At 41.2% G+C, this 72,089-nt stretch overlaps 1 protein-coding gene and 1 non-coding gene across 2 annotated transcripts; both read left to right on the top strand.

Moving 5' to 3' along the window:
• Positions 1-24,635: 24,635 nt before the first annotated feature.
• On the top strand, positions 24,636-28,605 carry CRP (C-reactive protein). Its single transcript, XM_004002651.6, has 2 exons — positions 24,636-24,804; positions 25,042-28,605. Exons 1-2 carry the CDS (start codon positions 24,741-24,743, stop codon positions 25,650-25,652), a joined length of 675 nt encoding a protein of 224 aa, XP_004002700.1. The 5' UTR covers positions 24,636-24,740; the 3' UTR covers positions 25,653-28,605.
• A 5,479-nt stretch (positions 28,606-34,084) lies between these two features.
• LOC114113241 (uncharacterized) lies at positions 34,085-51,557 on the top strand. The gene is made up of 2 exons (XR_009600541.1): positions 34,085-34,411; positions 47,545-51,557. It is a non-coding gene; the product is annotated as an uncharacterized LOC114113241 (transcript).
• Positions 51,558-72,089: the final 20,532 nt, after the last annotated feature.

Genomic DNA, 72,089 nt, shown 5'->3' with positions numbered 1-72,089 from the left:
AGTTGGACTGTGAAGAAAGCTGAGTGACGAAGAATTGATGCTTTTGAACTGTGGTGTTGGAGAAGACTCATGAGAGTCCCTTGGACTGCAAGGAGATCCAACCAGTCCATCCTAGGGGAGACCAGTCCTGGGTGTTCCTTGGAAGGACTGATGCTGAAGCTGAAACTCCAGTTCTTTGGCCACCTCATGAGAAGAGTTGACTCATTGGAAAAGACTTTGTTGCTGGGAGGGATTGGGGGCAGGAGGAGAAGGGGACAACAGAGGATGAGATGGCTGGATGGCATCACTGACTCGATGGACATGAGTCTGAGTGAACTCTGGTTGTTGGTGATGGACATGGAGGCCTGGCGTGCTGCAAATCATGGGGTCACAAAATCAGACACGACTGAGTGACTGAACTGAACTGAACTGAACTGAATGTAGCTAAAACCCTATATCGAAACAAAATTACATTCCGAGGTGCTGACGTGGTGGTGGATTAATTGCTAAGCTTGCCCTACTTTTGGGACCCCATGGACTGTAGCCCATCAGACTCCTCTGTCCATGGGATTTCCAGGAGAATACCAGAGTGGGTTGCCATTTCCCTTCCAGGTAGTCTTCTCTACCCAGGGATCTAACCCGCTTCTCCTGCACTGCTTGCATCTCCTGCATTGCAGGTGGAATCTTTACCTTCAAGGGATCACTAGGGTGTTAGGATTTCAATATTTATCTTTTAGTGGGACAAAATTCAACCCATCATAACATTTAGTTAAATTTTTTTATATTAAAAGGTGAAATTTTACTACCGAGTTTTAATATTACTGAGGTATTGGAAAAATTTCATCTCAAGATTTTCCATTACAACCATACAACCAGGTTATAATTGTATATGTCTATAACAATGTACATTTTATTTATGAATAATTAAGTTTATATTTTCAAGGAATACATCTAACGACATAGATTTATATTTCCAAAATCTATTATAAAGAAATAAATTATGGAAAGTGTCTTGTAATAGAGATTACTCAAATCATTAAGGTCTAGATTAAAATGATGTAGAGTGAAAATGATTATTCATTTTTATAATAAATTATAATAAATGATAAAAAGTCAGGTAACATATCAATTGTGCTAATTCTTATTACTTACTTTGTAATAATCCAATGTTATATGAAGCTAAAATGTTATGAAACAATGCCATAAATGGCATGATATTTCTTCTGCAAATATGTGTGAACACATATATCAAATTCTGGGATTTGACTTTCAGAAGTAAGTCAGAATCATGTATTAACATCAGAAATCATTCTGTTAACTTGATCAGGTATTGTAACTAAACTTAGTTCATACATGTGAAGAAAGAGAAAGGGGTGTTCTTTAGAAGCTAATCAGTCTGAAAGCTGTGGTGAGGCTGTGCCTTTTATTTATAACCATGAAGCAGGAGGTAGGAAAACACAGCCTAGGAGATGCCTCAGGAACAAATGTGTGCTCAGAGGGCTCAGTGCCAAGAAAGACTCACATGGAAGTTGAGGGTTTGCAAATCGATTCGCTAGAAAGTCTTCACATCCAAGTATCTGTGAGTGATACTGCTTGACAAAGCTTATGTCACATGTGGAACCTTAGCAACATGAAATCTCGGAGATGTAGCTTTCAGCTTTCCAAGTAGGATAGGTTAGGAAAGCAAGTTAGGATGTGGGTTTGAGTAAACCAGATTAGTTTACAAAATTTACCACTGTGGCCTTCAGTAGAAATTACCAACACTGTTGCCTTGCACTTCATGCTGAACAGACTTGACATTAAGTGTGTGTGTATGAGAGAGAGAAATGTGCTCAGTTGCTCAGTCGTGTCCAACTCTTTGTGACCCCATGGACTATAGCCCACCAGGCTCCTCTGTCTGTGGGATTTTCCAGGCAAGAATATTGGAGTGAGTTGCCTTTTCCTCCTCCAGGAGGTCTTCCCAACCCAAGGATTGAAACTGAGTCTATTGCACTTTACTGCTTGAGTAACTGGGGAAGCCCATGTGCGTGTGTGTGTGTCTGAAAGTTAACATTGTGGTCTAGAAATCTCCTGGAAGCTGGAGTAGCTGACCCATAGAGATATTGTCCTGTCCCTATAAAGGGAGGTAAGATGATTCTTGAGTCCTGTAGCCAGAGATGAAGTGACTCTCTCGGTGAGGGCCAGATTAACTCATAAAACTCTAAAGAATGACGTTTGCGAAAGAAGAACCTGGGAAGAATCTTGACAACTTTTTCTACGAGTACTTTATCAGATTTCATGCAACATCTCATGTTAGTTATTTTTCTTTCCTTATGTCTGTTTCACTACTGTTTATTGTAGCAAACAAAAGCAAAACATAGAGCCAAAGTCTGTAATACCTGGAGGGGGAAAAACAAATAAATGGAATGGAACTGTTGAGGGACATTGACTCTGTAACAAATCAAGTGAGAAGCCCAGGAGACCAAGTAGGTCTTTGAAGATGTAAAAATAAAATAAAATAATCCCCTAAGGAAAAGGAGAAAGAAGAATAATCCCCTGTGGAAAACAAAGAGAATGGACCTCGTGTGACTATCATGGACCCAAAATAAAATGGAATCAGACAGTCATGACAGATCTGGGGTTCAGCCATATATTCTGTGTTCTTAGAAAAAACACAGACAAACAACTATAAGGACTTCTGCTTCTCCTAAGGGTCATACCTGAAAAAGCCTCCAATGAGAAGCTGCAGTGAGAGCCAATCATTGAAGACTTGTGGTTAGACTGTGAAGACTTATAGTCAGGCTGCAAGAGCCACACAACCCCCTTTGCAGTTCTCCCACCTGTGACTTCTGCAGCTTTTGCTTCTAAAAAATCCCTCATCCCCTTCACCCTCCAGGGATGTATTTTCAGTATGTATCTCCAGTTTGCAAACCTTGCACAACCTTACAAACAATAAACCTTGTCTTTTGCTTTAAGACAACCCTGACTCTTTTCTGAGTTTTATTTTTAAGACAACAAAGAACAGATGACACAGCTTGAATCTATAGGGACTGTGATAAGGTTGTAAGAACTGTTGGGGCCTTAGGGTCCTCAATTATAAAAGCACACTGGGCAAGGTGGTTGAACAATAAGAGTACTTTTAAGGCTGCTACTCATCAGTGAACGTTCTGAAGGAGGCCCCATCATCACCTGAGTGTGGATAGGGTACGTGCCCTGCCCTTCCAGGTCCTCCCAGTAGGATGGGGAAGAGCAGTAGCACTGGGACAGTGAGGAACACCAGGCTGTGTGGTTTCAGACAAGTCATCTGACATCTCCGAGGTGTTGAGGCTAGATAACCTCTAATGTCTTTTCTGTCTCTGATGCTCAATTGTGTTTTCCCCTGAAGCATGAGCTCGCTGTTCAGGTTGTTCCCTGGAGACCCAGGAGTGGAGAAATGGGGAGCAGGATGGGAACTCAGGCCACAGTATGAGACAGAGACATCCTTTGGTCCTGTCCCAATACATTTTATCTCCCTTGACTTTGAATCTGTACCTCCTGGAACAGGAACTCTGCAGTCACAGGAATCTCTAATATGTAACGCACACAGACTTCCTGTTGATTTCCTTCCTTTTTCTGATAAAGCTTTGAATCTGGCCCCCATGGCGCAGTTTTAAAACTTTCTTTGCACAGTGATCGTTCCCTTCCATGCCTGTGCAGGGTGTGTATCCAGGGACCCCAGCCACAGCCCTTGGTGAAGGGAGGCATGTCTATTCCATAAAACGGAGGTGAAGACTTTATTGCTTTTGGCTCAGCTTTTACCTCCCTAGACCTCCAAGAGGGGCCATGTGGGCAGCGCGTAGCTTAACCTGGGAAGACACAACTTCTGCTGCAGCTGCTGCTGCTAAGTCGCTTCAGTCCTGTTTGACTCTGTCTGACCCCATAGACAGCAGCCCACCAGGCTCCCCCATCCCTGGGATTCTCCAGGCAAGAACACTGGAGTGGGTTGCCATTGCTTTCTCTGGGGAAGACACAACTGGCTTCCCCTACTTGCCCAGGTTTCCTATCATTTTCTCCCAGAGCTGGGATTCCAGCAATGCAGCCCCAATCAATGTCCATTTTCTAGAATGATTCTGATATGTTTAGCCCTGGAACCTTGACTCCTGGCCCCAAAGCGCTGAGTCTGGGAAATCATTCATACACCAGCACGGACGCCTCTATGTTGTAGATGTGCCTGCGAGTGTGCTAAGTCATTTCAGTGGTGTCTGACTCTTTTCAACCCTCTGGACTGTAGCCATCCAGGCTTCTCTGTTCATGGGATTCTCCAGGCAAGAATACTAGAATGGGTCACCATGCTTTCCTCCAGGAGATCTTCCTAACCCAGGGATCGAACCTGCGTCTTTTACATCTCCTGCGTTGGGAGAGGGTTTTTCACCACCATCGCCACCTGGGAAGCCCCTCTGCTGTGAGTATAAACTCAGAAAGGAGTAGGTCTTGAGAGAGCGGCATTTGAATTACTGAGGCCCTGGATATCAGTCCCCCACATCCTCTACATGAACTTGCCCTCAAGACCCAATTGCACGTGGCACGGTAAGCAGACGTGGTGAAGCTATTACCATGTTGCTCATTAACCTTCAGGTTTCTCTGCCAAAAGAGCTAGAATTTGGCCAAGACTGTGCCTGTGGTCTGGACTGAGGGACCCGAGGTTGCTCAAAGCAGGTCCAGGGAACTCTAAGCATGGGGGAGGGACAGGGGAGAGAGTAGAGTATGTGGTCACCTAATTTTATGGAGAAGTGACAGAAGAGATCTTTGTGTTCCACATTGTTTGACTTCTTTCCTCTATCTCCTTTTCTCTCTCACAGACATGGGAAGGGAAGCCTTTGTGTTCCCCATTGAGTCACACAATCCCTTTGCTGCACTGACGGTGGATTTAGAGAAGCCTGGTGCATGGCGTGTGTCAGAGTCTGTACTAACCTCACCCATGATATAGTCTAAGGTGTATAACATCCTGGAGCAAGAAAATGAGGTCCTTCTCTTTAAAGGAAAGATTGAAATGTGTAGTGGGCTTGTGTGTGGTTCTATGTTTTTCAAGATTCTATAGAGCTCTCCTGGTCCAAAGTACCTCTGTGTGGGCCGGGAGTCTGCCCCCGGCACTGCGGTGCTATGGGTGGGTGGGAACCCCACAGTGAGGAGGAGTCTGGAGGAAGAAGGGATTCTCTATGAGGACAGGAGCCGGCATTGTCTTGGGCAGGAGCAGGAGTCCTTTGGTAATAACTTTGATAAGACTCAGTCTTTGGTGGGGGACATTGGAGATGTGAACTGTGTTGTCACCAGTTGAGGTTATGGGTTTGTCATGGTGGGGCTTTTGGTCCTAACATTTTGACCTTGGAGGACATCAGTATCTGAGGTGCACCCGAGCATGAAAAGTGTTAGTTACTCAGTTGTTACTCTTTTCGACCCCATGGACTGTAGCCAAACCAGGCTCCTCTGTCCATGGAATTCTCCAGGCAAGAATACTGGAGTGGGTAGTCATTCCCTTCTCCAGGGAGTCTTCCCGACCTGGGGATCAAACCTGGGTCTCCTGCTTGGCAGGCAGATTCTTTACCATCTGAACCACCAGGGAAGTTGAAGGTGCATGTGAAATCTTCACCAAGCCCCAGGTGTGGCCCTGAGGTCCGTTCTGCTCCTCTCTGCATGCAGGTCCTGAAGGGCAAACCTCGGAGATGAAACCTCTCTCTCCCTGTGTGTCAGGCTCTTCAGTATTTGTTTGTTGCATGTACTGGAATCTTGCCTCAGCTCTGTTGTGACTGCTTTCCCTTCCTCTTCAATGTATCTTCACCTAAAGGGTTTGTTATTTGTAGGCTGCCTCAGTTCAGTTCAGTCTATCAAGTCATGTCCACCTCTTTGCGACTCCATGGACTGCAGCAAGCCAAGCTTCCTTGTCCATCACCAACTCCCAGAGCTTGCTCAAACTCATGTCCATTGAGTCAATGATGCCATCCAACCATCTCATCCTCTGTTGTCCCCTTCTCCTGCCTTCAATCTTTCCCAGCATCAGGGTCTTTTCTAGTTCTTTGCACCAGGTGATCAAAGTATTAGAGCTTCAGCTTCAGAATCTGTCCTTCCAATGAATATCCAGGGCTGATTTCCTTTAGGATGGACTGGTTTGATCTCCTTGCAGTCCAAGGGACTCTCAAGAGTCTTCTCCAACACCGCAGTTCAAAAGCATCAATTCTTCGGTGCTCAGCTTTCTTTTATGGTCCAACTCTCACATCCATACATGACTACTGGAAAAATGGAAGCAATAATCACTGGAAATTAGAACTGAAGGATTTTTTTGAACTTAGAGGTATGTTAGAGACCTCATGGAATTATGGTTTTCATACTTGTTTTTTTGAAAACTTGAGACCAAGTAAGACTTTATGTGAACACCCTACAAAAAACCAAACAAACAAGCAGGAAACAAGCGAACAAACAAATCACCTGGTAGAAGCAATAGATCTTTTTTTCTAAACTGTTTGAATCTTCACAAGTTTTAGGAAGGTATTAGCTGTGGATGAAATCTCTAACTGTTTCCCAGAGAACTTCTTTCCAAGTAACACAATTTGAAAAGTGGTGTTTTAGACCAAAGCCCTCATTGTGCAGAGTTTGAGGACCTAGAGAGAAAAGGCACTGTTACAAAAGTAATAGTCTAGCTCAGAGTGGAAATGAAATGCAGGTGTTCCAATTTCATACATAGTAGCTGTTTTCTGGCTATGGTCCCAGCCCCTTTCTTCCCATAACTGAGCCTCCACTCCACATCTAAGGGTGGGTTTTGGCAACTGCTTCCATTATGGGCTCTTCAATCACAATTTGAACCAATGGTGACCTGACCCAAACTGCGCTAGGTGAATTAGTCCTCTATTCATACTTTTGAATTAAGAGGGAGCTATTCTCCTTCAATTTGAGCAGAGTTGAAAGGTGGGGAGAGAGTTTGCTTGTATTCCTGATTCTTGTTCCTGATAAAACAAAGTCCTTTCACTAAATCCTTTCAGATTCATGCTACCTGCTACTGGAAAAGTCTTTACTGAAGACCCCTACACAGTTTCTTCATAGTTTTCTACCATCAAGAGACTTAAATTAGCAGGTTTCCGGTGAACAGTTGATTGTTGTTGATTTCCAGGAGCCCAGCTTTTTTCTTTTTTCCTTGTGTAGAGTTTGTCAGGATTTAGTTTAAGTATTTGGCCTAATCTTAAAAAGAGAAAACCCCATATAAATGATCTCATGTGATAGTCAATCTATCTGTGAATGTTCCTCAATGCTGACATTTATGCTGTAATACAACATATCATAAGGAAACTTCTTGGTCTTTAGAATTGTATTCTAAAAGGTAACAGGGATTATGGGAGGAAATATGATTTAGGGCATAACATTAAAACTTATTTGTTGTTGTTGTTTTTTAGTCTCTAAGTCATGTCCGACTGTTTGCAACCCCCACTGACTGCAGCACGTCAGGCATCCCTGTCCTTCTCTATCTCCCAGAGTTTGCTCAAACTCATATCCATTGAGTTGGTGATGCTATCTAACCATCTCATCCTCTGCCACCCTTTTCTTCTTTTGCCTTCAATCTTTCCCAACATCAGGGTCTTTTCCAATGAGTCGGCTCTTCGCATCAGGTGGCCAAAGTACAGAGCTTCAGCTTCAGCATCTGTCCTTCTAATGAACATTGAGGATGGATTTCCTTTAGGATTCACTGATTTGATCTTACAGTCTAGGGGACTCTCAGGAGTCTTCTCCAACACCATGATTTGAAAGAACCAATTCTTTGGTGATCAGCCTTCTTTATGGTCCAGCTCTCATATTCATACATGACTACTGGAAAGACCACAGCTTTGATTATACAGACTTTTGTAGGCAAAGTGATGTCTTTGCCCTTTAATGTACTGTCTAATTTGTCATAACTTTCCTTCCAACGAGTAAGCATCTTTTGATTTTATGGCTGCAGTCACTGTCCACAGTGATTTTGGAGTTCAAGAAAATAAAATCTGTCACTGAAAGTGAAAGTCACTCAGTCATGTCTGACTCTTTACAACCCCATGGACTATACAGTTCATGGAACTCTCCAGGCCAGAGTACTGAAGTGGGTAGCCTTTCTGTTCTCCAGAGGATCTTCCCAACCCAGGGATCCAACCCAGGTCTCCTGCATTGAAGGTGGATTCTTTACCAGCTGAGCCACAAGGGAAGCCCAAGAATACTGGAGTGGGTAGCCTATGTCTTCTCCAGCAGATCTTCCTAACTGGAATCAAACCGGAGTCTCCTGCATTGCAGGTGGATTCTTTACTAACTGAGCTATCAGGGAAGCCCATTTGTCACTGTTTCTTTTTTTCCCCCTTCTATTTGCCATGAAGTGATGGGAATGGATGCCATGATCCTAGTATTTTTTTCTGAATGTTGACTTATGCAATGATGTAACTGGCTCAATGCCAAAAACAATGACTATTCCAATGTCAAAAACAATGACTATTATCATGCAGATCTTAAGTTAAAATAACCAAATATTGGACTTAACCTTAAAAGAAGATAAATCTAACCCGATGGAAAGGTGTATAAGTAAATGTTGAGTAGTGGAGATAAAAGCAAAATGCACCAAGATGAGAAAGGATAGCATGGTAAGTACTTCTAAGACAGAGCACATGGCCAGATGGATTGAAGAAGAATATCTGGTTCTGCATCCCTTCAGTTAGCTGTGTTCCCTCGTCTTCATGTTCTTGTGACAGTTGCTGTTACTTGGTGGTGGAAAATAGTAACTGGCTGGGAAAAAGCAATGAGGCAACATCTATATTACATTGATATCATTCCCTCACTTATCAATTGCTGCTGCTGCCGCCGCCGCTAAGTCGTGTCCGACTCTGTGCAACCCCATAGACGGCAGCCCACCAGGCTCCTCCATCCCTGGGATTCTCCAGGCAAGAACACTGGAGTGGGTTGCCATTTCCTTCTCCAATGCATGAAAATGAAATGTGAAAGGGAAGTCGCTCAGTTGTGTCCGATCCTCAGCGACCCCATGGACTGCAGCCTTCCAGGCTCCTCCATCCATGGGATTTTCCAGGCAAGTGTACTGGAGTGGGGTGCCATTGCCTTCTCTGCACTTATCAATTACACCTGCATTATTAATAGTTCTTGTCACAAAATGAGAGCTGTAGCTGAAGTGTACTAATGACCAGTGGTGATGGTGCTGGAATTTCTGTATTCAAGGGGCTTAGTAGTGGAAATCTGGTTGAAAAGGGGTCCTAGGAGGTATTATATTGAAGCTACATTTGAATAGCAAGCATATTTTATTATTTCTTTTTCACTTAAGTCACATCACCCCTTCCCAAGTTGGCTGTGGCTTTGCTAATTACCTAAGAAAATGATGTGGCAGAAAGAATGTTGTTCAGAGACGGCCCGGAGCACTGAAAGCTGATGAAGTTATTTCTTAAGTAGTGTATTTGGCCCCATGGGCTGAGATTCAGAAGTATCAACAGCCACTTCAGTCTGGAAATCTGCTTAGGGAGATTACCAAGATGAAACAGGAGAGAGACCTTTCCCAAGTGGCCTTTATCAGCCTGAACAATTCTACAGGAAGAGGCGGTGGCAGCCACTTCTGGGGCCAAGAATCAAACACTCCTGCCCTGAATGTATTTCAGAGGCTAGGTCACTAAGTAGGAGCCCCCAGGGGATTCAGAAACGGGAGATGTCAAAAATAGAAGGTGCAAAGGGATGGAGGGAATCAAGAGAATCTGATTATGCAGAAGGGAAAAGGAAGATGCATCAAATAAGACATGGTGATGGGCTTTGCCAACATCCCATAATACTAAACTATTCATGAGGGTGCCAATACCCAGTGCCACTCTCTGAGTGAGCAGAGGTAGAATTCTCTCTCAGCAGGGGTGAATCCATAGGCTTCAGATTAATCTCCCACGGAATTGCTCCCAGATGAGTTTACAGGTTATAGACTCAGGACAATTGACATCACTTCACTGGTGTTTGGTGAAGCCCAAATCAAAACTTTTTTCAACTGTTTTTTTTCTTTCAACCATTACAGAATTTTTATCATGGCCTTTGGTAACATTGAGTCCTGAGTTTGGAGAAAATAACTTTGTCTTGGACATCTGATTTAGGTTCTGTGGTAGTAGCTTGTTTTCTTCATTTTGCAGGTGGGATTCCAAGCTGCGGTAATCTTGTGTGCCTTGACAGACTCTTCGAACTCCTTAGAGGAAGAGCTCATTTCACTTTGCAAGGCTTGTAGGAGCCACACTCCTCTTGGCGAAAAAAAGCCCAGGCTGCAGATACTGAGGGAATGTGACTCTGCCCTGACTGTGCAGTGTGACTGTGGCTGAGACAAAACAATGAGAAGTTGGGCAGAATAAATTTAGAGTCTATTTCTTTGGATTTTTAACTCACAAGGGTGAGACAATTTGACTTTAGACTTTACTTACGAGGAAATTTAATTTTGGGATTTTAACCTCTCCCTGGAAATTTAATAATGAAGAGATTTTGTATTTAGATTTGGGGCAGTATTCTTGCCTGGAGAATCCCATGGACAGACCAACCTGGCAGCCTATGGTCCATAGGGTTGCAAAGACTGATCACACGACTGAAGTGACTTGGCACGAACACATTATATGTTGTGGGCATTTAGTACTTAAGTACCTTAATATTGTCATTGAATTTCATTGCAGAACTTTTAAAAATTGAAATATAGTTACTTTACAATGTTGTGTTAGTTTAGTTTCTGCTGTCTAGCAAAGTGAATCAGCTATTGCTGTTGTTCAGTTGCTCAGCTGTGTCTGACTCTTTGCGACCCCATGGACTGTAGCACGCCAGGCTTCCCTGTCCTCCACCGTCTCCTGAAGCTTGCTCAAACTCATCTCCATTGAGTCAGTGATGCAATCCAACCATCTTATCCTCTGTCATCCCCTTCTCCTCCTGCCTTCAATCTTTCCCAGCATCAGGGTATTTTCTAATGAGTCGGTTCTTCACATCAGGTGTATTCATATATCCTCTCCTTTTTGGATTTCCTTCCTAGAATGGACCTAGAGACTTTCATACAGAGTGAAGAAAGTCATTGCAGAACTTTGAGATGACCAGAAATAATTTGAATTGGAAACAGTATGCAGTTAATTGTAGACTTGATTGTAGCATGGCCTCATAGTAATTTAATTAATCTATTATGCTGGAGCAAAATCTACACTGATTGCCAGCAGTCATAGGAGAATTTATAAAGGAGCATTGGGGATAGTTACAGCTCTAGTTGGTCACAGATGTTTTAGTTGAGCCATATAGATTAAAAGAACAAAAAAATAGAGCTGGAAGCAGCATTAGAGATATGTCCCTGGCCTCACTTTCCTTATTCTCATTCCATCTCCAGGGGAGAAGTCAGTCATGTCCTGCAGCTAGCTAATACAGGCTCTGTATTCTTCTTTTCTGGAGAAGGCAATGGCACCCCACTCCAGTACTCTTGCCTGGAAAATCCCATGGATGGAGGAGCCTGGTAGGCTGCAGTCCATGGGGTTGCCAAGAGTTGGACACGACTGAGAAACTTCACTTTCACTTTTTACTTTCATGCATTGGAGAAGGAAATGGCAACCCATTCCAGTGTTTTTGCCTGGAGAATCCCAGGGATTCTTCTTCTCAAGTCTGCATTCAATGACATCACATTGGCAGTTTGAAATCAGCCCCAGTGGGAGTATTTAAAGCATGGAAACCAGCAAACACTGCAAACCAGGGTTTTTTGTTCCATATCACTGGTTTGCCAGCAGTATATAGGTCATTGACCCTGGAAGGAATGACTTGTCCTATTAATGACTTTGGGGTAAGGAACTGAACATATCTAAGTCAGTCCTTTTTCTCTCCTCCATGTCTCTGTGTGTGTTTGTGTGTTGAGACTTGGGTGTGTGAGTGCTCAGTTGCTCAGTTGTGTTTAACTCTTTGCGGCCCCATGGACAGTAGCTCACCAGGCTCCTCTGAACTTCAGTTTTCATTCAGATTTCCCTGGTTTCTATACTAATTTCCTTTTTCTGCTCAAGGATTCCATCAAGGAAACCACATTACCTTTAGTCATCACGTCTCCTGAATCTCACTGGTCTGTAAGAATTTCTGGGTCTTTCCTTATGTTTCACCACCTTGACAGATTTGAGGAGTACTGGTCAGGAATTTTGTAGAAAGTCCCTCAGTTTGAGGTTATCTAATGTTTCTTTTCTTATTAGACTGGAGTTGTGGGGTTTTAAGGAAAGTTATTTATTTAAAAATATAAACGCAACAGATATGTACATACTTCTGTACATTTATAATATTATTTTGAATTCTAAAAGTCGAGTAAGAGATAACGTTTAAATAGCTCTTATAAGCTGCCGTTTTTATTCAGCTTTAAGATTCAGTCCTTTTGAAATGCAAGCTTTTTTTTTGATATAATGTGATATGTACATTTCTGAAAATCTTCATGTTCTGCTTAATTGTGCACTAAAAATAGCAGGGCTTGTGGGATAATTAGACCCATAGATAAGTAGGGGCAGGCCACTCAGAGTCTATGCACTAATACTATCAGAGCCCTAATACGAATAGCAACAATCCCAATCAAATTATTAGCATGGTGAAGACTTTTCAGACACCCTCGCCAGTCTTACAAATCAGTCACACTTTAGGAACCTACAGCCCAAGACTCATATGACTGCCTTTGAGATATATGTCTTTGAGGATGATCACCTCCAATAGATGTTGGTTTCATAAAAACTTGTAATTTGATCCCTAGTGTAGCTTTAACTATCAGAAAATGTTTTTCAAAGGAAACAAGAGCTATATCTTGACAGCTTCTTCATAAGCACCACAATATAGTTGGATGCTATGAAATGTATAGCAGACTTTGAAGCCACTAAAAATACTACACGCACTAATGGCATTTAGGCAGAACTTTCAGCCTTTTCATTAAGATCTCCTTATCTTATTAAGGATTTTCTTTATTTATGAGAAAGTGTGGTCTTTATTGTTTCACTACATTAGCCTGTTAAGGAAGGTGGTGTATAAGTAGATTTAGCTTTATATTATTCTAACATTGTTCTTTTAGTTACCATTCAAATATGGTCTAATTTGCATCCAGACACTTGTATTTGTTGCAGAGCAGAGTGTATACATATCTAATTCATTCTTTTTAACTGAGGCATACCGTTTCTTCATATAGGTATGCATCTCCCAACCGGTGGATGTTTGGATTCCTTCTATTTTTTTCCCCAATTACAAACTACACTGAAAAAATTTCCTTGCACATGTCTCTTCCTACTTTAATCTGCTTCCTGGTTGCCAGTTAGCTAACAATGTGAAGTGGAAACCTGAAAAAATTTAAACCGTGTGTTAAAAATGTTCCTTTTTATGATATAAATATCCTCCAAAATTAAAGTGAAATAAAAAGTGTTTCCTAATTCATTCAAAAAGTTATAAAAAGGAACTTTTTATAGGTTATATTCCTAGAAGAATTATTTTGTTCATAGGGTTTGAGCACATTTAATGGAACATATACAGTAATTTGGGAAGCACATGGCAACCCACTCCAGTGTTCTTGCCCGGAGAATCCCAGGGACGGGGGAGCCTGGTGGGCTACCGTCTATGGGGTCGCACAGAGTCGGAGATGACTGAAGCGGCTTAGCAGCAGCAGCACCATCTTGGGTTTTCCAGGTGGTGCTAGTGCTAAAGAATCTGCCTGCAGTGCAGGAGACTCAGGAGACTTGCGTTCAATCCCTGGGTCAGGAAGATCTTCTGGAGTAGGAAGTGGCTACCCACTCCAGTATTCTTGCCTGGAGAATTCCATGGACAAAAGAGACTGGTGGGCTACAGTCCATGGGGTTGCAAAGAATCAGATATGACTGAGTGACTGAGCATAGCACCATCACAATATTGGGTCAATTGATGGGTATAATGTAGCTACCAATTTATTCATTTTTATATCCTTTAATAATACTTTAATTTTTTAATATAAAAGTGTTTCACATTTCCATTAGGTTTGCTTCCAAATGTTATATGGGTTTTATTGCTGTTGTGACTGTGATCTTTTATGTGCCATATTTTCCAGTTGATCTCCGCTGTGGGAAACTTCTTAAATGTGTTCTATTATGGTTATCTTCTATCAATACAAATGTTGAACTTCTATGGAGTCTAATAATTTATGTATAGATTTTTCCAGGATTTTAAATATAAACAACCACATGTGTAAGTCACACTACATCTTTCTTCTTTTCTGACCATCAGATCACTTTTTTTTTTCTTGTCTTACTGCTTTGTGTGGGGCAGTGCAGTGGGCTGACAGTAGGCAACTTTCCATGTCCCTGACTCTAAAGGGAAGCTTCTAAAATTTCATTTTTAAGAATTATACTTGCTCTAGGCTTTTAGTAGCTCCTCTTTTAACTCTTACTTAGGATGAGTAAATCATACATTTTCTAAATTTCTCTGGTATCTACTGAAATGGTCTTATGAGGTTGCTTTTAAGTCTGTCAAAGTGATATAAATTATATTGATAAGTTGTCCTAATTTCAAAGTACCCCAAATTTCTGAAGAAAACCCTGGACAGTTAAGTGTTAATTATTTTACTGTGTTCAAGATAACCCTTTGCAGCTGGCTACCCAGAAAATGTGCTGGCCCACTGTGACTCTCCATGGAAACCACTCAGGCAACCACTCCTTATAAATTATAAGGCTTGAACACATACTCCTCAGTCATGCCAGCATGGTCTCACCATGGATATATATATATGGCTCACCCTTTCCAAGCCTGATTTAGAGATTTTTAGCTATGACTACAAGGCTCATCCCCCAGCCACATTAGGGGAAAAGCAGTGTCCACTCCAGCCATGAATGCTAAGCTGTATGCCATATTGCCATTGTGTCACTGACTCATCATACCAGGAGAGAAGCTGGTACTTCTCTAATCAAGCAGCCTCATAACCCAAGGATAGGGATCCCTCCTTAGAGTCTGATGTTTTGCCCTGCCAGGTCTCTGACGGTTGTTCTAGAACATGATGGTTCATGGGGGCACAGCTGTGACTGTGTGTTCCCAGAAATGGTGCTTCAGCAGGGGGGAATATTTGCATTTGCTGTTGTTTGCTTAGCAACTCTACCTAGTCACGATGTTTAAAACATTTTTATGTAGTTTAATTTGACTTGCATAATTTTTACGTAAGATTTTTGCATCTATGTTCATAGATAAGATTAACTCCTCATTTTCTTTTCTTGTACTGTTTTTATTTGGGCTGTCACGTTAACTTGTTAAAATAAATCAGGTAGCGTTCTCTTTTCTAAAATTCTCTTTTTCTTCACAGTTTTCATTCTCCCTTCTTCTTTCCTTTCTCCCTTCCCCTCTCCCTCCTTCCCTTTCTCTCTCCCCCTTTCTTTCTTTTGTCCAACATCCATTGCTTCTTAATCCTTTCTAGGATACACACACACTATTTACAGATTTTTTCCAAAGTTTCTTCTTTTCCTGATTATTAAGCTCCTTGAATGGAGAAGGAAATGGCAACCCACTCCAGTGTTCTTGCCTGGAGAATCCCAGGGACAGGGGAGCATGGTGGGCTGCCGTCTATGGGGTTGCACAGAGTCGGACACGACTGAAGTGACTTAGCAGCAGACTTAGCAAGCTCCTTGAAATTGTTAGGCATGGATCTTTTGGTTTGTGAGTCCTGCTTGGTTTGTGACTGTTTCAATATGACCATGTTTGTCCCAAAATTTCTGGGAAATTTTCTATTATTTCTTTGCTTATTTTTTCTACCTCTAATCCCCAATTTTTCTTTATCTGAAACTCTTGTTTGGAGTATCAAAGTTTTGATTCCCAAGATTTTTTTTTTTTTTTTTGGTCTAGCCTTTAGTCTAGCCTGAGTATCTTAACTATGTTTCTCAACAAATAACTTCTCAATCACTCTTAAATCCTGCTTCCCAAGGTGAGTGTTCCTAAACTTGCTGAGTGGGATGGCCCCCTTTCATGGCATTCATTCTTTCAGCTTGTCTGTAGATGCTGTTACTCTCTTCTGCAGCTTGTCTTCAGGGATTATGAGGAAGGAGCAAAAAGTGCTGGCAAAGCATACCAGAAATCGCTCTTCTGGATGTGAGATTTTCAAGTTTCCTTATAGGTATCTCCAGCCTCTCAGGTCTAAGAATTCTCACTGCCCAGGTTAAGGGTAATGACTTCTGATGCTTAATGCTTGACTAAGAAGGCAATGGATGGTGACAATGACTCCTTAATCAATCTTTCCACTACCTTGTTCTACCACTTGCTGCCATTGTCCTTTACTTTGGGGCACTCAGAAACACTTCAAATTTTCAGAGCAGCTCTCCCGAGCATATATTTTGGGTTATAATTTCCTCTATCTATGTGATTTATATCTTTTCTGTCTTTCAGAGGTCTCCGATGTTTCTTTCTACTCATAGAACTCTTTTTTTCTGGTACTAAGTGGATTTATTCTTAAGAAAATGTTCTCTATCATTTGTAGGAATTGACATGGGAAGAAAATACTTGTGCTTGAACTCAGTCCACCATTGATTAAATTTAGCAACTTGGCTTTCCCCCCGCAGTTCCTTCTTACGTTCCCTCGTTATTTCTTCATCTATCCACCCCACAACACTATTGAGCTCCAAATCTGTGAAAGGCTCTGTAATAGACTGCCTTTCAAGAAGGTGATGCCATTGCGCCAAAATAGTAGGGTATGAACTTTCTCTCTTTCCAGATGACCGTAGTGGTAAAGAATCTCCCTGCCAGTGCAGGAGATGCAAGAGATGTGGGTTCAATCCCTGGGTCAGGAAGATCCCCTAGAATAGGAAATGGCTACCCATTGCAGTGTTCTTGCCTGGAAAACCCATGGACAGAGGAGCCTGGAGGGCTACAGTCCGTGGGGTCACAAAGACACGACTGAGCACATACATACACACATCTCTTTTTTCCTAACGAAGAAGCTGTTGCTGTACCAATCCACGTGAACATTTTTTATTGACCTTGGGGTTATCTTTCCTAGATTGCTGACTGAATTTAAAATTGTAGTGTTTGACCACTGAATAAGTGAAACCAACCAGTCTGTGTACTAACAATCAAACCATCTTGACCTCATTCACATAGCATTTGCCATTAAAGAACACTGCTCTCTTTTTGAATTTGATCAGTGTTTCATTTCTATCAATTTTTCTCACTGACTTACTTCTCAAATATCTCCCCTTCTCTGTAGTTTTATTGATTCTGCCCTAGCTTTGGTGCCTATTGTCTTTAGTGTGACTGTGGTACTATGATGTGTAGTAAGAAGTATATATTTGGTCTTTGTCCCCATTTGTGCCAGAACCCTCCTAAAACCCTAGGGGAGTGATGAAGGTCTTTTGTTATGTGCATAGGTGGACCACACCTAAAGACAGAGGCTGGTTACCAGGAGAAACAACCATGTGGTTCAGTTCAGTTCAGTCGCTCAGTCATGTCTGACTCTTTGCGATCCCATGAATTGCAGCACGCCAGGCCTCCCTGTCCATCACCAACTCCCGGAGTTCACTCAGACTCACGTCCATCGAGTCAGTGATGCCATTCAGCCATCTCATCCTCTGTCATCCCCTTCTCCTCCTGCTCCCAATCCCTCCCAGCATCACAGTCTTTTGCAATGAGTCAACTCTTCGCATGAGGTGGCCAAAGTACTGGAGATTCAGCTTTAGCATCATTCCTTCCAAAGAACACCCAGGGCTGATCTCCTTCAGAATGGACTGGTTGGATCTCCTTGCAGTCCAAGGGACTCTCAAGAGTCTTCTCCAACACCACAGTTCAAAAGCATCCATTCTTCGTCACTCAGCTTTCTTCACAGCTTTCTTCTTTGGTGCTCAGCCTTCTTCACAGTCCAACTCTCACATCCATACATGACCACAGGAAAAACCATAGCCTTGACTAGACAGACCTTAGTCGGCAAAGAAATGTCTCTGCTTTTCAATATACTATCTAGGTTGGTCATAACTTTTCTTCCAAGGAGTAAGTGTCTTTGAATTTCATGGCTGCAATCACCATCTGCAGTGATTTTGGAGCCCCAAAAAATAAAGTCTGACACTGTTTCCACTGTTTCCTCATCTATTTCCCATGAAGTGATGGGACCTGATGCCATGATCTTTGTTTTCTGAATGTTGAGCTTTAAGCCAACATTTTCACTCTCCACTTTCACTTTCATCAAGAGGCTTTTTAGTTTCTCTTCACTTTCTGCCATAAGGGTGCATATCTGAGGTTATTGATATTTCTCCTGGCAATCTTGATTCCAGCTTGTGTTTCTTCCAGTCCAGCATTTCTCATGATGTACTCTGCATATGAGTTAAATAAGCAGGGTGACAATGTACAGCCTTGACATACTCCTTTTCCTATTTGGAACCAGTCTGTTGTTCCATGTCCAGTTGTAACTGTTGCTTCCTGACCTGCAATACAGATTTCTCAAGAGGCAGGTCAGGTGGTCTGGGATTCCGATCTCTTTCAGAATTTTCCAAAGTTGATTGTGATCCACACAGTCAAAGGCTTTGGCATAGTCAATAAAGCAGAAATAGATGTTTTTCTGGAACTCTCTATGTTTTCCCATGATCCAGCGGATGCTGGCAATTTGATCTCTGGTTCCTCTGCCTTTTCTAAAACCAGCTTGAACATCAGGGAGTTCACAGTTCACGTATTGCTGAAGCCTGGCTTGGAGAATTTTGAGCATTACTTTACTAGCATGTGAGATGAGTGCAATTGTGTGGTAGTTTGAGCATTCTTTGGCATTGCCTTTCTTGGGGATTGGAATGAAAACTGACCTTTTCCAGTCCTGTGGCCACTGCTGAGTGTTCCAAATTTGCTGGCATATTGAGTGCAGCACTTTCACAGCATCATCTTTCAGGATTTGAAATAGCTCAACTGGAATTCCATCACCTCCACTAGCTTTGTTTGTAGTGATGCTTTCTAAGGCCCACTTGACTTCACATTCCAGGATGTCTGGCTCTAGATGAGTGATCACACCATCGTGATTATCTGGGTCATGAATATCTTTTTGTAGGTCCATACCGTTTCTGTCTTTTATCGAGCCCATCTTTGCATGAAATGTTCCCTTGGTATCTCTCATTTTCTTGAAGAGATCTCTAGTCTTTCCCATTCTGTTCTTTTCCTCTATTTCTTTGCACTAACGGCTGAAGAAGGCTTTCTTATCTCTTCTTGCTATTCTTTGGTACTTTGCATTCAGATCCGTAAATCTTTCCTTTTCTCCTTTGCTTTTGGCTTCTCTTCTTTTCACAGCTATTTGTAAGGCCTCCCCAGACAGCCATTTTGCTTTCTTGCATTTCTTTTCCGTGGGGATGATCTTGATCCCTGTCTCCTGTACAATGTCACAAACCTCAGTCCATAGTTCATCAGGCACTCTATCTATAAGATCTAGGCCCTTAAATCTATTTCTCACTTCCACTGTATAATCATAAGGGATTTGATTTAGGTCATACCTGAATGGTGTAGCGGTTTTCCCTACTTTCTTCAATTTGAGTCTGAATTTGGTAATAAGGAGTTCATGATCTGAGCCACAGTCAGCTCCTGGTCTTGTTTTGTTGATTGTATAGAGCTTCTCCATCTTTGGCTGCAAAGAATATAATCAATCTGATTTCGGTGTTGACCATCTGGTGATGTCCATGTGCAGAGTCTTCTCTTGTGTTGTTGGAAGAGGGTGTTTGCTATGACCAGTGCATTTTCTTGGCAGAACTCTATTAGTCTTTGCCCTGCTTCATTCTGCATTCCAAGGCCAAATTTGCCTGTTACTCTAGGTATTTCTTGACTTCCTACTTTTGCATTCCAGTCCCCTGTAATGAAAAGGACATCTTTTTGGGTGCTAGTTCTACAAGGTCTTGTAGGTCTTCATAGAACCGTTCAACTTTAGTTTCTTCAGTGTTACTGGTTGGGGCATAGACTTGGATTACTGTGATATTGAATGGTTTGCCTTGGAAACGAACAGAGATCATTCTGTCGTTTTTGAGATTGCATCCAAGTACTGCATTTTGGACTCTTTTGTTGACCATGATGGCTACTCCATTTCTTCTGAGGTATTCCTGCCTGCAGTAGTAGATATAATGATCATCTGAGTTAAATTCAGCCATTCCATTCCATTTTAGTTCACTGATTCCTAGAATGTTGACATTTACTCTTGCCATCTCTTGTTTGACCACTTCCAATTTGCCTTGATTCATGGACCTGACATTCCAGGTTCCTATGCAATATTGCTCTTTACAGCATCGGACCTTGCTTCTATCACCAGTCACATCCACAGCTGGGTATTGTTTTTGCTTTGGCTCCATCCCTTCATTCTTTCTGGAGTTATTTCTCCACTGATCTCCAGTAACATATTGGGCACCTACTGGGGAGTATGTCTTTCAGTATTCTATCACTTTGCCTTTTCATACTGTTCATGGGGTTCTCAAGGCAAGAATACTGAAGTGGTTTGCCATTCCCTTCTCCAGTGGACCACATAACCATGTGGTTAGAGGGTTGGAACTTTCAGTGTCACCCCCATACCTCCAGGGAGGAAAGAGGAGCTGAAGGTTGAGCTCAGTCACGAATGGCAAATGATGTAATGCTGCTGCTGCTGCTGCTGCTGCTGCTGCTGCTGCTGCTGCTAAGTCGCTTTAGTCATGTCCGACTCTGTGCGACCCCATAGATGGCCTTCCACCAGGCTCCCCCATCCCTGGGATTCTCCAGGCAAGAACTCTGGAGTGGGTTGCCATTTCCTTCTCCAATGCATGAAACTGAAAAGTGAAAGTGAAGTTGCCCAGTGGAGTACGACTCCTAGCAACCCCATGGACTGCAGCCCATCAAGCTCCTCCGTCCATGAGATTTTCCAGGCAAAAGTACTGGAGTGGGGTGCCATTGCCTTCTGTGAAAGAAGCCCCCATAAATACCCAAAAGGTGTTCAGAGTTTCCAAGATGGTGAACATGTGGAGATGTGAAGAGAGTGGTGTGTTCAGAGATGGCATAGAAGCTCTTCACTTTTCCCCAGACCTTGACCTATGCATCTCCTCCATCTAGCTGTTCCTGAGTTATATCCTTTAATAACTAAGGGGTAACCTAGTAAGTAAAATGTTTTTGTGAACCACTTTGGCAGATTAATCGAACCCAGGGTGGAGGAGGTTGTTGGAATCTCTGCTGTATAGCCAGTAGGTCTATAGCACAACCTGGGCTTCAGATTGGCATTTGAAGGGATGGTTGGGGGGGGCAGTCTTGTAAGAATGAATCCTTAACCTGTGGAATCTGATACTATCTCTGGGGAGATAGTATTAAAATTGAATTGTAGGGCATGCAACTGATACTGAAGCATTATTTGGTGTTGTGAAGACACACACACACACACACACACACACACACACACACCCTGCTTTGCCACACTGGGATTGGGTCCAGAATGATTTTAAAAACTTTCTAGTTAGCTAGTTTAGTGCCTGATTCCTGGTAAATCTCCTAACATGTGTCTTGTTGTACTAATGAACTAAGACCCACTAAGGGGTTCTCCCTGTTTACCATCTCTCTCACTCCAATACATCCTCCATGCTGCCACCAGTGAAAATTTCAAACACAGGTCTATTATTTTCTTGTTCAAGGAAACTTGAAAGCCTCTCACTTATTTTGAAAGACCTCAGGCCCAAATTTTCTATACATTGTTTCATTAGCAAGTTTTTATGAATGGTGGGAACAGAGAGGGACAATAATACTTTACAAATACAACTGTAATTATTTTGCTGGCAAACACAACAGCAATACTAATAGTGATTAGTAAGTGAGAATTATCAGGCAGAGAAGATACACTAACGAACCACTATAGAGAGTAAATAAGAGAGTGAATTGGTATAATTGGTACAGAGTAAGGATATCTCAGAATTTTGTCTTGCAAACCAATAAAATTTGAGGACTGAAAAGATATTGATTCACTAAAATGGACTATCATGCACAGAGAGGTTCAAGAAATTTTTTTGGAGTTTGTGAATGAAGCAATAGAAAATGAAGTTTGTGGTGACCATTGCTCGTATTATTTTCTTAGTCTTAAAACCTTTGCTTCCCTACCTGTGTCTCAGCTTATATGCTGCCCCTTCCATAAAAAACCTATACTTTTCTGGGGTGGGAGGGGGATTCCTGGGGCAAGGATGCTAAATGGATATTTCATTTTAGGGCAAGTAGTAATCAGTTTGGACACACAATTGTCGGGGAGATTTCTATTTGTGAAAACTCTTTGAAATGTCAATATTACACAACCAACTAAAATAAGTAAAAAGAGGGTATATTGGCTAATAGACTTCACTTCAGAGGACCTGAGGTGAAACTAGTAAGACTAGATTGAGAGACTCAAGCAATGTCCTTGAAGGCTCTGCCATCTCTTAGTTCCACCTGGGAGTCAAGGATGGAGAGAGGGGAAAGGGAGGACCACTTCTGTTAGGCAGAGAACTTTAAAACCATTTCACTTAAAAAAAAATCTATGTGCCAGTATTCAAGCATTCTGGCACATAGCTGTTGTCAGTTGTTGATGAGAAGTCAAGCCAGAAATCAATGATTAAGTTTAACAAGGAAGAGATTTTTGCTTACGTTCGTTTTGCTGAAGTGGTGGAGGCCAAAGTCTTGTTTGCATGGATTGAGGAGAAAACAGGAGATGGGGAAACAGAGATTGTCAGTACACAAAACCCTTTCCAGGAGTTTTCCAGTAAATGAGAGCAGAAATGATGAACAGTAGCTGAAGAAGTGTGGAATCTTGGGATGCCTGACATGTGGGATCCTTCCTCCCTTCTTTTCTCCTTTCTGTAAAAGATTAAATATATTACAGCATGTTTGTCTGGTTTGGGGAATGATTGAGTAAAGATGAAGAAATTAATGATGCAAAAGATAGGATACTGATGGAAGCAAAACTCTGAGTGATTAAGAGGGTCTGGGATCCTTTGCAGAAGTATAAAGGTTGCCCTTAGATATAGACAGACAGTTCATCCTTTGTCATAAGAGGGAGGCAGTATATGTAAGTAAAGATTCAGAAAGGCTGGTAGATTTGGAGATGGGAGGATGTGTAAAGATATCAGTTTGGATTTTATAGCAGGAAGACCACATTAATAGTTTTGATTTAACAAAAGACAGTATGTCTCCTTCAAGGAAATGTTGGGATGTTGGGGTAGTTAGTCTAGAGCTGATGCAGTGATTCCATAGTCAATTATCCAGGCTCCATCTATCTGCAACCTCAAATGTGCATCTCACCTATGGTGGTCGAGAAGTGATACTCTAGCTCCTATTATTATGTCTGAATACTAGATAGAAGGCAGAGGGTAAGTGGAAAGGAAGAGCACAAGAGAAGTCTTTAAAGGGGGCAACCTGGAAAATGTCCTTATTCCTTCTGTTCACATGTCATTGGCCAGAATGTAATCACATTCTCACTCCTAACTGCAGAGGAGGCTGGGAAGTTTAGTATTTGAGTAGGTGACCGTGTGCTCAACCAACCTGTTCTTACTGGATGAGAAGTGGAGAATGGGTATCGTGCAGCTGCCAGAAGCCTCTGCTACAAGAAATACAGTGGCTTTCTTCTAATTTCTCAGTAAAGAGCTGTGATTGCTGCACATAAGAATGGATGAGATTCTGGGGGTTTGAAGAGAGAGGAGGAGCTAAATAGCCATTTGAAGACTGGATTAAATAAAGACCCATAGTAAGACTGGCTTCCCAGCCAATGCAGGAGATACAAGGGGTGTGGGTTTGATCCCTGGGTCAGGAAGATCCCTTGAAGAAGGAAATAGCAACCCACTCCAGTATTCTTGCCTGGAAAATCCCATGGACAGAGGAGTCCATAGAGATTTTCTATGGACTTCCCTGGTGGCTCAGATGGTAAAGTGTCTGCCTACCATGCGGGAGACCTGGGTTGGATCCCTGGGTCAGGAAGATCCTCTGGAGAAAGAAATGGCAATCCACTCCAGTACTCTTGCCTGGAAAATCCCATGGATGGAAGAGCCAGGTAGGCTACAGTCCATGGGGTCGCAAAGAGTTGGACATGACTGAGCAACTTCACCTTCACCTTCATGCATCCATAGGACTGTGGGATGCAGTCTATAGAGTAGCAAAGAGTCGGACACAACTGAAGGACTGGGTGCATCATCTTGATTCCTCCCTGAATCTTGACATGAAGAAACTCTGACATATGGTACGTTTGTGATCAGGCACATGTTTCACTGGACCAGAGATTTCCTTGCAATGAAACTCAGCTGACAAAGAAAAAATTGTCCTTGGCTCTGTGGATGACATGTTTGTTTTTGGTATTACCCAATTTGTGAACTGGAGGCATCTGAAAAGGGTTGGCAATGATGTTCATCTCCAGAAGCTATCCTCCATGAAACACCAAGACTCGGGCTGAAGTGGGTGCTAGAGATGCACTATGATATGTTCTCAGATGGCCATGCTTCTATTAAGATTTTTTAAATTATTTTCTCAAGATAAATACCCAAGTGGAACTCTCAGAGAGCTTCTTCATTTTTCCTGTCACAAAGAATTGGTGATCTCATAGTCACAGGAGCTTGTAATAAATAACCAACATTGATTTCTCTGTTCCAGAATTATTTTGCTTCCCTTATTTCCAGAGCCCTGACACTTGCTGAGAAAGCTAGTATTGGAAAATCATTTACGTGGTGGCACAGACTCCCCCACTGCCTTGGATATAAATCCATGCAGGATGGAGCAGGTCTAGAGGCAAAGAATCTAGGACTTCTGGTTGCTGAGCTTTCAGCCAAAGACATCTTCTCCAGAAGGGTGAATCCAGATGCTAGAAGTATTGGAGGCATAGACTGACCATGGAGAGGCTGTTGTGGTGCTTCCTGGCCTTGGTCGGCTTCTCTAGTGTTTTGGGCCAGACAGGTAGGGGCTACTCCAGGATGTGCCAAGTATTTGATTTGAGTGATAGGAGTGGGGCCTAAGATTATACAAGGTGAAGTCAGAGGGACATCCAGCATGGGTGAGTGTGTGTATGTCTGTGTGTGTGTATGACACTGAGGAAAAATCAGTCTATTTCTCAATCCCAAACTCTATTTATGCAGGAATAGATCTTTGTGATCTGAGAAACTTCTCACCTCTCCTCTGCTTTCTGTCTCACAGACTTGCATAAGAAGGCCTTCGTGTTTCCCAAAGAGACGGAGAATTCCTACGTATCTCTGAAAACACAGTTAGAGACCCCACTCAAAGCCTTCACCGTGTGTCTCTATTTCTACACAGAGCTGGCCCGAACCCGCAGCTACAGCATTTTCTCTTATGCCACCAGGCAGCAACCTAACGAGATCCTCATATTTTGGTCTAAGGGTAGAGGCTATACTTTTGGAGTACATGGGAAGGAGGTATCATTCCAGAGTTTCGAAAATACTCAAGCTCCAACACACATCTGTGCCAGCTGGGAGTCCACCTCCGGAATTGCAGAGCTCTGGGTGAATGGGAAACCCCGGGTGAGGAAGAGTCTGGAGAAGGGAGCCTCTCTGGGGAAAGACGCCAGCATCATCCTGGGGCAGGAGCAGGATGCGTTCGCTGGGGGCTTTGATAGAAACCAGTGTTTGGTGGGAGACATTGGAGATGTGAACATGTGGGACTTTGTGCTGTCGCCGGAAGAGATTAACACTGTCTATATTGGTGGGAACCTCAGTCCTAATGTCCTTAACTGGAAGGCGCTGAACTATGAAGCAAAGGGTGAGGTGTTCATTAAGCCTCAGCTGTGGTAGTGAGGTTGGGCTGTGGTCCTGGAAGTGCTTCCTGGCAATTCCACCCTATGGCTCTGGACCTCCCCACCCCTGTACACACCGCTGCAGGCCTGCTCTGTGAACACAGGCTTTTGCTTCCCTGCTCTACCTTCCTTAACACCAGATGGAATTTTTAAGTATCTGGCTTGGGAGATTGGAAAGCTTTGCCCACAAGGTCAGGATTGCAGATGCTTTGGGATTTCCTGTTTTTTTTTTTTTTTTTAAATTGATTATCTTAGATTATTTTAGAGATAATCCCTTACCCTCACTTAGATAAGAAGATTAGGACCCAGCAAGGAGAAGTGATTTTTTTTTTTTTAAGTCAAAAGGTGAATCTTTGGGCTGAGTAGGGAGTGCTGGTCTCATATCTAATTTCCTACTAAGAACCCCCCAGAAAGTAGGAGAGTCTTCCTCATCTTCACAGGGCTCTTCAGTGTCAGAGTTCTGACACTGGCCCAGGTCTTCTGAAATGGGAAACCTAGTGATGCAAAGTACCCTGGAAGGGCAATCAGAAAGGCCCAATACAGAAAACCTATATTTTTTCATGGGCAAAGTGGAGGCATCTAGTTAGTTACTTTAATTGTTATTGCCAAGCGTTTACATAGCCATGTTTTTGTTTGCTCACAGTGATTTCTTCATTTTGTGGTTCTTTTGGGGAACTCTTCTCAAACACCATCTGAACCACATGGGACGGTGCATCCCCACCTGTTTCCCCAACATAGCCAGGCCACAGAGTGGGTGTGACTCACACTGAACTATCAGAGTAGCCAAAACTTGTTTGGAGATTTAGGATGGCGGGATGGTTACATGCTCCTAGCTGGACACATTATAGTCTTTCCCAGGACTGATTTATGAACTCTGGGAGTGAGACATCTTTCTGCTGGAATTCCCATCTGAGAGGGTATTAGCCTGAGACTGTCAGCAGCCATCTTGTCTACCACATGGAGAAAGACTGTGAGGAAAGAGGCCAAGCTGTGGTCAGCAGAGCTGAGGAATTGACAGAGCAGTGGAGCCTTGACTGGACTGTTTGAATTTCTGGATCTGCTTTGCCTGGAACCAGATCTACACCTGAACCTCTCATGTTCATGAACCAGTAAAGCCCCTGTTTATATTAGTGAACCTGAGCTGTTATCTGATGGTTGTATTTCAAGTGGTGACTAACTTTTCTAACAATCTTCTGAAACCAAGTCCCTGTGAGTTCAGATGAACCATTACCTGTCTTGCAGTGACATAGCTAATGGCTCTCCAACCTCCCATAGGGATTTTTTTCTGTCGAGCGCAACCCCTCTTTTGTGATAGCTGGTAATTTGTGTGAGGCCAGTTGTGGGGGTGTAAAACTCTCACTCTAGAGAGTAAGAGGTATAAACTATTTTGTATAAAATAAGCTACAAGAATATATTGTACAACATGAGGAATATAGCTGATATTTTATAGTAGCTATAAATGGAGTATAACCTCTAGACATTGTAAGTCATTATATTGTACACCTGTAGCATATAATATAGTACTGCAACTATACTTCAGTTAAAAAAACTCACTGTGTTATTACTCCAATATGAGGAACAAAAACTAAAGCTCATTGACATCCAAGAATCTGCTGTCAGTTTCAATGGCTGGAATGCACTTTCCAAGCTGCTTAAGTCCCTTGTAGAGAAAGACCCCCCAAGGGTGATGGCTGCTGGTTTCTTCCAAAGGTGTCCTTCACCTTGGCTTTTTAGTACTAAGTGAGCTGTTGAAATTACCCCACAGAAGTCACACTAAAGTATGAACTAGCCCTGTGACTATGTATCAAATAGCTACTTTGGGGAAGGCATACAGTAGACTAGTTAAACATAAAGTTTCTGGAATCACCCTGCCTAGGTTTAAATCCTGGCTTTACAACTTACTATGTGACTTTTTGTCTTGGTTTTCTTGTCTATAAAGTGAGGAGAAATAATAGTAATTAGCTCAAAGAGCTGTTGAAAGGATCAAGTGAGATCATGCGTATAGAGCACTTTAGGGTAGTGCCTGGCACATAGTAAACTCTCAGGATAGTTATCTGCTATTATTATTATTGAAGAGAAGGGGATGACAGAGGATGAGATGGCTGGATGGCATCACCAACTCAATCGACATGAGTTTGAGCAAGCTCTGGAAGTTGGTGATGGACAGAAAAGCCTGGCCTGCTGAGTCCATGGGGCACAAAGAGTTGGATATGACTGAGCGACTGAACTGAACTTTGTATGCTGTCCGCAATCAAAGGTGGATTATATACCATTGAAACACAATTTGGTGGAATTAGTCTGGGTTGATTGCAGTTGAAAGGTCTGAATCTTAACCAAAAATTAAACTCAGAATATTAGAATGATAAATTTATGAGTGTTGATTTATGAACATTGATTCCCCTAATTGACTTTTGGTAACCATTTGAAAGCATAGAAGTTAAGGGTAAGGACTTGCCTGGCGGTCCAGTGGTTAAGACTCTGCACTTCCAATGTAGGGGTCTCAGCTTTGATCCCTGGTTGGGGAACTGAGATCCCACATGCTGCACAACATAGACAAATAAATAAATTTTAAAAATGTGGAAAAAAAAGAGAAGTTAAGGATATGTTTTCCTGGGTAAATATGTGAGTGCAAATATTTTTTGTTGTCTAATTAGGGCAGATCCATATACCCTGACATTCAGTTAAGAAGAAGGAAGGGTTGATTTTTTTTTCCCCCTAGTTAAAGAATCCATTCAGGAGTTATGTCTTAATTATAGAAGGCTATCCCAACTCCCCAGGGATGTGGGCTGAGCTAATATTTTTCTCAGAATTCAATTACTGGTACCTTGCCACACATAGTTTAGTGGACACCCTCTGGTCCTGATCATTTTAGCCAGGGAAATTTTTAAAGCTGGTATTTGCATTCAGTGAACATTTAAAAATCTCAATAAAGCATTTCTGGAATGTTTAAATAACTTAGCTTACCTAAAGATTCTTCATTGTAATCTTGTTAGAGAAGATATCCCAAGGTAACTGGGGAATTATTGGACTATATAGAGTTGTTCGACATAATACAATTAAATGTTATATGACATCTACCAGAGAGGATTTGGTAGGTTAGTTCTGAGCAATCCTTTGTCACAGCGAATGGAGAGTAAGATCAATTATTCAGTAAGGCTGATGTTAATGTAGCCATGTCATTCACACTAGTTTTCCTTAATAGCAGGGATCATGCATCCAGTTTGTTCAGAAGTAAAATCAGGTGTTAAGGCTCAAGTTAAGAAGACAGAGGGCCAAATGAGATATAAAACCTACAATAAAATTACTATATAGGGTTTCCTTGAGAAAAAATGATGAAAACTATATGGAGGGCACATGCTTAAAAAAAAAGAAGTGAAAGTGTTAGCTGATCAGTCATGTCTGACTCTTTGCAACCCCACGGACTGTAGCCTGCCAGGCTCCCCTGTCCATGGAATTCTCCAGACAAGAATACTGGAGTGCGTAGCCATCCCCTTCTCCTGAGGATGTTCCAGACCCAGGGATGAAACCTGGGTATCCTGCATTGCAGGCGGATTCTTTACTGTCTGAGGCACCAGGGAAGTGATTACTACATGAGTAGTAATTGATAAACATTTATTTCCTTCAAAGGGGGTAGGAGGATAGATTTATACACTTCTATCAATGAAATGAAGCTTAGTAGCATGAAGAGATATTGTAGTACAGTTATAGGCCAAACATTGGGGGTAGACAAATTGCCTATGTCAGACACTGCAAATGTAAAGCCAAAGGCAGACGCTGGAGGCTGCTACCCAACAGGACACTTTCCGTTGCTGACTGAAAATAACCATGCTGGTAAGAATATGAGCTAGTTCTTCAAGTCTTGGCCTGAAGTGACTCAAGTGTAAACATCTTAGCACAAGATGCAACATGGTGATGCACAGATCAGGTCTATAAAGTCTCCCTCTGTCAGGGAGAAATACTGGATCACTGGTCACAGTGACCTTGAGTGGCCTCCAGCCAGATGAATGGATGAGGACCCTTTATTGTGGTCCATCCAGAGCTTGGAGGAGGGACTGCAGACTGCTTCAGAAATGGGACTGGGCCTGATGGAAATGGATTTGGAGTCCCAGTTGAGAAAGTAGGTAGGAGGGTAAGTCAGTGATTTTTTTCCCTTATGTTTCTCACTATCACTTAGTTTGATCTCCAGGGAAGTAAAGATTGACAGGGGAAAAAAAAAGAAGCAAGCGACTCCAGATCATTAAAACAGCAACATCACCAACAGAAATACCCAGGAATCCCCTGGCAGTTGGCCTGGGTTCAATCCATGGTCAGGGAACTAAGATCCTGTGAGCCCCACAGCCAAAAAAAGAAAAAAAGTTACCCAAATCAGGTTTTTGAAAGTATCAATTTCTGATCCTTAGACTCCCAGGGAAAGAAGGAAAGTGCTGTGTTGATTTCTAAATAATTTTATCTGAAGACAGCCAACCTCTAGTCTCAGGTGGGTTGGCAGATCTTGCCTGGATGCCTCCCTTGTTATTCTCTGCCTCCATATTATCTATTTATCTTTTCATTTCCCCTGTAACAGAAAGTGGGTTGAATGGGCTTGCTACCTTTCTTCTTCAGAAAATGTAGATTCATATATCAAATTTCCTAGATTGCTTGGTCCAGTGATTCTTAAACTGGTCTGCTAATTACAGGCGTCATTGTCACCTAAAGTGTTTACTGTAGACTCATTCACCCCAAACCTACCAGATTAGACTCTGGAGTTAGAGCCTAGAAATCTGCCATTCACAAGCTCTTTTGCCAAATGTTTTTAGAACCAACACTTTAGTGTCTTCCTGGCAGCTCAGAAGTCTTATCTGAGATATATGTGGCTCCCAATAACCTTGAAGGCAGTTTGGTGGTCTTTAAAGAAGGATCTAGCACACATCGACTCAGGTTATCTATTCCCTTTGTCTGTCTCTGGTGCAGGATCTAAGGAATCATTCAGTTTAGTACATCCAACCCATGTCTTTTTATACACATAGATAAGGAATCTAAGTTTCCATCACCACTCCTAGGATGGTAATTGCTTAGTCACACAGGACAGATCACAGATGGTCTTAAAAATACCTTACACACACCGAGCTCATACCATATTCCATTCCCTGTTCTAAGGCCTTTCAGTTCAGTTCAGTCGCTCAGTCGTATCCGACTCTTTGTGACCCCATGAATCACAGCACGCCAGGCCTCCCTGTCCATTACCACCTCCCGGAGTTCACTCAGACTCATATCCATCGAGTCGGTGATGCCATCCAGCCATCTCATCCTTGGTTGTCCCCTTCTCCTCCTGCCCCCAAATCCCTCCCAGCATCAGAGTATTTTCCAATGAGTCAACTCTTCACATGAGGCGGCCAAAGTACTGGAGTTTCAGCTTTAGCATCATTCCTTCCAAAGAACACCCAGGACTGATCTCCTTTAGAATGGACTGGTTGGATCTCCTTGCAGTCCAAGGGACTCTCAAGAGGCTTCTCCAACACCACAGTTCAAAAACATCAATTCTTTGGCACTCAGCTTTCTTCACAGTCCAACTCTCACATCCATACATGGCCACTGGAAAAACCATAGCCTTGACTAGACAAAACTTTGTTGGCAAAGTAATGTCTCTGCTTTTGAATATGCTATCTAGGTTGGTCATAACTTTCCTTCCAAGGAGTAAGCGTCTTTTAATTTCCTGGCTGCAATCACCATCTGCAGTGATTTTGGAGCCCCCCAAAATAAAGTCTGACACTGTTTCCACTGTTTCTTTAGGCATATTTATTTGCTTAATGACAACCTTATGAGGCAAGTATCATTTTATAGTCCACATTTTACAGATGAGGAAACTGAGGTCCAGAAAGGTTAATTAACTTGCCCAGAGTTGGAATTGAACTTAGGCAGTCTGACTCCACAGACCTGTGCTTCAAACCACTGCTTTCTACTTCCACATGCAGTAAAAATTTATATGCTGTACTCACACCCCTAGAGGAGGAGAGGGGGTAGGGGGATGGATACACATTTTCTTATGGAGAAGCCATTCCAGGATGCCATACATACAGCATGTAAACTACCATTCTGGGGGCACTGGGAATCTCCCAACTTTTCATTTTATTATTATATGTTTGCAAGAATGCCTTGTACATGAAATTCCTATTCAACTTTAGCATCAACATTACATTAGACAGATTAAAGCACAGACATCATTTTGCCAACAAAGGTCCATATAGTCAAAACCATGACTTCTCCTCTAGTCATGTATGGATGTGAGAGTTGGACCATAAAGGAGACTGACCGCTGGAGAATTTATGCTTTTGAACTGTGGTGTTGGAGAAGGCTCTTGAGAGTCCCTTGGACAACAAGGGGATCAAACCAACCAATCCTAAAGGAATTCAACCCTGAATATTCATTGGAAGGACTGATGCTGAAGCTGAAACTCCAGTATTTTTCCTACCTGATATGAAGAGCTGACTTATTTGAAAAGACCCTAATGCTGGGAAATATTGAAGGCCAAAGGAAAAAGGCAGCAAAGGATGGGATGGCTAGATGGCATCACTGACTCAATGGACACGAGTTTAAGCAAACTCTGGGAGACAATGGAGGACAGAAGAGCCTGATGTGCTGCAGCCTTAAAGTTGCAAAGAGTTGGCCACAACTTAGCGACTGAATAACAACAGAAGCCCTTGACGCACTGTCAAAGCTCTTCTTTGACTTGGAAGCCCCCATCTTTCCCACTGTTAATTGTGCCCTTAGACATCATTTCATGGTCTAGGAAGTATTCATTAAAGGCATGTAATCATATGAGAAATTCTCTAGGCCAGCAATTTTCAAATTTAGTTGCTAATATTATAATCACTTGAGGGAGCTTTTAAAAATCCAGTTTCCCAGGTCACATCCCATATTATTACAGTAGATTCTCTGGTGATGAGATCCAGGCATCAGTATTTTTAAAAACTTTTTGTTCTTTTTAACTTCAGTATAGTTGATTTACAGTGTCATGTCAATCAATCTCTGCTGCACAGCAAAGTGACTCAGTTATATACATACAGACATTCTTTTTTTATATATTCTTTTCCATTATGGTTTATCACAGGGTGCTGAATGTCGTTCCCTGTGCTATACAGTAGGGCTTCCCAGCTGGTGCTAGTAGTAAAGAACTCACCTACCAAAGCAGGAGCCGTAGGAGATGTGAGTTTGATCCCTGGGTCAGGAAGATCCCCTGAAGGAGGGCACGGCAACCCAGTCCAGTATTCTTGCCTGGAGAATCCCATGGACAGAGGAACCTGGGGGCTACAGTCTGTAGGGTTACACAGAGCTGGATACAACTGAAACGACTTGATGTGCTCACGTGCTATACTGTAAGGCCTTGTTGTTTATCTATCCTATATATAATAGTTTACATCTGCTAATCCCAAACTCCCAGTCCTTCTCTCCCCCACTCTCTCCTCCTTGGCAACCACAAGTCTGTGCTCTGTGTCTGTTTTCTGTTTTGTAGATAGGTTTATTTGTGGCATATTTCAGATTCCACATACAAGTGCTATCATACGCTATTTGTCTTTCTTTTTCTGACTTCACTTAGTGATCATGATAGTCTCTAGTCGTATCCATATTGCTGCAAATGACCTTGTTTTGCTCTTTTTATGGCTGAGTAATATTCCCTTGTATATGTGCACCACATCTTCATCCATTCATCTACTGGTGGACATTTAGATTGTATGCGTGTCTTGACTATTGTGAATAGTGCTGCTAAGACCACAGGGGTGCCTGTACATTTTTGAGTTGTAGTTTTGTCTAGGTATACAGACATTAGTAGTTTTGAAGCTCCTTAGTTGATTACAATGTGCAGCCAAGTCTCCAACAGTGGGGGCTGGGGAACCACTGTTCTAGGCTGAGTGATAGCTTTGAAAAGGCTACTCTTGTCTCTGACTGGATCTATGGTTGTTTCTGACTGACATGGCCCTTGTTTTCTCTTTTCCCCATGTTATAGTGGTTTCAGATTGAATTGTGGGGCACACCAAACTTTCTCTTTAAACACTGGAATCTAGAGTTATATGTCCTTGAGGATTAAACAAACTGATAGGTCTATATTTACCATGCTCTTATTTATTCAATAAAGCTGCACTGTGGTAGCAAGATAACAAACATTGTTTGTCTTACAGTGTTTTTCTTTATCCTCAGTTAATACTTGGGAATCTCTACAATGAACTGTTTTTCTGATGCACTGGGGCTTTAAATCAGGGAGAAACCAAAGTGCCAAGATGTCTAGAAAAACTGAGATCCTTAAAAATTTTCATGGGGATATCATGAGCTGTAAAAGATAAGAGAGGACACCCAAGCAAACATCTGAGCAGGGAAAAGGTCACAAGGCAATCTGGTCTATTGCACACACCTCTTTTCTGGTAAAGTTCACCCAAAACTCTGTCCCATGGTGTGAGTGAGTGCAGTGTTGCTTGGGCAGATTCCTGGAACTAGGGGTGGCTTGTGAAATGGTTCACAGGGAGGTCTCTCAAATTCTGTCTTCCTTTTTCTTTCTATTCTCTTTCTATTTCTATAGCTCTCACTCTCCCTATTTTTATGTCCCTCTATCTCTCTCTCTCTTTTTCAATTTTAAGCCTTGTTCAGAATATCCGTTATGGACACAGATCTGATAATCTGGTGAGCTCCTTGAAATCAATAACATTTCCAGAGTCCTGCCATCATACTTGCAGCTGTCTTCTTTTGACTTAACCTGGGAAAACCAATGCTAATGAGAAGGCAGCTCAGGTACTTGGAAAACACTTTCCTTCTTTGTCTTAATGTTTTACCTATAATTTCTGTTCAAAGTATGCATATTTCTTTAATTGGACAAATGTTTGGAATAAGAGAGAAGCTTTTGAAGCAATTACTTTAAGTAAGTTTTACATTTTAAAAATAAGATGCAAAGAGTTTGAGAAAGGGTAATTAAAAGGAATTTTTAACTAATACATCATTAGAAGAGAAAGCTTTCCAGAAATGTACTGTCATTTGTAATAGTTCTTTTCTGTTGGGAGTTTAGAATATGCTGTCCACATGTCACTTCTTCCAGTCAAATAAGAAAGAAATAATGTCTAATATTGATTTCTCATTGACTTCAGTTTAGTTCAGTCGCTCAGTCACTCCGACTCTTTGCAAAGCCCTGACTGCGGCATGCCAGGCTTCCCTGAGACTCACCAACTCCTAGAGCTTGCTCAAACTCATGTCCATCGGGTTGGTGATGCCATCCAACCATCTCATCCTCTGTTGTCTCCTTCTCCTCCTGCCTTCAATCTTTCCCAGCATCAGGGTTTTTGCCAGTGAGTCAGTTCTTTGCATCAGGTGGCCAAAGTATTGGAGCTTCAGCTTCAGCATCAGTCCTTCCAATGAATATTCAGGACTTATTTCCTTTAGGATGGATTGGTTGGATCTCCTTGCAGGTCAAGGGATTCTTAAGAGTCTTCTCCAACACCACAATTCGAAAGCATCAATTCTTGGGGGCTCAGCTTTCTTTATAGTCCAACTCTTACATCCATCCATGACTACTGGAAAAACCATAGCTTTGGCTAGATTGACATTTGTTGGCAAAGTAATGTCTCTGCTTTTTAATATGCTGTCTAGGTTCATCACAGCTTTTCTTCGAAGGAGAATTTTATGGCTGCAGTCACCATCTGCAGTGATTTTGGAGTCCAGTAAATAGTTTGTCACTGTTTCCATTGTTTCCCCATCTATTTGCCATGAAGTGATGGGACAAGATGCCATGATCTTAGTTTTCTGACTCTTGAGTTTTCAGCTAGCTTTTTCACTCTCCTCTTTCACTTTCATCAAGAGGCTGTTTGGTTCTTCTTCACTTTCTGCCATAAGGGTGGTGTCATCTGCATATCTGAGGTTATTGATCTTGCTCCCGGCAATCTTAATTTCACCTTGTGCTTCATCAAACTTGGCATTTTGCATGATGTACTCTGCATATAAGTGAAATAAGCAAGGTGACAATGTATAGCCTTGATATACTCCTTTCCCAATTTGGAACCAGTCTGTTGTTCCATGTCCAGTTCTAACTGTTGCTTCCTGCCCTGCATACAGATTTCTCAAGAGACAGGTAAGGTGGCCTGGTATTCTCATCTCTTGAAGAATTTTCCATAGTTTGTTCTGATCCACACAGTCAAGGGCTTTGGCATAGTCAATAAAGCAGAAGTAGATGTTTTTCTGGAACTCTCTTGCTTTTTTGATGATCCAGTGGATGTTGACAATTTGATCTCTGGTTCTTCTGCTTTCTCTAAATCCAGGTTGAACATATTGAATTTCACAGTTCACATACTGTTGAAGCCTGCCTTGGAGAATTTTGAGCATTACTTTACTAGCATGTGAGATGAGTGCAATTGTGTGGTAGTTTGAACATTCTTTGGCATTGCCCTTCTTTGGGATTGGAATGAAAATGTGGCCACTGCTGAGTTTTCTAAATTAGCTGGCATACTGAGTGCAGCACTTTCAAAGCATCATCTTTCAGGATTTGAAATAGCTCAACTGGAATTCCATCACCTCCACTAGCTTTGTTCATAGTGCTACTTCCTAAGGCCCACTTGATTTCACATTCCAGGATGTCTGGTTTTAGGTGAGTGATCACACCATTGTGGTTATCTGGGTCATGTCTATCTTTTTTGTGTAGTTCTTCTATGTATTCTTGCCACCTCTTCTTAATATCTTCTGCTTCTGTTAGGTCCATACTGTTTCCTTTATTGAGCCCATCTTTGCATGAAATGTTCCCTTGGTATCTCTGATTTTCTTGAAGAGATCGCTAGTCTTTCCCATTCTATTGTTTTCCTCTATTTCTTTGCATTGACCACTGAGGAAGGCTTTCTTATCTCTCCTTGCTATTCTTTGGAACTCTGCATTCAGATGGGTATATCTTTCCTTTTTTCCTTGGCCGTTCACTTATCTTCTTTTCTCAGCTATTTGTAAGGCTTCCTCAGACAACCATTTTGTCTATTTCCATTTCTTTTTCTTAGAGATGACTTTTATCACTGCCTCCTGTAAAATGTCATGACCTTCCATCCATAGTTCTTCAGGCACTCTGTCTATCAAATCTAATCCCTTAAATCTGTTTGTCACTTCCACTGTATAATCATAAAGGATTTGATTTAGGCCATATGTAAATGGTCTAGTGGTTTTCCCTACTTTTTTCAATTTAAGTCTGAATTTGGCAATAAGGAGTTCATGATCTGAGCCAGTCAGCTCCTGGTCTTGTTTTTGCTGACTGTATAGAGCTTCTCCATCTTTGGCTGCAAAGAATATAATCAATTTGATTTTGGTATTGACCATCTGGTGACCATGTCTAGAGTATTCTCTGGTTTTGTTGGAAGAATGTGTTTGCTATGACCAGCACATTCTCTTGGCAAAACTCTATTAACTTTTGCCCTGCTTCATTCTGTACTCCAAGGCCAAATTTACTGTTACTCCAGGTATCTCTTGACTTCCTACTTTTGCATTCCAGTCCCTTATGAAAAAGTCATCTTTTTGGGGTGTTAGTTCTAGAAGGTCTTGTAGGTCTTCATAGAAGCATTCAATTTCAGCTTCTTCAACATTATTGGTGGGACGTAGACTTGGATTACTGTGATATTGAATGATTTGGAAATGAACAGAGATCATTCTGTCATTTTTGAGACTGTACCCAAGTACTGCATTTTGGATTCTTTTGTTAACTGTGATGGCTATTCCATTTCTTCTAAAGAATTCTTGCCCACAGTAGTAGATATAATGGTCATCTGAATCAAATTCATCCATTCAAGTCCATTTTAGTTCACTGATTTCTAAAATGTCAATGTTCACTCTTGCCATCTCATGATTGCCCACTTCTAATTTACCTTGATCATGGACATAATATTCCAGGTTCCTACGCAATATTGCTCTTTACAGCATTGGACTTTACTTCCATCACCAGTCACATCCACAACTGGGCTTGGTTTTCACTTTGGCTCCATCTCTTCATTCGTTCTAGAGTTATTTCTTCACTTTTCTCCAGTAGCATATTGGGCACCTACTGACATGGGGAGTTCATCTTGCAGTGTCATATCTTTTTGGCTTTTCATACTGTTCATGGGTTTCTCAAGGGAAGAATACTGAAGTGGTTTGCCATTCTCATTGAGTAGCAATGGGAAAACTCATGATGAATACACTTAAGATTCTTTTTACATGAAATTATGTTTTGGGATTAAAGTCAAATAGCCACAAGCTGGGTGTCTTATTCATAAAATGAAACTGTAGCTTTTGAAGCTTCACAGGCTACTTATCTTTATTCTGTTCTCTTCCTTGCTTCTTAATTACACAAATACACACATGCACACACACACACTTTATTTTATAAGAATATAACTATATTATGAAAATGTTAATGAAAGAAAAGTATTCTTCATAATTTCATTACTGTGATAAGGACTCATTTTTTTTTGGGGAGGGGGAAGGTTATTCCTATTAGATTTTTTTCTGAACTAGTTACTTCATTTAAAAAATTGTATATAAACAGATTTATATTATTTTTCTCATATTATACTATTATAAACATTTTTTGCATGTTGTAGGATAAACTTCAGAGAAGGCAATGGCACCCCACTCCAGTACTCTTGCCTGGAAAATCCCATGGACGGAGGAGCCTGGTAGGCTGCAGTCCATGGGGTCGCTGAGAGTTGGACGCGACTCAGTGGCTTCACTTTCATGCATTGGAGAAGGAAATGGCAACCCACTCCAGTGTTCTTGCTTGGAGAATCGCAGGGACGGCGGAGCCTGGTGGGCTGCCGTCTATGGGGTCACACAGAGTCGGACACAACTGAAGCAACTTAGTAGTAGCAGGATAAACTTCACAACCAATACTTTAAACAATTATTCATTCTATTTAGTGATTGTAGATGTGTACAGTTTCCTTAAACATGCTTTAGTTTTCTAATTTTTCAGGATCCTAAGTGGTGTTATGGTCGCCTTTATGAGTAAAATATCTCCTCCAACCCCAAATTTTCAGCAACATTTCTCCAGAATAGATTCACAAGATGTGACTGTTTTAATTCATGAAACACTGCAATGCAGAGCTATTGGAGCTCCAGCAGGCAACATGGAGTCGCTAATAAATAACCCATGTTGGTCTCCCGTTTTGTGATTTGTATTGGTATTTTTGCTCTTAGAGCTTTGATTTATGGTTCTAAGGAGCAGTTTTGGGAAATCATTTACCCATCAGCTAAGACAATCTGAGTATTGCACATATAAAGTCAAAGGGGGCAGTCCTGAGTCAGAGGGATCTCAGACACCCAAGCCCCAGACAGCCCAACTGATACTGCTCTTTCCAGGAGGATAACCCAGATTCTGGGCACAGTGACCACAGGAAGGAACATGGAGAAGTTGTCACCATGTTTCCTGGCCATCATTAGCCTCTTTAGTGCTTTTTCTCAGGTAGGTAGGTGCTGCTTCAGGTGGTAGCTGGGCTTTTGTATCAGGGCTGTCTGTGCAAAGCCAAGTTAGGGAAAATAGCCAGCATTGGGGAGCAAAGAAGGCAGTCTGCAGTTTTTAAGTCCAATCTCTTGTACATAGTAAAAGAATGCATCTTTGTGGCCTAACAAAGATAGAAAAGAGACAACAGGCCCAAGATGAAGTCAGTTGTGTTAACTCCCAAGTCAGCAAACCAAGACCTAATACTTAACCTAACTGCAGCTTCAATCTCTCCGCAAAATGTGACCTTTCACCAGTCAATCTGAAATTACAAAATCAGGATTAATGAGGTAACCCACCCAATAAAACCCTTTCCTTCCCCCATAGGAAGGTGACCTTGCCTGAAATAATCCACCCTTTGCTAGAGGCTTCTGCTTCTTTCTGCTTTCTTCCTATAAAAGGCTTTTATTTGGATAAGCTCTTCAAAATTCCTTTCTGTTAGATGGGAGGTTGCCTGCTTCATGAATCATTGAATTAAAGCCAATTAGATCTTTCCATTTACTCAGTTAATTTAGCAGATTTGGAGGCAGTGACAGACTTCAAAGTTTTCTTTCAAGAGTTTTCAAAACAAGAGACATGAGTGTGGTCTCCTCAGAGGTTTTTTGGTTCAGTCATCTTCAGTGGGGCTCTGGGCAAGTTGCTCTATGTTCTAAACTCTGCTCTCTTTGCATCAAGCTCCTGGTCTAATTGGCTTGCTAGTCAGTTCCCTATTTGATTTGAAACCTCAGCCCTTGTTTCTGTCCTCAGATTCCATGTTGGGAATGATCGATGACTTAGTCTGAAGTTCTCCACTGTGTGGAACCTCAGTCTGCAATTGATAGTTGGGGACCTGCTGGTTCAGTTCTTTATCTACCCCACAAATTCCACATCAGGTGAACAGCTGGAGCAGGACTAGGTCCCGCTGAAAAATTAGACTGGGTTTCAGATTGTACTGAGTTCGACCTAAGCTGTACTGGGTCTAGTAAAGTAAAGGCTATTGCTAATGAGAATCGTAAAAGTGAAAAAGAAAAAACCCCACATATTTGGTCAACATGGCTCAGGCAGTTAAAAGCTGTGCTCAGGCAGTTAAAAGCTGTCAGAGTGCCTCTGCCCTCCCAATACAGGTGGCCCAGGTTTAATCGCTGGTCAGGGAACTAGATCCCACAGCCACAGTGAAGATTGAAGGTCTGAAATCTACAGCTAAGACCTGGTGCAGCCAAATAAATAAGCAAATAAATCTTAAGAAAAATAAAAATAATTAAAGAAGAAAGTTGTATAAGGTTTGTGGAAAAGGAATCTGGTAAGGGTTTTTATGCATGGTTAAGACTGGCTAAAAGAAGCAGAAGATATTAAGAAGAGGTGGCAAGAATACACAGAAGAACTGTACAAAAAAGATCTTCACGACTCAGATAATCACGATGGTGTGATCACTCATCTAGAGCCAGACATCCTGGAATGTGAAGTCAAGTGGGTCTTGGAAAGCATCACTATGAACAAAGCTAGTGGAGGTGATGGAATTCCAGTTGAGCTATTTCAAATCCTGAAAGATGATGCTGTGAAAGTGCTGCACTCAATACGTCAGCAAATCTGGAAAACTCAGTAGTGGCCACAGGACTGGGAAAGGTCAGTTTTCATTCCAATCCCCAAGAAAGGCAATGCCAAAGAATGCTCAAACTACTGCACAATTGCACTCATCTCACATGCTAGTAAAGTAATGCTCAAAATTCTCCAAGCCAGGCTTCAGCAATATGTGAACCGTGAACTTCCTGATGTTCAAGCTGGTTTTAGAAAAGGCAGAGGAACCAGAGATCAAATTGTTAACATCCACTGGATCATCGAAAAAGCAAGAGAGTTCCAGAAAAACATCTACTTCTGCTTTATTGACTATGCCAAAGCCTTTGACTGTGTGGATCACAATCAACTGTGGAAAATTCTGAAAGAGATCGGAATCCCAGACCACCTGACCTGCCTCTCGAGAAACCTATATGCAGGTCAGGAAGCAACAGTTAGAGCTGGACACGGAACAACAGACTGGTTCCAAATAGGAAAAGGAGTACATCAAGGCTGCATATTGTCACCCTGCTTATTTAACTTCTATGCAGAGTACATCATGAGAAATGCTGGACTGGAAGAAACACAAGCTGAAATCAAGATTGCTGGGAGAAATATCAATAACCTCAGATATGCAGATGACACCACCCTTATGGCAGAAAGTGAAGAGAAACTAAAAAGCCTCTTGATGAAAGTGAAATGGGAGAGTGAAAAAGTTGGCCTAAAGCTCAACATTCAGAAAACGAAGCTCATGGCATCTGGTCCCATCACTTCATGGGAAATAGATGGGGAAACAGTGGAAACAGTGTCAGACTTTATTTTTGGGGGCTCCAAAATCACTACAGATGGTGATTGCAGCCATGAAATTAAAAGATGCTTACTCCTTGGTAGAAAAATTATGACCAACCTAGATAGCATATTCAAAAGCAGAGACATTTCTTTGCCGACTAAGGTCCGTCTAGTCAAGGCTATGGTTTTCCAGTAGTCATGTATGGATGTGAGAGTTGGACTGTGAAGAAGGCTGAGTGCCGAAGAATTGATGCTTTTGAACTGTGGTGTTGGAGAAGACTCTTGAGAGTCCCTTGGACTGCAAGGAGATCCAACCAGTCCATTCTGAAGGAGATCAGCCCTGGTTGTTCTTTGGAAGGAATGATGCTAAAGCTGAAACTCGAGTACTTTGGCCATCTCATGTGAAGAGTTGATTCATTGGAAAAGACTCTGATGCTGGGAGGGATTGGGGGCAGGAGGAGAAGGGGACGACAGAGGATGAGATGGCTGGATGGCATCACGGACTTGATGGATATGAGTCTGAGTGAACTCCAGGAGTTGGTGATGGACAGGGAGGCCTGGCGTGCTGCGATTCATAGGGTCGCAAAGAGTCGGACACGACTGAGGGACTGAACTGAACTGAAGACCGGCTAAGGTGGAAATGCATTCTAGTGAATAAATGTTAATATCAAAAGGAAGCAGTTATAAAGTTAGAATGTGCTTTTCCCCTCTGTGAGAACAATAAGGTTTTATTGAACTGTTGTTCCGCTCTTGATAAGAGATTGTAAAAGTTTTCTTTTTTGACCTTTTAAGTAATTTGCTTCGAAAAGAACGATTTTGTGTCTTATCAGAATAATTTCCTGTGCTATCTTTATCGGGTCTTTTGATTAGTTAAGAAAGCGAGTCTTCTTTAGTAAAAGAGCTACGTTTTTCTTTACCATTACTTAACTTCCTGCATTTGCCTTTGAAGTCTTTAACTGCTTTTATTGTTAAATGGATAACAGTATTTTTTCACAGTGATCTATGATCCTGCTTGACCAAGGACTTTAAAATCTTTTGATTTCTTTGACAAACTTCCCCCAGGTCAAATTCTAAATGAAGTCATTTTGACCTCAAACTAACTTTGGGATATTACAGGTCCCCTGCAATATTTTAAAACCCTTGTTCTCTCTTTGTATAAAAGGAAATGTTAAACAATTTGGTTTATTTGATATATTAAATCATATTGGAAGCACTGTCAAATAAGAAGTAGTACTAAGCCTTCTTTATGCTGTATTTGTATAAGTTATAAATTTTGTAAAATTGTGATAAATTCCTAGAAATCTGACATATCCTGGTATGATTATCAGTCATAACTCCAGTTATCTTAAAACATTCTATGTCACAGAAATATGCAAATTTCCTTGTCAATGCCATTAAAATGAGCTCTCAACAGATTTTTAATGATGGGCATTTTAAAGTTTTTTGTCACTTACAGACAATTATTGTTTTACTCAGATGCTTTTGCAAAAGTGTTTCCTCAAATGTGCTTCATCCTCAAGAAGATTAGTGGAAAGGGCTTTGACAAGTACAGGTTTATGTTAGCTTTAAGATCATAAAACTGAATTGAGTAAAATTTTACAGAACTAATGGAAAAGCTGGATTTGAGCAAACAAATATTAATTACATAGGACTGAATGAATTCATGGGAAATAGATGGGGAAACAGTGGAAACAGTGTCAGACTTTATTTTTTTGGACTCCAAAATCACTGCAGATGGTGATTGCAGCCATGAAATTAAAAGACGTTTACTCTTTGGAAGGAAAGTTATGACCAACCTGCTGCTGTTGCTAAGTCGCTTCAGTCGTGTCCGACTCTGTGAGACCCCAGAGATGGCAACCCACCAGGCTCCCCCGTCCTGGGATTCTCCAGGCAAGAACACTGGAGTGGGTTGCCATTTCCTTCTCCAACGCATGAAAGTGAAAGTGAAAGTGAAAAGTAAAATTGAAGTTGCTCAGTCGTGTCCGACTCTTCGTGACCCCATGGACTGCAGCCTGCGAGGCTCCTCTGTCCATGGGATTTTCCAGGCAAGAGTACTGGAGTGGAGTGCCATTGCCTTCTCCGACCTAGATAGCATATTAAAAAGCAGAGGCATTACTTTGCCAACAAAGGTCCGTCTAGTCAAGGCTATGGTTTTTCCAGTAGTTACGTATGGATGTGAGAGTTGGACTGTGAAGAAGGCTGAGCACCGAAGAATTGATGCTTTTGAACTGTGGTGTTGGAGAAGACTCTTGAGAGTCCCTTGGACTGCAAGGAGATCCAACCAGTCCATTCCAAAGGAGATCAGTCCTGGGTGTTCTTTGGAAGGAATGATGCTGAGGCTGAAACTCCAATACTTTGGCCACCTCATGCGAAGAGTTAACTCATTGGAAAAGATCCTGATGCTGGGAGGGATTGAGGCAGGAGGAGAAGGGGACGACAGAGGATGAGATGGCTGGATGGCATCATTGACTCAACGAATGTGAATCTGAGTGAACTCTGGGAGTTGTTGATGGACAGGGAGGCCTGGTTTGCTGCAATTCATGGGGTCACAAAGAGTTGGACACGACTGAGTGACTGAACTGAGCTGAATGAATTAAGGAGGAAGATTATAATTTTTTTGCTGGAAATATTGCTGGTTCCTTAATATTTTTCTTTCCAAATTTCAGAAAATCTTTTTTCTTAAGCTGTCTATGACTTAAAGCAATTTGGCAAAGTATACCTTTGTAAACAAAGATGAAATATTTACTTTTTGTCTCTACATGATCCCTCCCCAAAACTCTTGAATATTCCTTTCATGGCATTAGGGTTAGTCATTTACATAAATTCATAAGAATCTGTTCTCCTTCTAACAGTACACAATTACAAATACGGGTTATATTACCAAGGTTTTAGCTGAAATGTCATATTTGAGGGAGATGTGCATAGACTCAGATATGACCGTTCCTTTTACATTTTTAATTTTAATTAGAGGATAATTAATTCACAATGATGTGATAGTTTCCACCATACATCAACATGAATCAGTTGTAACTACACATATGTCCCCTTCCTTCTTAAACCTCCCTCCCCATCCCACGCCTCTAGGTTGTCACAAAGCACCAGCGTTGGGTTCCCTGTGTCATATAGCAAATTCCCACTGGATATCTATTTTACGTATAGTAATGTATATGTTTCAATGCTACTTTCTCAAATCACCCCACCCTTTGCTTCCCCACTGTGTCCAAAATTCTGTTCTTTATGTCTGTGTTTCCTTTGCTGCCCTGCAAGCAGGATCATCAGTATTATCTTTGTAGATTCCATAAATATGTGTTAATATATTTGTCTTTCTCTTTCTGACTTACTTCACTCTGTATAATAGGCTCCAGGCTCATCTCCCTCATTAGGACTGACTCAAATGCTTCCTTTTATAGCTGAGTAATGATCCATTGTGCATACGCATCATAACTTCTTTATCCAGTCATCTGTTGATGGACATATAGGTTGCTTTCATGTCTTAGCTATTGTAAACAGTATTGCAATGAATATTGGGGTACATGTGTCTTTTTCAATTATGATGTCTGCAGGCTATCTGCCCAGTAGTGGGAGTTTGGGGTCATATGGTAGTTTTATTCCTAGTTTTTAAGGAATCTCCATAGTGTTCTCTATAGTGGCTGTATCAATTTGCATTCCCACTAATGGCACAACAGAGTTCCTTTTACTCCACATCCTCTCCAGCGTTTATTGTTTGTAGACTTTTTGATGATGGACATTCTGACCAGTGTGAGATGATACCTCATTGTAGTTTTGATTTGCATATCACTAATAATGAGTGATGTTGAATATCTTTTCATGTGTATATTCAGTTCAGTTCAGTTCAGTCGCTCAGTCGTGTGTGTATATATTAGCCATCTGTATGTCTTCTTTGGAGAAATGTCTGTTTAGGTCATCTTCCCACTTTTTGACAGGGTTGTTTGTTTTTCTGGTATTGAGCTCCATGAGCTGCTTGTATATTTTGAGGGTTAATCCTTTGTCAGTTTTTTCCTTTGCTGTCATTTTCTCCCACTCTAAAATTTGTCTTTTCACTTTTCTTATAGTTTCCTTCATTGTGCAAGTTTTGGGGTTAAGTTAGGTCCCATTTGTTTATTTTTATTTCCATTTCTCTGCTGCTGCTGCTAAGTCACTTCAGTCATGTCCGACTCTGTGCGACCCCATAGACGGCAGCCCACTAGGCTCCTCTGTCCCTGGGATTCTCCAGGCAAGAATACTGGAGTGGGTTGCCATTTCCTTCTCCAATGCATGAAAGTGAAATGTGAAAGTGAAGTCGCCCAGTAGTGTCCAACTCCTAGCCACCCCATGGACTGCAGCCTACCAGGTTCCTCTGCCCATGGAATTTTCTAGGAGGTGGGTAATAGGAGATCTTGCTGTGATTTATGTCAAAGAGTGTTCTGTCTATGTTTTCCTCTAATAGTTTTATAGTTTCTGGCATTACATTTAAGTCTTTAATCCATTTTGAGATTAGTTTTTATGTATAGAGGTAGGCAGTGTTCTAATTTCATTATTTTATACATAGCTGACCAGTTTTCCCAGCACCACTTATTGAAGAGACTATCTTTTCTCCATTGTATATTTTTGCCTCCTTTGTCAAAGCTAAGGTTCCTATAGGTGCATGAATGTATCTCTGGACTTTCTATCTTGTTCCATTGATCTATATTTCTATTTTTGTGCCACTATCATACTTTCTTGATGGCTGTAGCTTTGTAGTATAGTCTGAAGGCAGGGAGGTTGATTCCTCCAGCTCCACTGTTCTTTCTCAAGATTGCTTTTGCTATTTAGATAACCATCAGTTTTAAGGAATTAAGGTTTACTCTCTGGACTCAATAAAGTCCCTTGGGAAAATGGCCTGGTATTTTATTTACAAGGTTTCAACAGGGCAGTCTTCAAAAGAGCTTGCATGGTCAATCACTATCTTGCTTCATTTATGTAAATAATCAGGAAAGACTGAGGACAGGAGGAGAAGCAGGGGAGAGAGGATGTGATGGTAAGATGGCATCACTGACTCAATGGACATGTGTTTGAGCAAACTCCAGGAGATAGTGATGGATAGGGAAGCCTGGTGTGCTGCAATCCATGGGGTCTCAGAAAGTTGGACATGACTTAGTGACTGAACAACAACAACAACAACAAAGGCCAAATTTAGTGCAAATAAATTAGTTGCACTCTGGTTATCTTTGATTTTTAAAAATGGGGGTGATTATAAAATGATTATAAAATAAAAATGGGAATGATTACAGAGAAAAAAAGTTATGTGTGCACATCTGTAGATATTAAGTTCTAATCCTGTTGATTATATTTGAGATTTTGTTATATATCTAAAAGTTGGACTGGGTCCTGAATTCTTCTATTTTCCTAATGAAATTGGTTATAAATCTCCAAAGAAATGTTTCCGCTCTCTCCCATTCTGATTTGGAATCACTGAGAAAAAAGATTGCCCTTGAATCTCTTCGGAAGGGACTCATAATCCTTCTCCCTACCCGAATGGCAGCCAAAATCCAGGGACTTGAACCTTAGGTACACATCTCGTAGTCACAGAAGGCTCCATTTGACTTCTGGTCCTGCATACCAGCTGGAGACATCTCAGCCTGATCAAAAGGGCAGAACTGTTTAGAAAAAAAGAGAGAGTGAGACAGCTGTTTGGAAATGGAGTCACCTGTGTTAAGCCCCATGTTAGCAAGTCAAACTGCAATAACTATTCTAATTGTAATTTCAGCCTCTCCCAGGAATGTGACATTTACCTTGTCAGTCTGGAATTACCTGGCCTCTCTAATGAGGTAATCTACCCAATAAGATGCCGTTTTCCCCCCATAGGATGGTGACCTTGTCATAGGTCTTTGCTAAATAGCCCACTGAAATAACCCACTCTTTGCTAAAAAGTTCTCTTCCTATTCTCTTCTGTCTATAAAAGTCTTTAATTTTGTACAGCTCTTTGAAATTCCTTTCTACCTGCTAGATGGGATGTTGCCCAGTTCATGAATCACTGAATAACGACAATTATATCTTTAGATTTACTCAGTTAAATTTTGATTTTTAACAAAGCTCCACTGTTGACATTTCCCTTCTCTGTCTTTTCACCCTTACAGATATGCACACAAAGGACTTTGTGTTCCCCAAAGCGTCGGATAATTCCTACATGACGCTGACTGCACACTTAGCTACCCACTCCAGGCCTTCATGTGTGCCTGCACATCTCTACTGACCTGACCTTCAACTATAGCCTCTTCCCTTACACCACAAGAAAACAGCATAATGAGATTCTCTTCTTCAACATAATGAGGGACTGGCAGGTACAGTGTATCATGGGTGGAGCTGACATCTTTTTCAAGTCTCCTGAGGGTTCTCCTGCACCAAAGCACTTCCGTATGATCTGGGAGTTTGCCTCTGAGATCACAGGGCTCTGGGTGGATGGGAAGCCCACTGTGAGGAGGAGTCTGGAGGAGGGAACCTCTTTGGGGGCAAAGGCCAGCATCATCCTGGGGAAGGAGCAGTCTGTGTTCACTGGGGGCTTTGATAAAAACCAGTGTTTGGTGGGAGACACTGGAGATATGAACATGTAAGACTTTGTGCCATTGCCAGAAGAGATTAGCAGTGTCTATGCTGTGGGACCTTCAGTCCTAACATCCTTAACTGGCAGGTGCTCAAGTAAAAAAAAACCATGGTGACATGTGAGTCAAATGCCACCTATGGCCCTGAGGCCCTTTCGCTAATCCTGAAGATGCCTTCTGAGGATTACACCTTACACTTCCAGTGTTTCTGGCTCTGATGTTTCACTGACCCCTTGTGCCCTGGGGGAGTGTATTTCCTTCTCCTTTCCCCACTCTTTTTCTATCAGCACATGGGATAGTGCTGGGAAGAGGGTCTTAAACATGGTTCCACATTAGAATTACCAAGCCATACCCCAAGCTAATTAAACCTGAATTGGGAGGCGGATGTGGGACCCAAACATCAGTATTTATTAAAGCTCTTCAAGTAATTCCAGCTTTCAGGGGAGGTTGAGACCACTGAATTTTAATCATAGTTTAAGAGCAAGTGGGCTGGCTTTTCTCCTAAAAGACTGAGTGTGTTTAACTGTCGTCCTGCCAATATTTTCATTTCCTTTTTATAGGAACACCAACCCCATTTATTGTGTTTTATTAAATTATCTAAAGAATACGGGAATAGAAGTTTTCCAGCATTCTGCTTCCACCATCAGGATGTGGTCATTAAATATTAGAATTATCTTTAATTCCTTAATCCTTTCAATTTGAATATTCAAAAACTGAAAAAGATGTTTTGTTGTTGTTTTTTTTTTTTGTTTAATTTGTTCTATTTTTTCTTCAGGATCACCAGTTTTTATTATGTGAAATTTCCATTATTTTTTCTTCTGTTTATTATCACCCAGCTTACTTTTATGTGTGTCCTTCATCCTTACATTTTGAGCTTTTATTTCTTCAAACCTATCCTTCATATTTGTGTTAAGAAGGAAGATTTTTTCCTCCATGCCTCTAGGCTGTTTTTTTGGCCTAAGAATTAAATTGACATTAGACAAATTAACAGGAGAAAATAAAACAAAAATTTAATTTATACATAGGAAAAACTTGAAAAATTTAGTAACTTTCCAAAATGGCCAAAATCATCATATTAGATTGGGACTTGAACCCATGGTCTTTTCATTAGAATCACTCACCTGATGTCTGAACTTACTGAGGCTCAGGTTCTTTTGTGCCTCAAAACAGAAAGAATTCAGTGAGAAACAAAGTGATAGGTAAGAAATGGATTTATCTAGAGAGAAACAATCTCCGCAGAGTGTAGGCCATCTCAGGAGCCAAAAGGGCCTGAAATATGGTGTGATTAGTTTTCATGGGCTTGGCTATCTCATAGGCTTATGAGTGAGAGGATTATGTCAACTATTTCAGGAAGGGGCAAAGGTTTCTAGGAATTGAGCCCCTGCCTACTTTTTGATCTTTGATGGTGAGCCTCAGAACCATCATGATGCTGGTGAGTGTGTCCCTTAGCTTGTTGACGTGTTACAATTAATGTATGCTGAGGCTCAAGGTCTACTGGAAGTTGACTCATCCACCATCTTGGACCTATGTGGTTCTAAATAGTTTATGTCATGTCCTCATGACATAAAGTTATATCATTTTTTTAATTGTGTGCTGCCCCCTTCCCTTCTGTTTCAGTAGGGGGAACTTGGCAGGGTTTGGAGACCAAAGCCCTCGTTGTGTCCCATTGTCTCTGTATGGCATAGCAAACATTTGTTTTTCTATCTCTATGTGAAATATCTTTTCCTCCTTTGAAGGCTCAAAATCCTACCCCATTCTCCTTCTTTCAGTGGCTTATAAGCCACAATTCCCTAACTAATCCTTGTGCCTCATTTTTCTTATGGGACCTTTATTCATACACAATTAAATTTGGTTTTCTCCTGTTGATTTGTCTTATGCCAATTTAATTTTTAGACCAGCCAGAAGAACTTACAAGGGTAGAGGGAACTGTTTCCCTTCCCTAACACCAGCCACAGGGCTGATGTTGTGATCCTTCCTGAGTCCTGTGTTTATTGCTCAATTCCTTTAGAGCACACAGCGAAAGAGATGAGATTGTCCTTTCAGAGCTCTAACAGGAGCATGAAGACAGACAGAAGCTCCTCTTTTGATAGCTGTATATTTTGTGGTTCCACACCTATAATCAGATCTACAGGAGATCAAACCAGTCAGTCCTAAAGGAAATCAACCCTGAATATTCATTGGAAGGACTGATGCTGAGCTGAAGCTCCAATACTTTGGCCAACTGATGCAAAGAACTGACCATTGGAAAAGACCCTGAAAAGGGAAAGATTGAAGGCAGGAGGAGAAGGGGGTTACAGAGGATGAGGTGGTTGGATGGTATCACTGACTCAATGACATGAGTTTGAGCAAACTCAGGGAGATAGTGAAGGACAGGGAAACCTTGAGTGCTGCAATCCATGGGGTCTCAGAGAGTCGGACATGACAATGAATTAACAATATACAAACAGTGGGAAGTGGGGCTGAGCAGACTTCAGGCTTGAGCAGAATAATGGAAAACCTCTCACTGGACAGCAGAGAGGGTCTGTGAACTTTTGGGACAGGGTTATAGTCGAATCTGGCCTCTGTAGTCCAACACTGAATTAAATCTCAGAGACAGAGTTTTGGGTGAGGTAGAAAAGAATAGCTTTATTGCTTTTTCAGGCAAAGAGGAACATGGTGGGCTGTGCTCCTTAAAACTGTGTGTCCTAACTCATGCAGACTTGGTGAGGAGTTTTATAGCAATAGTTCAGGTGCAGAGTTGCCGATAAGGATTAGGGTATATAAAATCTAAAATCTGGCTTCAGGTGGTCTCTTGATGAACTCCTCGAAGTTATCAAACTCTGACTTTTTCTAGAATGAATAATGCTAATATATTCCATTTATTGGTGGTTTTAGTTTTAAGAGAGCACAAGTGAAGTAAAGTGAAGTCACTCGGTCGTGTCCGACTATTTGCGACCCCATGGACTACACTGTCTATGGAATTCTCCAGGCCAGAATACTGGAGTGGATAGCCTTTCCCTTCGCCAGGGGATCTTCCCAACCTAGGGATCCAACCCAGGTCTCCTGCATTGCAGGAAGATTCTTTGCCAGCTGAGCTACAAAGGAAGCCCAAGAATACTGGAGTGGGTAGCCCATCCCTTCTCCAGCAGATCTTCCTGACCCAGGAATCAAACTCTTAGGGGAAACACACTGATTGAAACCGCCCACCCTGGCCAGGCACCATAGTAACCATTTGCATGAGTTGTTTTATGACAGGAGATCCTGATAAGGAATATGGAATTAATAAGCCACCACCAACCGGAAGAGTTCCAGAAAGGTTGAAAGGAGACACCGTGTGTCCATCCACTTCCCAGGATCCCTCTTGCTAGCATCCATCTTGGCTGAGCCATGTGTGCACTACCAGGAAACATTCTGAATTAGAATGATTGGCCAAAGACCACCCAGAAACTAATCCCATCACCATAAAACCCGAGACTGTGAGCCACGTGGCAGAGCAGTTCTCCTGGGTTCCCTTACCCTACTGCTCTCCACCTGGGTGCCTTTTCCCAATAAAATCTCTTGCTTTGTCAGCACATGTGTCTCCTCGGACAATTCATTTCCCAGTGTTAGACAAGAGCCCAGTTTCGGGCCCTAGAAGGGGTCCCCCTTCCTGCAACAAAACTGGAGTCTCCTGCATTGCAGGTGGATTCTTTACCAGCTGAGCTATCACGGAAGCCAACAGAGAGCTCAAAGATACTGTTACATGTATCCTTCAAGGCAGAACCAGGACTCTGACCCAAGATAGCACGATTGCTTCTTGGCTGCTCCTTGCTGTCTCTGCCTTCCCCTTCCCTGATTGCATGCATGCTAAGTCACTTCAGTCGTGTCCGACTCTGTGCTACCCCATGGACAGCAGCCCACCAGGCTCCTCTGTCCACAGGATTCTCTAGGCAAGAATACTGGAGTGGGTTGCCACTTCCTGTTTTAAAGACCAGGAGCTTCATAGGGTCCTGCTCAGTTTCTAATTGGATTTCAAAGCCCAGGGTCTGGATTAGAGATCCAGTAGGTTGAAGGGATTCACCATTGAATAAATATAGAAGAAGGAAGACTCTGATTCTGTGAACAGCTTGTCAGCTTGTGGTGGAGGAAAAAAAAAAAAAGGGAATTATCACAAACTTAAGGAAAAAGGAGAACCTTTAAAAGATCTTTGCTTCGGATGCTTGTGGCTATAGGGAATAGGTTTGCTCTGCAGTGGAATTGTTAGGGAAAACACACTGACTGAAACCGCCCACCCAGGCCAGTCACCATAGTAACCATTTGTGTGAGTTATTTTACCACAGGAGGTCCCAGTAAGGAACACAGAACTAACAAGCAACCACAAACTGGGAGAGTTCAGGAAAGGTCAAAAGGAGACTCCATGTGCCCTACTGCCTCCCAGCATCCTTCTTGCTGTAATCTATCCTGGCAGAGTGATGCATGAGCCACCAGAAAGAACCCTGAGTCAGAATGACCATCCAGAGAAAACCCAGAAACGAATCCCATCACCATAAACCCGAGACTGTGAGCCATGTGGCAGAGTAGTCCTCCTAGTTCCCTTACCCTCCTGCACTCTGCCCAGGTGCCCCTTCCAAATAAAATCTCTTGCATTGTGAGAGTGAGTGTCTTCATGGACAATTCATTTCTGAGTGTTAGACAAGCGCCCACTCTTGGGCCCCGGAAAGAGTCCCCCTTCCTGCAACAGAATGTGGGTGACAGTGAAGGGTGAGGGGGCTTCAGAATTTCACGTGTGGTCAGAAATGTTGGATTTTTTAGATCAGAAACTCAGGGAGAATGAAATCAACTTAAAGGACAAACTTTATTTTATAGTCAAAACAAAAGTAAGTAGGAAAAGAAAGGGAGGTACTGTGATCTGCTGTGTTGGTTCTACAGGGAGTAAAAGGAGCAGGGTTAGTGTGAGCAGATGGCTTCACCTTTCACAGCTCAGCAGTCAGCTTGCTTCAAAAGAACAGAGAGAAGGGAAGTGGGATGTTAGAGGAAGCAGCATCAGATCAAACTTCTGAGGAAAAGAAGATGGAAAGAAAGGTTTTTGTATCATTGAAAAGCCCAAGCCAGTTCAGGCCTGGAAACTCTAAATCTTCAGAAGGTAGTGGCCGGGTGGAGATGGACTGGAGGACAAGGGGGTCACAGCTGACCTCCTGTGAGAGCAAGGCTTTGCAAGCACTAACTACACCTCACAAATTCAGAGTCCTCTGACCTCTTGCTGGGAGGTCAGGCTCAAAGAGGAAGCCTTGCCACACAGGCTGCTGTTGAGAGAATGATCTTTTCAAATGTAAATAAGACCAAGTCCTCTCCAGAGGAAAAGCCTGCAAAGGCTTCCCATTGCACTTAGAATAATTGTCAACCCTTTTCCTGGTGCTCAAAGCTCTGTGATTTCAGACTTCTGTTTCCTTCTGTCGCAGCCTTGCACATCTCTTACTTGCTCCAGGTTCCCAGCCCTTCTTCCGTGTTTCCTTTTCATTTCTTCCACAAACATCTTAGGGGAAACCTCTGACTGAAACCATCCACCCTGGTCAGGCACCACAGCAGCCATGTGCATGAGTCATTTTACAACAGGAGGTCCGGGTAAGGAACATGGAACTAACAAGCCACCATCAATGGGAAGAATCCGGGAAAGGTCAAAAGGAGACAGGAGACCACCAGTCCATTTGTCCTCTTGGATTCCTCCTGGTTGGCTGAGCCATTTGCGTACCACCAGGAAGGACCCTGAGTCAGAACGATCGGCCAGAGACAACCTGGAAATTAATCCCATCACCATAAACCCGAGACTGTGAGCCACGTAGCAGAGCAGTCCTCCTGGTTTCCCTTACCCTGCTGTACTCTGCCCAGGTGCTCCTTCCAAATAACGTCTCTTGCTTTCTCATACATATGTCTGCCTGGACAATTCATTTCCAAGTGTTAGATAAGAGCACACTCTAAGGCACTGGGAGGGGTCCATTTTCCTACAACAATTATACCTTGAACTCCTGTGATGTGACAAACTTAGTCTTGGGATAAGCAGTTAAATTTCAGAAATGACAACAATCACACACACAATAGATGAAATCATGGTTACCTGGGACTTACATTACAGGGAGTTTAAATATGCTTGATTTCTTTTACAAGACTTCTGCATTTGCCTTTTTTCCAGATCCTCATGTGGCTAGTTCCACATCATTTTGGCTCTGATGAGATGTCCTCATCTTAGAAAAGACCTTCCCCGGACATTTTTATCATCTGTTGTTGTTTTCTTTCTTAAAATGTTTAAATTTTAATTTAATTAATTAATTAATTCTTGGCTGAGCTGGGTCTTCATTGTTGCACACAGGCTTTCCTCTAGTTCCGGTGAGTAGGGGCTAGCACGCAGGCTTCAGTAGTTGTGGCACTTGGGCTTAGTTGCCCCACAGCATGTGAATATTCCCGGAGCAGGGATTGAACTCAGGTTCCCTGCATTGGCAGGCAGACTCTCAACCACTGGACCTCCAGGGAACTCCTGTTATTGTTTTCTAAGCAGATATCATTGTCTGAAAAATAAAAAATGGGAGGTGGGAGGAGTTGTCCCTTTATTTTTTGCTCCACTGGTAGGTTGTAAATTCCATGAGAACAGAGACATTATTTTCGATTGCATTCCCAGGTTCTAGAATGGTATGGCTCATAGTATTTTCTCAATAAATACTTGATGAATTAACTAATTCTGGAGGAGGCAGCAGCAGTGAAGAAATGATTTGGATGCTTCTGAGAATGAAGAAATACTTAAAAGAGTGAGAGATTGTAAAACTGTATTTTTGCTCACAGAATGGTATGTTATAAATGTGTGATAGCTTGCTTCTTAGAGAAGGGAGGGGAATGTCCATGGAGTCTGCATTTGATTCAGCAGTACGCTTCTGAGAATAAAACAGGAAAAAGATGGAAATTTAAAAATTACTAAGAATGAATGGAATAGACAGCAGAGTGATCAAGTAACTTTAGGAGAAATCTGTCAATTGCAGACCATCTAAAATCTCCAAAATTTTCAACTGACTTTAAAAATTATACAATGTGAGACTTGCAGGTTACATTTTATCTGGGGCAAAATCAGGACTGCAGCCTGAGAGACAGCATCTCAGAAAGCTCTGAGAAACTGCTCCAAAGAGGTGGGAGATTAGGTGACAATGCTAGTGATGGCAAGTGGCTGTAAGTACAAATTTTGATCACTTACCTGCTTCTCACCTCTTGCTGTGTGACCTGGTTGCTAATAGGCCACTGACCTGGTCTGTGGCCTGGGAGCTGGGGACACTTTCTTTAGAGTGTGAAAGTGAAAAGTGAAAATATTAGTCACTTTGTCTGACTCTTTGAGACCCCCAAGAACTGTAGCCAGGCTCCTCTGTCCATGGGATTTTCCAGGCAAGAATACCAGAGTGGCTAGCCATTCCCTTCTCCAGGGGATCTTTCAGACCCAGGGGTTAAATCCAGGTCTCCTGTATTTCAGGAAGATTCTTTATGATCTGAACCACCAGGGAGCCCTTAAAGTGTAATTCAGGCAAACAAAGACCTCTCGCATAACCACAATACAACCATGAAAATTAGGAAATACCAATGCATTACTATTATCTAATTTACAGATCCCATTCAAGTTTCACCAGTTCTCCCAATTATGTCCTGTATAGTTTTTACTGATGGAAAAATACACAACATAAAAGTTATGAGTTAAGTTTTATTCAGGGACTTACTGGGGACTACAGTCTGGGAGACAGCCTCTCAGTAGCTCTGAGAAACTGCTCTGAAGAGGTAGAGAAGGAGCCAGCCTATGTGCTTTTTTTTTGTTTTTAGCTAGGAAATACAGGTAGTCAAGGATACATCTTGGTAAAAGATTACTGCTAATCACAAAGAACAGATATCTCAAGTTCATAGTTTTAGTACTTTTCTGTTTTTGGAAAGAGGCAAGCATCTGTAGTTATTGAAATTTTTTCTGAGATGTTCATCTAAATATATAAGGGCCTGTTTATCCAAAGCACAGAGTTCTTCATCTTGTTCTTTTTTCCATCCTAAATTCCCCTCAGGGTGCACTGTCAGTGGGCATCTGCACTAAGCTGCAGCTTAACCTTTTGTATAATTGGATAATGAGTAACAGTCATTTTCTGCTGTTAACAATAGATAATTGGGTACAAGCCAGGAACAGTGTTGCATTCAGGTTATAAATTTTTGGCAGAAATATCTCAGAACCGAGGCCGTTATACTTCTCACTGCATTCCAACAAGAGGAATACATTGTTTCCTCCAAGCTTATTTATAATTGAAGGAAAATTGTCTCACAATGTTGTATTGACCTCTGCTGTATGTCAGCATGGGTCAGCCGTGGGTATACGTGTGACCCCTCCCTCTTTAAACTCCCTCCCACCTCCCACCCCTTCTTATCCATCTAGGTTGTTACTGAGCCCCAGTTGGAGTTTCCTGAGTCATACAACAAATTCCCATTGGTTATCTATTTTACACATTGTAGTGTGTATGCTTCCATACACACTACACGCATCTCACCCTCTCCTTCTCCCCTTGCCCCACTTCCCATGTCCATACGTCTGTTCACGTCTGCTTCAATGTTGTTGCCCTGTAAATAGGTTCATCAGTACCATCTTTTTAGATTCCATATATATGCATTAATATACTATATTTGTCTTTCTCTTTCTGAATTACTTCACTCTATATAATAGGCTCTAGGTTCATCCACCTCATTAGAACTGACTCAAATACATTCTTTTTTTATGGCTGAGTAATAGTCCATTGTATGTATGTATATATGTCCTTATCCATTCATCTGATGATGGATGTCTGGGTTGCTTCCACGTCCTAGCTACACCTGACCTGCCTCTTGAGAAACCTGTATGCAGGTCAGGAAGCAACAGTTAGAACTGGACATGGAACAACAGACTGGTTCCAAATAGGAAAAGGAGCACGTCAAGGTTGTGTATTGTCACCCTGCTTATTTAACTTCTATGCAGAGTACATCATGAGAAACACTGGACTGGAAGAAGCACAAGCTGGAGTCAAGATTTCCAGGAGAAATATCAATAACCTCAGATATGCAGATGACACCACCCTTATGACAGAAAGTGAAGAAGAACTAAAGAGTCTCTTGATGAAAGTGAAAGGGGAGAGTGAAAAAGTTGGCCTAAAGCTCAACTTTCAGAAAACTAAGATCATGGCATCCAGTCCCATCACTTCATGGCAAGTAGATGGGGAAACTGTGGAAACAGTGGCTGACTTTATTTTTCTGGGCTCCAAAATCACTGCAGATGGTGACGACAGCCATGAAATTAAAAGCTGCTTACTCCTTAGAAGGAAAGTTATGACCAACCTAGACAGCATATTCAAAAGCAGAGACATTACTTTGCCAACAAAGGTCTGTCTAGTCAAGGCTATGGTTTTTCCAGTAGTCATGTATGGATGTGAGAGTTGGACTATAAAGAAAGCTGAGTGGAGAAGAATTGATGCTTTTGAACTGTGGTGTTGGAGAAGACTCTTGAGAGTCCCTTGGGCTGCAAGGAGATCCAACCAGTCCACCCTAAAGGAAATCAGTCCTGAGTGTTCATTGGTAGGACTGATGTTGAAGCTGAAACTCCAATACTTTGACCACCTGATGTGAAGAGCTGACTCATTTGAAAAGACCCTGATGTTCAATCATATTGAAGGCAGGAGGAGAAGGATGAGGAGAAGGATGACAGAGGATGAGATGGTTGGATGGACATGAGTCTGGGTAACCTACAGAAGTTGGTGATGGACAGGGAGGCCTGGTGTGCTGTGGTTCATGGGGTTGCAAAGAGTCAGACACGACTGAGCAACTGAATTGAACTGAACAGCAGTTCAGAACTGAGTGAACACTGGGTACATGTGTGTTTCTCAGTTTTGGTTGAGGAACACATTTTAATTTGTCTCATTACTTCATCATTTAATTAAAGTGGCTTTATTTGGCTTTCTCCACTTAAAATTACTCTTTTAAAAAAATTTATTTACTTGACTGCACATATGGGACTTAGTTCCCTGACCAGGGATTGAATCCAGGCACCCTGCATTGGGAGCATGGAGTCTTACCCACTGGGCCACCAGGGAAGTCCCTAAAGTTACTCTTTTTCTCTTTGCAATTAACAGATATGTTGTGAGGAAATGTATCAAGAGTATGTAAATACACCTTTCCTCATCAAACTTTCACTCATTAATTTTAGCAGCTATCAGTGTTTCTTAGCTGAATTAATTATTACTGTGATAGTTTATCAAATGGTGATTTTTGAATTCCATCATTCCTTCTAGCTTATTAATGACATTCTTCTCTAAAGGAAAAACTCTCCATTCTCTTCATTAATTCATTCCTTTATTTATATCAGTATAGACTAATATATTATTTTTGGTTTTATTCTACAGTGTACACTTACACTTGAATAGAAATGATAATTGTCACCATCCATTTTCTTGTTCCTAATCTCAAGGGGAATGTTTTAAATAATTTATGATTAAGTATTATGTTTGCTCTGTGTGTATGTGTGTGTGTGCGTGTTTTTTTTTTTTTTTAATACCTTTACATCTTTTTATGGTGAAAGAGAAAGTTCAGCCTTGCAAACAGGCCTTTCTAAGTATAACAGTCTCAGGCCTATTTTGCTAACATTTTTCTGTGCAAGCTCATATTCTTTGGGAGCTATCAACTACCTTGGTAGGTAACATGTACTTTATTTCATATATATATATATATATATATATATATATATATTAATTTTAATTTTTACTTTATTTTACTTTACAATACTGTATTGGTTTTGGCATACATTGACATGAATCCACCACGGGTGTACATGAGTTCCCAATCCTGAACCCCCCTCCCACCTCCCACCCCATATCATCTCTCTGGATCATCCCCGTGCACCGGCCCCAAGCATACTGTAACCTGTATCGAACATAGACTGGCGATTCATTTCTTACACGATAGTATACATGTTTCAGTGCCATTTTCCCAAATCATTCCACCATCTCCCTCTCCCTCTCCCTCTCCCTCAGAGTCCAAAAGTCCATTCTATACATCTGTGCTCAACATCACTCATTATCAGAGAAATGCAAATCAAGACCACAACGAGGTACCACTTCACACCAGTCAGAATGTCTGCGATCCAAAAGTCTGCAAGCAATAAATGCTGGAGAGGGTGTGGAGAAAAGGGAACCCTCTTACACTGTTGGTGGGAATGCAAACTAGTACAGCCACTATGGAGAACAGTGTGGAGATTCCTTAAAAAATTGCAAATAGAACTGCCATATGACCCAGCAATCCCAGTGCTGGGCATACACACAGAGGAAAGCAGAATTGAAAGAGACACATGTACCCCAATGTTCGTCACAGCACTGTTTATAACAGCCAGGACATGGAAACAACCAAGATGTCCATCAGCAGATGAATGGATAAGAAAGCTGTGGTACATATACACAATGGAATATTACTCAGCCATTAAAAAGAATACATTTGAATCAGTTCTAATGAGATGGATGAAACTGGAGCCGATTATACAGAGTGAAGTAAGCCAGAAAGAAGAACACCAATACAGTATACTAACACATATATATGGAATTTAGAAAGATGGTAATGATAACCCTGTATGCGAGACAGCAAAAGAGTAACATGTACTTTAATAAAGGGATAAGATCCTATGCCATGCCTTGTTCTCCTATTGGTGAAGTTGAGAGTGGAAATGGGGTATGTTCCAGAGTAGAGAGCTTCTAGTATTGTAATGTGATCTCAACCATTTTGTGTTTACTTCATTCCACTCACAAGGGGACCCTGTCCTTCAGCATCCCCTATCTGTTTAATACCTCAGCCTTAAGTACTTTTGTTGTCCAGAGGCTCTCTTTATCGTGACTGATGCTTCCGTAGGGTGAGATAGAGGGAAGGGTGTGGAAAAGAATGCTCAGTGATTGACCAGACTCTGTGCACTTCTTGTTATCAACTCTTCACTCAGAGTCACCCTACTGTGAGTCTGCCACTTAGCACTGGAATTAGTATTGGGTTAGTGATGCTGCTTTTTAGCAAGTCATTGTGAAGAAATGGGCAACAATCCTCCTGAAACAGGAGGGAAGGGGCCAGGGCACAACCTTTGAAAGAATGATGTAGTCTAAGGGCGTGACATAAACTGATTAGAACTAAATGGGCCCAGGATGGCAGACGAGTCAACTTCCACGAGACCTTGAGCCTCAGTATATGCTCATTGTAACACAACAGCAAGCTAAATGACACACTCACAAGCAACAAGTTCTGAGGTCAGTCATCAAAGGCCAAAGAGTGGGTGGTAGCCCAGTTCTTGGAAATCTATGCCCCTCCCCCCAAATAGTTAGAATAATCCTCCCTCTCATTGCCTATGAAATTACCCAGCCCATGAAAACTAACCACGCCATATTTCAAGGTCGCTCTTGTCTTTTGAGATGGCCCATGCTCTGCATGTGGAGTGTGCTTCTCTCTAAAGAAACCCACTTCTTAACTATCACTTTGGCTCTCACTGATTTTTTTCTGCAATGAGACATCAAGAACCTGAGCTTCATTAAGTCCTGAAACCACACGTGTGATCTCAGCTGGAAGACCACGGGTTTTGGTCGAGTTCAAGTTCCAATCTGAGTTACTTGCTTTCACTCCCAGGGCAAAGTGGGCAAGAGTATAAAAGGCCCCTTTAGACAACTGCTTCCCATCACTCCCCAAGTCATGGGGCATGGCTTCCTTTGGCTCAAACCTTCTTCAGTTTCATGCTTGAGCTCAGTCATGTCATCCTCCTAACCATTTCTCCCATTATATTTTTGTACTGGGATCCAGTTACTTCCCTCTCACTTTGGTGGTTTCTCCAGGGTTTGGTTCAAGGGAAAGAGCCATGAGTCTATGCTAGTTTGTCATATTCTGTAGATCTGTCAATCTCTTTAGGAAGAAACTTAATAGAAGTCACAAGATCTATATGAAGGAAGAGGAGTGTTATTATTGAAGGACAAGGCATGAATAAATTGAAGGAAAAGACATGTCATGTTCCCCGATGGCAAGACTTTATATCATAAAATTGCAATCATTCCAAGAATGTCAATCATTTCTAAATTAATATATAAATTTAACTTAACTTGAGTAAATGTTCCAGCTTATTTTAATAAAAGAAAATAAACCTGAAATTGATCTTGAAGAATAAACGTGCTATGAAAGGCAAGAAATATTTCAAAAAGAAAAAAATACTCAGTAAAGGGAAACTTCTTTTTTAATAGATGCCAGAGCTTACTATCTATAAAAAATGTGATCAAATCAATATGGCATTTGAATAGGAACTGGACAATAGCCCAGTGAAACACAAATAAAAACTTGGAGATGGATCCAGGTATATGCAGAGTTAAGCAATTAATTTCGATTGAGGAAAGGATGGCTTAGACAGTAATTGTTGCTGGGACTGTTGTCTATCCATCGGAACTAAAATAAAGGTAAATCTTGATTTTATATAATACAGACAATTAAAAATTTGGTGGGTTAAACTTTTAATTATAAACAACAAAAGACAAAAAGTAAAAATATTTGCAAAATATCAAAGTCATGGAGACTTTTCTGAGTAACACAATAAACCCATGGCTACATAAAAAAACTTGCTTTAGCAAAAGTTAACAACAAATAGCAAACAAAAAAACTGGGAGAATAGTCTCTTTCCTCTCTTTCTGTGTGTGTGTGTGTGTGTGTGTGTGTGTGTGTGTGTGTGAGAGAGAGAGAGAGAGAGAGAGAGAGAGAGAAAACATAAAGGGACATCTTTTTTTTTTAAAAAATAATATCTTTAATATACTAAAAGTGCTTACAAATAGATGAGAACATTAATTCACTGGGCAAAGGGTACATGTGAAAGGACAATCATAGCACATAAATTGCAAATGGCCAGTAAAAATGTGAAATGACACTCAATCTTACTTGCAATCCAAGAAAGGAAATTTAGAGATGATACTTTTAAAATGTTACTTTATCAACATTAAAAGTATATTACTTTTTAAATGTTATTAGATTGGCAAAAAAGTCATTAATATCCAGTGATAACTAGGTTATGTAGATATAAGCAGTTTCACGTATTTGTGCATGGAGTGTATATTTATAGAAGTTTATTGCAATTTAATTTGATGTTATCTGTTAAAATTTTGAAATACTCATATTCTTTGAGTTAATTCTGCTTACAGAAATTTATCCTACCTCAATAAAATCAAAGCTCCCAAGGAAACATGTAAAAAAATATTCATTACAGCATTTTCCCAGCAAACATTTGGAAAAACACATGTGTTCATCAATGGGGGAGTTTTTGAATTGGTTGAATAATTATGCTGCAAATAGCCTACAGGACATTGTGCAGCTATGAAAAAATAACAAGGTATATTCACATGTGAATGTGAATGAGATACATTCACATTCAGGAAAAGGGTTTAGGAGGAAAAATATCATAGACCGGTATGTGCAGCATAATTCCATTTCACAACACAAAAATATTTTCATGTATATGGGTATACAGATGATAGGCATATAAGCAGATAGAGAGATCAAAGATAGGCAGGTGTACTGGGAAACATGTTCACGTTGCAATAAATAGACAAAGGTGGGGATTCTCTGTTATTACTTTATTATAAACATTTTAGGGTGCTGGGATTATGTCAGTCAGTATTCCATGTTGTAAAGAGAAACCATTCTAAATATTTTAAGTGAGGAAGGATTTCAAACAGGTAATTAAGTATTTGCAAAATCATTGAAATAACTGAAAAAGTAGATTCTTGGGTGGTTTGGGGGAATGGAATGACTTCTAGATCAATCAAAAAGTGACACCCCAGCGTCTCCTTTGAGGCTATTGCTGGAACTCCAAGTTCAAGAACACAATCCCACCTGAATGTCTATTACCAAAGAGGTAAGAGAAAACAAATGTTGGCAAGGACACGCTTAAGATTGCTTGTGTGCTGTTGGTGAGAATGTAAATTGGTGAAGACATTTGGAAAACAATATGGAAGTTCCCCAGAACACTAAAACTAGAATTACCATGCTGCTGCTGCTGCTAAGTCGCTTCAGTTGTGTCTGACTCTGTGAGACCCCAGAGACGGCAGGCCACCAGGCTCCCCCGTCCCTGGGATTCTCCAGGCGAGAACACTGGAGTGGGTTGCCATTTCCTTCTCCAATATGTGAAAGTGAAACGTGAAGGTGAAGTCACTCAGTCGTGCCTGACTCTTAGCGACCCCATGGACTGCAGCCCACCAGGCTCCTCCGTCCATGGGATTTGGCCAGGCAAGAGTACTGGAGTGGGGTGCCATTGCCTTCTCCAGAATTACCATATGATCCAGCAATTCCACTTCTGCTTATATATCCAAAGGAAATAAGTCATAAATGAAAATAAATAAATAGCGACATATCATGCAGCCACAAAAGAGGGAATCCTGCCATTTGCAACAACATACGTGTGTGCTCAGTTGCTTCAGTCATGTCCAACTCTTTGTGACCCCATGGACCACACCTCACCAACCCCCTCTGTCCACGGGATTCTTCCGGCAAGAATACTGGAGTGGGTTGCCATGCCCTCCTCCAGGGGATCTTCCCAACCTAGGGACTGAATCCATGTCTCCTGCATTGAAGGCGGATTCCTTACCTGCTGAGCCACCTGGGAAGCCTCTGAAACAACATGGATTGACCTTTATGCTAAGTGAAATAAATCTGACATGAGAAAGGTATAATCTCACTTATATGTGGAGGCTAAAAAAAGAAAAACAAAACCCCCCAAACGCATAGAAACAGAACAGACTAGTGATTGAGAGAATTTGAGAGAAAGATAAAGGTCGTCAAAGGGCATAAGCTTCTAGTTATAAGATAATTGAGTCCTGGGGATGTTATGCTGTTGTTGTTCAGTTGCTAAGTCATGTCCAACTTTTTGCAACCCTATGGATTGCAGCACACAAGGCTCATCTGTTCTCCACAATCTCTCAGCGTTTGCTCGAATTCATGTTCAGAGTCAGTGATGCTATCTAACCATCTCATCCTCTGCTGCCCACCTCTTTTGCCTTTAGTTTTTCCCAGCACCAGGGTCTTTTCCAATGAGTCAGTTTGTAGTGTCACGTGGCCAAAGTATTGGAGCTTCAGCTTCAACAACAGTCCTTCCAATGAATATTCAGGGTTGATTTCTTTTGGTATTGACTGGTTTGATCTTGCAGTCCAAGGGAGTCTCAAGAGTCTTCTCCAGCACCACAATTTGAAAACATCAGTTCTTCAGCACTCAACTTTCTTGATGGTCCAACTCTTACATTCATACACAACTACTGGAAAAACCATAAATTTGACTATATGGACATTTGTTGGCAAAGTGATATCTCTGCTTATTAATATGCTGTCTAGCTTTGTCATAGCTTTCCTTCCAAGGAGTAAGCGTCTTTTAATTTCATGGCTGCAGTCATTGTCAGCGGTGATTTCGGAGCCCAAGGAAATAAAATCTGTCATTGCTTCTACATTTCCCTCTTCTGTTTGCCATGAAGTGATGGGACCAGATGCCATGATCTTAGTTTTCTTAATGTTGAGTTTCAAGCCAGCATAATGTACAGCATGGTAAACATACATAAGAATACTGCACTGTATATTTGAAAGTTGACAAGAGAGTAGAAAATAAAATTATAACTATGTGAAGTGATGGCCACTAATGAAACATTGTGAAATCATTTCTCAGTATATACATATATCAAATCGTTATATTGAGCACCATGGACTAATACAAGAGTATGTCAAATATAGCTCAATAAAATTGGAAAGCCTCCCAACAAACAAAAACTAGACAAACCTCTCCAACATTGTCAGTTACCATCCAAGAGTCAGAGTGTTAGAATAAAGATATAGTGGCAGCTGTTTCTCCATGCCCAGATCACTGAAAAGTGGGCACTGGAGTCCTGTCCCCAAGGAAAGCTCATGTCTCCATGATTTTGCTAGCCAGTAAAATCTATCTGAAAGAAGGGAGGAAAAGGGCTTCCTTCTGGTAGAACCTTATTCACATCTAGAATCAGAACTGCAAAGGGGCCTGAGAAAGGTAGCATGTACTTCATCTTTCCAAAGAGAAATCAACCGGAGAAATGCATAGGACCCACCAAGGGAATTGTGCATAAAGCTTACTTTGGTGTATTTTTCAATATTTTGATACAGACATTCACACACATGGATTTAATTTAAATGAGTATCAATACCCATATTTCCCCATTTTTTAAATAAGGAAAGCACATACATTCACACACAGGTGTGTACAGGCTTAGAAAAATACAAAAGGGATTCACAATAAAACGTTCAAATTGTTTTTCTTGGAGGGGAAGAGATTGCAGATAGTTGAAAAAAGTCATTGGCATTTTCTAGAATAAATATAACCTGCTTTCTAAAGATTAATAAACTATTTTTTAGAGCAACTTTAGATTCATAGCAAAATTGAGCAGAAAGTATAAAGAGTTTCTGTTTATCCCCTGCCTGCACACCTGAGCAACTGCCTCCACTATTAACATCCTGAACTGGAGTGATAATTCTGTTATAAGTGATGAACCTACTTTGACACTCATTATCACTCAAAATCTGTAGTTTACATTAAAGTTCACTCTAGGTGTGCATTCTTTGGCTTTGGATAAATGTATGTATCCATTATTATAGTATCACAGAGAGCAGTTTCACTGCCTTAAAAATCCTCCGTGCTCTGTCTATTCATCCCCCTCCGCCAAATTCCAACCTCTGGCAACCATTGTGTTCATAGTTTTGCCTTTTCCAGAATATCATATACTTGGAATCATATAGTATGTAGCCTTTTCATAATGGTATCTTTTACTTTGTAATATGAATTTAAGCTTTATCTTGCTTTTTAAAAAGTGAAATAAACATTCAACATGAACTAAACAGAAAAGATAGCAAACCTACCCCTTGTCAGAATGAATGAACTGGCATTAAACAGCAGCATCCAAATTAAAAGCTTTAGGATGTTCTTGTAAACCTATTTAAATTCAGATTTTATTATATTTAAATGTGAATGAAAATAGAAGGTTTTTTTCTTATATGGTAAAATCTACACATTCTTTTTCAAAAATTTTATTGGCCAGGACATGGAAGCAACCTAGATGTCCATCAGCAGATGAATGGATAAGAAAGCTGTGGTACATATACACAATGGAGTATTACTCAGCCATTAAAAAGAATACATTTGAATCAGTTCTAATGAGGTGGATATAATGAGCCGATTATACAGAGTGAAGTAAGACAGAAAAACACCAATATAGTATACTAATGCATATATATGGAATTTAGAAAGATGGTAATGATAACCCTGTATGCGAGACTGCAAAAGAGACACAGATGTATCGAACAGTCTTTTGGACTCTGTGGGAGAGGGAGAGGGTGGGATGATTTGGGAGAATGGCATTGAAACATGTATAATATCATATAAGAAACGAATTGCCAATCTAGGTTTGATGCAGGATACAGGATGCTTGGGGCTGGTGCACTGGGATGACCCAGAGAGATGGTATGGGGAGGGAGGTGGGAGGGGGGTTCAGGATTGGGAACACATGTACACCAGTGGCAGATTCATGTTGATGTATGGAAAAACCAATACACTATTGTAAAGCAAAAAAAAAAAAATTAAATTAAAAAATTTTTTTTATTGGCATGTAGCTTCTTTAAAAATCTGCATACTCTTAACTTTTGGTGATTCCATTCTAAAACTCAGGAAGAATATTCACATGTATTTATTTCCCCAAATATATTTTTTTCCTATAAAAATTTGAAATAGTTTGTATAGTTTTGCTTTCAAGTTTTTTCACTAAAAGTAACTTATTTAATTAAGGTTTGATTATATTTTTTACACAGTCATTTGTTGTACTTGAGAAATTTTTGAAAGGGAAAAATTATCCCTCCAAATAATTAACTTAAATTTAAAAAATGTAGCTACATTTTCAGTTTTTAATAAAATTTATGTTCTAAGGGAAATTTATTATGAACAAGGAAATAGTTTTGAAAGTACTTTCTTTCCCTGCTAGCCATATATATTTATACTATATACTAAATTCTTTGGAGAAGATGTAAGTTACAGTTTACAAATTGAAGATTGATTTATTACTCAACTGTACAGAAAAAAGATGCCCTCCAGAATGGATAAGTAGCTAGACAGTGTGAATTGATTAAATTTTTATCTTAATCATTGATAGAAGGGCTACAAATTTGACTTATCTAACAATTTGTAAGAGCCTGAATACTCATAATAAATGTGTAAGGCAAAACTTAAAGTTTTTATGGCATATAACAAACATACTGAAATGAAGATGATTTTTGAGATTGATTAAAGAAAAGTGATTGTGGAGACGGAATCATTTGAAACTCCTTATTCATGTGTATGTGATGAAAATGATAACTTTGGTGGTAAAATAAGGAACAACATCATTCCTTTGGGAAGTGTTTTCTCAAAATAGTAAAATAAACTATCTGGTGGACCAGCAGGTATTTTAACTGAACAAATGACAAAAGCTACTTAATTTCTCAGTAAGAAAATATGCTGATCACAATTTTACCAATTACAAGCTGTACATGTTGGTGCGTTATTGACAGTTTCCTGATATGTCATCTGCGTGATCACTCAGACATCATAATCAAACATTAAAACAAAGAGCCTCTCTCCTCATATAAGCCCCACCACTAAAAGCTGATTCTATTTGTATCTACATGAGTGATCCTAGACTCTTGAAATATTATGATAACCAGACAGGCAAGAGCAATTGCCTGGTTGCTGAATTTGATTTATCAACTGCCAGTTCAATTCAATTCAGTCCAGACATTAAAAGTGACATGCTTAGTACATCAGCTTCTTACTTGCAGGGCAGTAAGACAGGTGGAACATGGTTGGCTTGTTTAATGTGATTTTGAGTAATTTTAAGCCTAAAATGAATATGAAAAAAGATCAATATAATAGAAATTAGAGTACAAAATATGCACTCATTTTAGGATAAAGCACAAAACTAGTATATTTCATGTTTGCAGCAGGCTTGTCTTATGATGCACTCCAGGGGCTCCTGAGGGATATGTGTTTACTCTTACCGATTTAAAGGTTTGGACACATATGTATGTGTTGCAAGTACAAGCCAAGTTCTCTGGGTTGGGTGTTCTGAAGTTGAAGCTGAGAAAACTAGTCTGAGGCAAGTCCACAGTCAAGGGGCAAGATGCACATAAGAAGTAAGATTAATGGACAAGAGAAGAAAAATAGAATAACACACTGGGAAGGAGAAGCAGCCTTCAGGAGGTGACAGTGTTAGAAAGATATCCTCCATCATCCTATGTTGTCTAGTCGCTAAGTCATGTCCAACTCTTTTTTGACCCCATGGACTGTAGCCCATCAATCTCCTCTCTCCATGGGATTCTCCAGGTGAGAATATTAGAGTGGGTTGCCGTTCCCTTCTCCAGGAAATCTTCCCAACCCAGGGATCGAACTCCTGTCTTCTGTACTGGCAGGCAGATTCTTTTCCACTGAGCCACCTAGAAAGCTCCAGTTCAGTTCTGTCACTCAGTCGTGTCTGACTGTTTGTGACCCCATGAACCACAGCATGCCAGGCCTCCCTGTCCATCACCAACTGCCAGAGTCTACTCAAACCCATGTCCATTGAGTCAGTGATGCCATCCAACCATCTCATTCTCTGTCATCCCCTTCTCCTCCTGCCCTCAATATGATTGAACATCAGGGTCTTTTCAAATGAATCAGCTCTTTGCATCAGGTGGCCAAAGTATTGGAGTTTCAGCTTCAACATCAGTCCTTCCAATGAACACCCAGGACTGATTTCCTTTAGGATGGACTGGTTGGATCTCCTTGCAGTCCAAGGAACTCTCAAGAGTCTTCTCCAACACCACAGTTCAAAAGCATCAATTCTTCTGCATTCAGCTTTCTTTATAGTCCAGCTCTCACATGTATACATGACCACTGGAAAAACCGTAGTCTTGACTAGACGGACCTTTGTGGACAAAGTAATGTCCCTGCTTTTGAATATGCTGTCTAGGTTGGTCATAACTTTCCTTTCAAGGAGTAAGCGTCTTCTAATTTCATAGCTTAATGTGTGCTTATTTCTTGTCCCAAGGTTGGGTTATTCTTATACTGGGAGTTTGGGCTCATAGATAAGGCCCAGACAAAAGTAGGATCTTGATTCTCCCACAAAATGTCTAGAGATTTCCAGTGTTGATTATTATGGGATGATCGTAGTTCAAAGGAAGATGAAGGTGGAGCTTAGCAGGAAGGAGAGGGAACTCATTCTTATGTTAGGCCATTACCCATTGGGCCTAGACTTGAGTGGAAGAAGATAGAAATGTGTCAGGGTATTCCTGGGCTCTTGCCTGGGGCATCCTTTGAGTTGAGAGATCTTTTTGGGTTTTTGGACCACATTCCTGTGTGTGTGTGTTCCCCATACCAACAAGTAAAGCTCAGGACTTCAGCTGGGTGTCCCACAATTCAAAACAGTTCTGCTCAGGTCTGAATTTCACCTACCTGGAGGAAGCATCTGATCCTCCAGGTTAGGGGTGACAGTTCTATAAGACTTCCTCTCCTTCCATTTAGAAGGCAATCACAAACTCAGGCTGTTACCTGTGCTTCTGACCAATTGGCTATAAATCAGAGGTTCCCATGACTTACACCTTGAATTCAATTAATATTCTACAGTGGTTGACAGAACTCAAAGAAACATTTTCATTACTAGTTCACTGGTTTATTATGAAAAGATATAACTCAGATGTCATTGTTAGAGATGCATAGGGAAAGGTATGTGGAAGGAGACTGGAGCTCCAGGGGTGATACTCTCCCCAACCTCTAAATGCTCACCAACCCAGAGGCTCTCTGAACCCAGTCCTTCTGCTTTTTCTTTCTTTGGAGGCTTCATTACATAGCCATAATTGATTAAATCATTGGCCATTGGTGATTGAACTCAACCCCAAGCCCCTTTCCCTTCCCCTAAGGTCATGGTGTGGGACAGGAAGTGCCAACCTCCAATCATCCCTATCCTTAGGTGGGGTGCAAAAGTCACCTCATTAACATAACAAAGGCACCTTTATTCCTCTCTTCAAGAAATTCCGAGGAAATGAGACAAAACTGAATATATATTTCTTATTATAAATTACAGTATCACAGTAGAAAAGTAGACTAAGGCCATCTGAGGAGCATAAACCAAACATGTAGGCTCTGAGAATGTTCATATCCAGGTACCAGATCTAAGAACTTTGAGTAATTTTGCATTGCCTTTGAGGATTTAGTGATGTTTTTCTAAATATAACAGTATGGGCTTAGTTCTGTTATGGAAGATTGAGGGAAGGATTTATGTCCATTGTGAGGGGTTCAATGGAGAGACCGAAGGTGGAGAGACCGAAATTTGAGAACATTAGGCAGTGATGATAGGGAGCCTCTCAGGAATGTGAATTTCAGGGAAGCAGAGTTACAGTTAGGGACTTTCCTGGTGGCTCAGATGGTAAAGTGTCTTGTCTACAATGCGGGAGAGAGTTAGAGTTACCAAATCCAGTGTCCTTGCATATAACTTTAAAAAATTTTTTTGTAGTCTTTAAGTGATTTGAAGAGATGAGAAACGTCATACACTGGTAGAATAACTTAGAGTGTTACAGCAGAAGTACTAGGAAGGAGCAACCCAAGAAAGGAAAATCATTTTTTGGAGGTTTTAGGAAGTTATTTATTTCTTTTTTAAAAAAGGTATTTAATTAATTTATTATCATTTATTTACTTATTCTTCCTTGCGGTGCGAGGACTTTCTCTACGTGCAGCGAGCAGGTTGTGGCACACAGGCTTCTTACGGTAGTGGCTTCTCTTGTTGCAGAGCACAGGCTCCAGGCAGATGGGCCTCAGTAGTTGCAGCATGTGAGCTCAGTAGTTGTGGCCCACGGGCTTAGTTGCTCTAAGGCGTGTGGAATCTTCCCTGGCCAGGGATCAAACAAACCTGCATCTTCTGCATTGGCAGGCAGATTCTTATTCACTGTACCGCCAAGAAAGTCCTCATTTATTTCTTAATTGACCATTTCTTTCTCTTTCCTCAGGCAAAAGCTAGTCATTTAATGTCTCTTAGTGAGATAAAGGCCTGATACAGTGACTGGCACATAGTGAAACCAGATATAAATGAATAAATGAATGACTGAATAAACGAATGAATGAAGATGATGTAGCCTCTGTCCTTGTGGCTTACAGATGAGGAAAACACACATGAACAGTTATATCCTAAAGAAAAATGTAATATATTAGTAAATAATGAACTATAGGAGATGAAGAACTAATAGAGTGATTTATTTTTCTTTTGAAATGAGGGAGGGAAAAGTTGTGGATGGAATGTGGGTCAAGAAGGTATTAAAGGGTGGTGAGATTTTGAATAAAACTTGAGGACAAACACATTTTTTTCCTTGTGAGGAATATTTGAGAAAGTTATAATGAGCAGGACATGGCTTCTTAAATGAGTCAATATTTTGTGATCAATTTACAGAGAAAGTCTTGAGGTTCTGAGATGTAATTTATTTATTTATTTATTTATTTATTTTTGTCATTGTGGCTTGCAGGAACTGTTCCTCAACCATGGATCAAACCCTCGCCCCCTGCCGTGGAAGCATGGCGGCTTAACCACTGGACAGCCAAGGAAGTCCCACTGATATGTACTTTTTAGATCACTTCACTTTGTCCAATTTTGTATAAAGGACCTACAGGAGAAAGACTCATTCGACAGCTTTAGAATTTTCTACAGAAAGGCTAGATGATAGAAAACCACACATACTCTGCAAATATCAAGTAAAGTTTTGGTAAACCTTAGGGAATTCTGGTTGTCAGAGAAGACTCTTGCTTCTGTGTCTATAGTTTAGAAATAGACAGGGATAGATGGTTGGGACTAGAGAAATAAAAACAAATGGTCTACTATAAAATTAGAGCAAGATATAGCTTTCTTGTATAGCAGAGACTGTAAAATGGCATAAGGACATGTCTAATAAAACAGAAACAGAACTAGGATGAGTTAATTTGCCTCAGGACTTTTGCTCCTACAGAGAAGAGTCAGTACTTGCTTGGGACATTTGGGGAACAACTGGAGATGGTA

This window comes from Ovis aries, chromosome 1 (assembly GCF_016772045.2).
Source record: "Ovis aries strain OAR_USU_Benz2616 breed Rambouillet chromosome 1, ARS-UI_Ramb_v3.0, whole genome shotgun sequence".
NCBI classification, from domain to species: Eukaryota; Metazoa; Chordata; class Mammalia; order Artiodactyla; family Bovidae; genus Ovis; species Ovis aries.
This window is presented reverse-complemented; position numbering and strand designations above follow the sequence as displayed.

Bases quoted from the DNA above. Each gene is read 5' to 3' on its own strand.
- CRP (XM_004002651.6), top strand. From the start codon at position 24,741: ATGGAGAGGCTGTTGTGGTGCTTCCTGGCCTTGGTCGGCTTCTCTAGT. The intron at 24,805-25,041 runs GTAGGGGCTACT...TCTGTCTCACAG, and splicing joins TAGTGTTTTGGGCCAGACAG to ACTTGCATAAGAAGGCCTTC.